Here is a 72,089-nt window from a genome sequence, read left to right as displayed (position 1 = left end):
AAGTTATTGAATTAGGACTCTTTAATTTAGAGAAATTGTATTCTAATAATTGAGATCATATTCTAAAACCCGTGAAGTGTACGTCTAGAAACTATTAATGCCGTTCAATGCAAGGGTTTTTAAGTATTTTCGCAAATAAGAGATTTAATTTTTTATTAAAGATGTCGCTAATCTGACAAACCTTTTATGATTTATGTGGATTAAAGGATGTAGTTGATGGAGTAAAAAAAAAAAATGAAAAGAAGAGTGAAAAGTGAGATAATTTAGATTAAGATTAAAAGATTGAAAAGTATAAGAAAATTCTGTAAGTATATAATAAATTTTTAAAAATATAAAATAATTTAGAAATATAGATTAGAATGAATGTGAATTTTAAATTAAAAAGTTAATAATAAATAATAATTTAATTTTAATTTAATTTATTTTTAATTGAATTATTTATTTTATTATAATATAAAAATACATATTAATAATTAATAAAAAAATTATAAATGTTATATATATAAACAGTATATAATTTATTAACTTTTATAAAAAAATAGCATTTATTCAAACTTTTTTCACAAATATCTTAAAAAAGGCAAATAAAATTTTAAGTGATAAAAACATCTCACTTTTAGTGTTTTTTAATAATTTTGCATCATCGCTTTTTTTTTATCTAAATACAAATAAATTATTAACTTTTTCTGTTAGATGGGTGACGTGGGTGTTATTCTACTCAATCATCTTACTTATTTTCATGTAGAATATGAGATTTTGTGATTAATAATATGGTTAATATAAAATGACAAATAATATTTATTATTTTAATTGAAAATATATTGTATTGAATAATTGAGACTATCATTATCACCTATATAATGATGTGACTTTTTTTTTAATTGTTGTAGGTGATGACGTAATGAACATGACCCTAGTAATTCAACATATTTTTAATTAAAATCATAACAATGATTTATTTTTGACAATATCATTTTAAATCAATCATAAAATTTCATATTTCTTAATACTTGATAACAACAAATAAGATAATCATAAAATTTCATATTTTATCCAGTTAAAAAATAAGATAACCATAAAAACTCAATTATTGAAAAATATACACTTAATTTAAAATATTTAAATTTATGAAGAACTTAAATTTTCTCTGTAACTTTATACATTTAATTAATAAAAATGCTTGATCAGAATGATTTTTGAAATAAATAAATAATTTCTTTTATTACTATTATTTAATTATTAACTCTGAGATATTAAGTAAAAAGTATTTAATATTTAATTAAATATTTTAATTTTTTATTGAAAATATATTTCGTTAATAATAAAATATTAACTTCTAATTTTATTTCTTGGCGCAATTTATTTAATTTAATTTAAAAAATTAAAAACTCAATATATTAAATACCGTACTTTCTCTTTAGTATCATTTTTTTTATAATTATGTCAGTAAATGTAAATATTTATTGGCCAACAACGATTACCAGTTTGAGTGTTCCACATTTCAAAAGGTATTTGAAATTAAAATATTCAGGGTGCCTTCTATTCTTAGTTTTGTGTTTGAATTTTCAATTATTGAGGAAGCAACTTTAAGTAAGTTAATAATATTATAACATTACACAAAGCATTCACACTAGAAGTATGACACGTGTATAGTACTCTTATTATTATAAATAATGATATTCTAGGTCATGATAATAATAATAATAATCACCGAAACATTGAACTTTTGGTAAAGGGATGTTGAAAACGACTATCTGAATGAAAATATAATTGAATTAAAGTTTATTATTTTAAAAGTTTTAATTCTCAAATACAAAATTTGTGTACACACACCTTGTAACTTTTGAAGAGAGGTACTGCACCCTTTTCGTGAAGGTACTGTGCCAAATTACTTTTGATTGAGCCTGGTGTGGGCCTCGCTGAGTTAATATTGGACGGTGAAGTCCAGGTCTAATAAATTTTCTACCGTTACTCTTATTGGCTCATCGGTGTCACATTTAGATCTATTTTTCATAGCATCTTTACTTCCTTATGTCTTAACCTATAGTATGTATAAGACACTACCACAAATAATGATAAGATATGAATAGACACGGATATTAATAAGATATGAAGACAGGGCAATACGGAAACATAATTTTATATATTATATAATTATAAATTATATAAATTGATAATAAAGATTTATGTGTATCAGTATGTTTTAGATTTTTTTAGTAAAAATATATTTTTTATGGTTGATTCAAAATGATTTGTTTATTATTTTTATAATCATAATAAAATTTTATTTATTAAGTTTGAATCTTAAGAAAATTAATGTATTTCTTCTTTTCAAAATTATGTTAGAACCGTGTTATAATTGTCAAAAATTCAACAAATATTTTTTTTAATTGGACACCTCATTGATATGTGTCATACTAGTATTGTGTGTCTAACACGAAATTTAAGAGGAGTGTTTGATCTCAACTTGTTAGATTAAAGACAATTTATTAAAAAAGTTAAGTATTATAAATATTAATATCTTTTTTAAGTACAATAAAAAAATACACAAAATTTAATTTCATTAGTTATTTTTAATTATTATATACATTTTTTTTAATTATCTTAATTATATTAATCATTAACGGAGTTAAAACAAAATTAATTTTTTATTTTAAGATTATTTTTTTACTAAAGACGATAAATTGTATTAAATCAACTTTTATCTATTTTTATATTATATATATATAAACTTTTACAATTAAAAAAACTACAATCTAATGTATGGCCATTTTTATGTTAAGTTATTTGAAGTAAGGGTGATAAAATGAGTGCGATCACATAATTTGAGTGCTCTACTATATTAGTCATTCAAAACTATATCAAGACAAATTGACCCACCATAGTTACAACAACTTGATAGTCCAAACTTGTCATGAGTAGTATGGTGAATTAGCTCACTAATCTCTTTTTAAATTTATTACTTTATTTCTAAATAGCGCGCACACACACACAAATCATTCAAATAATAAAATACAAACAATGGTAATATTTTAAATGTTTTTATTTTAATTTAAATTGTGAGTGGAGTCATCAAATCAATATACTTTATCATTTATATTTTTGAAGAATACAAATATATAATAATATTATAGGTTAAATAATAATAAAATATAAATTAACTTTTGATTATTAATTATAATTAAATAATTTAATGTGTAAAAGCAATAATACTCTTAATTTATCTTGTTAGAAGTGTTAATTAACCAAATAAATGTTATATAATTAAAATATAAAATAATATTTTACATAATAATAATAATAAGAATTTGTTATTATTTATTATTATTATTATTATTAACATCCACATTCATATTATAATATTATACTGAGCAACGATATTTAAAATAATATAATACAGCCCAGTCTAGTCAAACTATCCATACAAATAACTTACAAAAGTTTAAAGATTTCCATATTAAAGAATTATACCTGATGAGTTTTATAAGTAACAGATGTCAGAATATAGTAATTTGAAACACTTTTATTTTAGTATTGAATATCATATTTAAAACTCTTTCAGTCTTGAGTAGTCAGATTCATAAAGTAAATCATTATGAAATATAATACAAATGTATATCTTATCAGGTACATTTTACCATTTACAACTAGTTTAAATAAAATATAATATACTATCTAAAAATGGTAATATCACTTAAGTAAGGTCTTCTCATCAAAATGATACTTTTTTAATAAAATATATTTTGCTCTCAGCAATCACCTTAATCAAATGTTTAGTGGTTATTTGAGTAAGACACTCTTCAATTGAGTGAAAGTTGGATGTTTAAGCCAGAAATTTCAAGAATGAAAATTAGCTCTTGAATCTATAAATCACTTAAGAGATGTTCACCTTGCTCAAGGTATGTATGTAAATGAAAACAACCTAGAAATTCCAAATTTTGGAAAAATTAAAGGTTCACATGCTTCATTTTATATCACCTAAACTAAAATATAAGTCTCAATCTAAGCAACCATAAAGTAAAAGATCATACACATGGATATATTCTTAAAATCACATGTACAATTATAAACTAAACTACACTCTATCACCATAATAAGAGTATTTACACAAAATTCCACATACCTCACATTTAAGGTTTTGTTTTGAAAATGTAAGAAAAGAAAGGAAAGAGAATGAAGAATGAGGTTGGTTTGATTAAGTGAATGAGTTTAGGGTTAAATTTAGTTGTATATCAATATATTTAGAAAATAATAATAATAAAAATTAACATAAAAATAAAATTTCAAAAATATAAATTAAATTAAAATCAATTTTAAATTTAAATACAAAATTATTATAAAATTTTAATAAAGAAAAAATTACATTTCATAATAAAAATATATTAAAATAAATCATCAGAATTTAAACAAATAAATAACTTTTATTTTAATTATTCATTTATTTTAATGTAAAATAAATATGATCAAAATACTAAATTTATTTTATTATTTATTTTAATAATTCATTTTGTTATAGTAATAAAATATATTTATAAATAATTAGTTATCATATTTTACATATCCATTAAAAACATATAACAAAATTAATTTAAAATTTAATATTTTTCTCAAAAAATTAATTACTTTATTTATTATTATGATATTATTTATTAGATTCTAATTTTAAAGAAAATATTGTATTATATTTATTTAAATATAATCCATTATATCTAAATACATAATAATTATAATTTGAACAAAATCTATCATGAATTAAGTTTAAAACTTCCTTCATACAATGGAAAGGAAAAGGAAAGTTGAAAGAATAAATTGTCTAATTTTTTTTGGTGTGTTTTAACACTTTGATTTTCGATTTTTTCTTATCTTTTAGTATTGTTCATGATTTGGTGGTTGAAAACAAATAGAACATCAAACTCAAATTTCACTCATCAAATACAAGTTTTTCACTTTAATTATTATGTAATATTTTATATAAAATAAAATAACCAAAATACTTATAAAATTATTAACTCAAAATATAATTATTTTTTTGAAATAGCGCTAACTTATACCAAGATTCTTTGTACTTCAGATAATAGAACGGACCAACAATATTCATAAAAAACATTTTCATCAACTGAAAAACCATCCCTAAGTATTAAATCACCTTAAATCAAGTTCTAAACTTAAAAAATAATTTTTTACTTAGTACAAAACTTTGATGAATTGATGATGCCCCTAAACTATAATGTAGAATAAATTTCACAAGGGAAGGATGGAGAATAAGATCCCAAACTTTGAGATTGGGGAGGAAAAAGAAAGAGTTTCAACTATAAGAATTGAAAATAACGAGAATAAGGAATAAAAAGAAATTTCAAACTATAAGAATGAAAGAGAAGGAAATCGATGTTGAAAAAAATAATTAAAACATAAGAAAAGATGATTGAATTGTATTTTTAAAACTTTTGATAGTTTTATGGTAGTTAGATGAAATGACAAAGATTTTCAAAAACCAAATTCTAACAAGCTTTTTCTGCATGTGTAGTAACATGTAATATAAATAAGATAAAGAAGGAAACAATTATTCAATATATTTGTGTATTGGTTCGTTTGATAACATATGTTACATCTAATTCTCAATCAACTGGTTGAGTTTCACAAAACATATTAAAATTGTAAGATAAATATTGTTTTAGGTCATAGTCTCTCCTCACTAAGACATATGAGTATTGTTTCAAAACTTAGTCACTATTGGCTAAGTTGTCAATTATTCTTTAACACTTAACCACTTCTAATTAAAAATCGAGTATTGTTTAACACACAATCACTTTTGTTTAAGATAACAATTATATAGGACATGATTAAAAAATAGTAAAGTTGCTCAAAAGAAGGGTTGCGCCTTTTTATGTTTACAAGGTTTAAACTCTCTTTAATCGTTTACTAAACAAACAAAACAATGTTATTTACGAAGCTATTTATGATGTATTGTGTTAGTTTAAGACTATGTGTTTATTGTCCCAACAATCATTCATTGATTTTAAAAAAACCACATTCAAAACTTTATAATCACAAAGGCATCACAAAAATAAGTTTAAACATAACAATTAAGATTTAATGACTTTCAAATATATATATATATATATATATATATATATATTACATATGATAAAAGAAGATTAACATATTACTTATAATCAAATTCTACTTAATATTTACAATAAATCATATAAAATAAATGTAACTTTTTGTGCACACTTTACAAAGTATTGTCGAAAAATCATTGTTAACCTCCAACACTTAATACCTTTATCAGAATGATTTGAATTATAAAATTTGAATATATATCTCATCACCTAAGTAACTCTTTCAAACAATTACACCATATATACATCTCAAAGATTTTACAAATACATTAAAATTATTAACTACTTACAATTATACAATTATAACACATCTAACATAAAATTATGCAACAATCACTAAATTATAATAAAATCATATAAAAACAAAAGAGTTTAAGAATATGATTTAAACAAGTTAAAACATGTTTAAAAAACATGAAAATATCGCTTCAACGAAGTATTTCTATCGAACGTATTTTTTTAGTAAAACAAATAATGTATTTAACCTTAACCTAAATTCTAAACTCATCTTGATCGTATTCTATTTTTATAAAAAGATAACATTAATAACGTTGAATGTATTTGAACGTTATTATCATAATTAATATTTAATTTTTGTACCTTTACTAAATTGATTAATATATTTTAGTTTTACCATTAAAATAACCATAATTTTTCATAAGATTACTGAAATAATAGTTAAACTTTTAAAATATAGACTTATATCATAGAATGCCTTTTTTTAGACTAAAAATATGTTAGAACTTTATTAATGCATGTTAAGTCCGTAAATACACATTATTTTATTAAATACAAAGTTATGAATGCAAATAGAAAATTTGATATTTTTTATCACACCAAAACGGAATTATCAAAATATAAAATAGTTATAAAAACAAGACAAATTTTATTAAAAATGAATTAATGATTAAGAAGTGAAATAAAAATATGTGTAAAGAAACGAATATAATTATTAATACATATAGATTATAGATATTTAAAGAAGTTACTCCATTAATTAAAAAACTAACTAAAAATGTTTGTTACACATACATCCATAACATGTGTAGCCATTATAAAAAAAAAAACTATTTAGTATAACTAAAATGAGAGATTTGAAATGTTGAAGATTTGGATTAAATTGGTTGATTGACGTATTGAAATTTATTAAGTAATGGTATGAGAAACAGAGAGCGATGATGAAAGAAAGTAACAGAGTAATGCTCTGACAAATGCCGAGGATTGTTCTCACCGGTCCCATCGCATCCATCCATACATTAGGGGGCGGATGGCAGGACTAGTTAGGACCGAAAGAAAAAAATGAGAAAAGAAAAAAAAAACACATTTAACCGCTTAAAGGAAGCGCTTCCCTGTCTCTCTCACTCTATTTCCAGACCTCTCCCTCCAAAGAATATTCTCTCTTTTTATTTTTCTCTTGGGATTGCTGCTCACCTCACACATCTTCTCCTTCTTCTCATTCGTGAGCACTCAGTATAAAAGCAGCAGCAGCAGCAAGAAGTAGCAGCAGGGAGTGTGAGGATAAATCAGAAATGGCTGGGAACGATTGGTTGAACAGCTACCTTGAGGCGATACTGGACGTAGGGCCTGGCCTCGACGATTCCAAGTCCTCTCTGCTTCTCAGAGAGAGAGGCAGGTTCAGTCCGACTCGCTACTTCGTCGAAGAGGTTATCGGATTCGATGAGACCGATCTCTACCGCTCTTGGGTTCGGGTATTCTCTCGCTCTCTCCACTTCACGCTCTTTCTGATTTTACTCGTTAAATTTCTTTCCGCTGATATCTTCTGATTTTCGTTCGTTTGCTAGGCTTCCTCCACCAGGAGTCCTCAGGAGAGGAACACCAGGTTGGAGAACATGTGCTGGCGGATTTGGAACCTCGCTCGCCAGAAGAAGCAGGTTCGATTATCGATTCTTGATTGTCGATTCTCAATCCCGTCGATTATGAATTATTAATTATGTGTTGTGATTTTCATGCTTCATGATGTGATATTGATAAGTTGTGATGGATTTGAGTAGCTGGAGAGTGAGACGGCGCAGAGATTGAACAAGCGCCGGCTGGAGCGCGAGCGAGGGCGGAGGGAAGCCACCGCGGATATGTCGGAGGACTTGTCGGAAGGAGAGAAGGGAGATCCGGTCAGTGACACGTCAGCTCACGGTGACACCTACAGAGCCAGGATGCCCAGAATCAGTTCCGCCGATGCCATGGAGAGTTGGGCCAACAGTCAGAAAGGGAAGAAGCTCTACATTGTACTCGTTAGGTAGGTATCCCTCACCTCTGCTCTGATGATGATTAGATTGATAGTGAAGTTAGTATGTTTGTTTCTTTATTCTGTTGTGCAGAGTGTAATTTGTGTATTCGCTGATTAGATTAACCTTTGATTTGTTTGATTTTAACAAAAAGGTTTATTTATGCAGCATTCATGGCCTAATACGAGGTGAGAATATGGAGCTAGGACGTGATTCGGATACCGGTGGTCAGGTAGTGTTTTCATTTTTTTTTTAATTTATTCGAAATCCTGATTTAAATTTATATACAAAATAGACTTATTTAAAAAAAAAACTCAATTTATCTTTTGAGAGAAGTTTATTCCAACTTGTTTAGCTTTCTTTTTCTGCTAGTGTTCAGGAAAAAACGTATCCAAAAAGGACTTTTGTCTTACTAAGATTCTCTGTGTTTTTTCCACTGCCAGTATGTGGGAAACTAAAATCTTTCCATCTGTCTTTGTTTCTGCTGCATAGGTTAAGTATGTGGTGGAGCTAGCGAGGGCATTGGGCTCAATGCCAGGAGTTTATCGGGTTGATTTGCTAACTAGACAAGTGTCTGCTCCGGATGTGGACTGGAGTTATGGGGAGCCAACCGAAATGTTGACTCCAAGAGACTCGGATGATTTTGGAGATGACATGGGAGAGAGTAGTGGTTCTTATATTGTTCGTATTCCCTTTGGTCCGAGAGATAAATATATTCCGAAAGAACTTCTCTGGCCACACATTCCTGAATTTGTTGACGGAGCACTTAACCACATTATACAGATGTCCAAATCTCTTGGGGAACAGATTGGCAGCGGGCATGCTATCTGGCCAGTTGCCATCCATGGACATTATGCAGATGCAGGTGACTCTGCTGCTCTTTTATCTGGCGCGCTAAATGTTCCTATGCTTTTTACTGGGCACTCGCTTGGCCGAGATAAGTTGGAACAACTTCTAAAGCAAGGTCGACTATCAAGGGATGAAATAAATGCAACTTACAAGATCATGCGTAGGATAGAGGCTGAGGAATTGGCCCTTGATGGTTCTGAAATAGTCATTACAAGCACTAGACAGGAGATAGAAGAACAATGGCGCTTGTATGATGGTTTTGATCCAGTATTGGAGCGTAAAATACGAGCAAGGATCAGGCGTAATGTGAGCTGCTATGGGAGATCCATGCCTCGCATGGCTGTAAGTACATAATAAAATAAAAATTTCTAGCTATATGTTAATGATCTTTCTTGTGGACCATGATTTTGAGTTATAGATTTCAGGTGGCTAGAGTTAAAATTTCAAGTTTATATACCTTTTCATTGAAATATTGTAAGTTCGTTTTTCTATCTTGGTTGATTTGAGTCTTTTCTTTTAACCTGACTCCTTGAGCAAAATGTCTCACTTCTTGGTTATATTGTATTAGATAAGTCCATATGTGAGCATATTCTCTGTTTTTTTATGTCATTTGATTGCTTATTTTAAATTGGGACGAAACATAAAGTTTTGTTTTCCATCTTTATACTCATGGCTTATTAGTTTGTCTAGGAAAGACGTAACTTGTTTTATATATGGCAACAAACTCGAGCATGGAGTGTCTTGCTTTCTTGTGAATGCATCATTTTAAAAAGACTATAGGCGTAGCTTTTAGTTTGCGTAGTACCTCTTGGTAACAGCAGTTATTGTGGAGTCCTGTTCCAGAAGCAAGATTGCAGTTTTTTAAGGAATATTTCATTGCATGGGTTATGCCATGCAAAATTAAATGTTAGAATCTCATTGTACTTGCAGACAATTCCACCTGGTATGGAGTTCCATCATATTGTTCCACAAGATGGTGATATAGAAGGTGAACCAGAAGGGAATTTGGACCATCCTGCTCCCCAAGATCCACCTATTTGGTCTGAGGTTATAAATATGCTCTCCATTACTTTTAATGTTTCCTAAATAATTATATAGTTTATTGCTTTTGTTTTACAATAATGGATTATGTTAGATACATATTGACAAGCAAGTTCTGCCTTTAATTCTATACAAAAATGGAATTTAATGCCAATTTAAACTTTGTGATTGCTAGATAATGCGCTTCTTTACCAACCCTCGCAAGCCTATGATACTTGCCCTTGCTAGACCGGACCCTAAAAAGAACATCACAACTTTGGTAAAAGCATTTGGAGAATGCCGTCCTCTTCAAGAGCTTGCCAACCTTGTATGAAACTATGAATGACCAGTGTTAACGTTTTTTAGTATCATTTGTTCCTTTTTTTCAGGTCATCTGAATTGTTTTGCTTGACTGATCGATTATTTTTCCTTCCCTCCTTTGGCTTTTCAGACATTAATTATGGGTAACCGAGATGGAATTGATGAGATGTCTAGCACAAATGCTTCTGTTCTTCTCTCTGTACTTAAGCTGATTGACAAGTATGATCTGTATGGGCAAGTGGCATATCCTAAACATCACAAACAATCGGATGTTCCTGACATATATCGTCTAGCAGCAAAGACAAAGGTAACTTCATCTATTTGATTGGAATAAAGTATAATAGATAAAGTGCATATGTGAGTGGGTGAATAGGGTGCATACTACTACATAGAAATAGAACAAGTGCATGATTTGAGGTCCATGTGTTAGAATAGTGAAAATGAAGCAATGAAATAAGCAGACAGGATGCTATCAGCAATGCTCCCAGTTCCTTTTCATTCAAGAATGTAAGCATCTTAGACTTCACAATTTCTCTGATGAAATCTGGTAAAAGAAAAGCAAAAAAAGAAGAAAAGGAATTGATGCATCATTTGATTGTATGATTTGTATCAATGATTTGAAATTGCACCAATTCATGTATATTGCATAATTCAAAAACAAGCTGTGATGTATAATAACATTATACAACCGGTTGGCTTGCCAAATCCTATTAAACCTGCCATTTGAATTGATATGTATGTATATATATATGGTAGTATAACGGTTTGGTGTAAATACACTTATTCAGTTGTGTGATACGTGATCCAATCTATGTATTTCCATCCTTTCTTGACCAATTCTTCCCTCTGCAAACTATGTTGTCATCTTACATTTAATTCAGATTCAGTATCTATGCAGGGTGTTTTCATTAATCCAGCTTTCATTGAGCCATTTGGTCTTACCTTAATTGAGGTGATCTTCTCAATCTTGAATTATTTATTTTTGCTTAATTTCTTTTGGGAGATGTAAACATTAATTTGTGTGTTTGTTGAACAGGCAGCTGCTCATGGTTTACCAACTGTTGCTACTAAAAATGGAGGTCCTGTTGATATTGTTAGGGTATGCTTTATGTTTGGTGGTTGCGTATGGATTTGAAAAGGTTCCCTTGGAAATTTCCATGCCTGATTGATTGCTAATACAGGTACTTGATAATGGTCTGCTCATAGATCCCCATGATGAGCAATCTATTGCAGATGCTCTTTTGAAGCTTGTTAGCAACAAGCAACTTTGGGCAAAATGTCGACAGAATGGGTTGAAAAATATTCATTTATTTTCATGGCCTGAGCACTGTAAAACTTACCTGTCTAAAATAGCCACCTGCAAACCAAGGCATCCACAATGGCAGCGAATTGAGGATGGAGGTGAAAGTTCAGAATCAGAATCACCAGGTGATTCCTTGAGAGATATACAAGACTTATCTCTAAACATGAAGTTTTCATTGGATGGTGAGAAGAGTGGGGGTAGCGGAAATGACAATTCTTTGGATTCTGATGGAAATGGTGCTGATAGAAAGGCAAAACTAGAGAATGCTCTTTTGTCATGGTCAAAGGGAATCTCTAAGGACACGCGCAGAGGTGGGGCTACAGAAAAATCAGATCAAAATCCAAATGCTGGTAAATTTCCCCCATTAAGGAGAAGAAAACATCTATTTGTCATTGCTGTGGATTGTGATACCACTTCAGGTCTTCTTGAAACCATTAAAGTCATCTTTGAGTCTGCTGGAAAGGATAGGGCTGAAGGTTCTATAGGGTTCATATTGTCCACATCATTAACAATATCCGAGATACAGTCATTTCTAATCTCAGGTGGCTTGAGTCCCAGCGACTTTGATGCTTATATTTGCAACAGTGGCAGTGATCTCTATTATCCATCCCTCAATCCTGAAGATCGCCCATTTGTGGTTGACTTGTATTACCACTCACACATTGAATACCGTTGGGGCGGAGAAGGGTTGAGGAAAACTTTATTGCGTTGGGCTGATTCAATCACTGATAAGGGAGGGAATAATGAACAAATTGTGAGTCCCGCTGAACAGCTTTCTACTGACTACTGTTATGCTTTCAAAGTGCGAAAGCCAGGAATGGTAATTTTTCATTCTATTTCTATTCTATGATTATGTATTTAAAACCATTCATTTGTAGCTATTAAGATTCTACGTGGAATTTTCTGTGCAGTTTTTTTCTCCAGATTTACTTTATTTTGCTTATTTTACTTTTGCAGGCTCCCCCTGTGAAAGAGCTTCGTAAGTTATTAAGGATCCAAGCTCTGCGTTGCCATCCGATATATTGTCAAAATGGGACAAGGCTGAACGTAATTCCAGTGCTGGCATCTCGTTCCCAAGCTCTCAGGTATTGTTGAATCATCATTCCAAAAATTCCAGCATGCCTAAAGTTAGTATTCCTGTATACTCGTATACATTGCTGTCTACTTTTCTCTCCTCTCTTAGAAGGGGTAAGCAGTCACTGCGTTTCTTTCTTACACTACGGTATGAAATTATGCAATGTCTGTGCAAATGTGCTATAGGACAAAAGCAAGTTATCAGCCATACTCCTGTGCATCTACAGGAACTGTTTTTCTTTTCTCTACGTAATTTCCTCTGTTGACATCTGATGAGTATATGTGCTTTTCCTTCAGATACCTGTATGTTCGCTGGGGTTTTGAACTGTCAAAGATTGTAGTGTTCGCTGGAGAATGCGGTGACACGGATTACGAAGGACTTCTGGGAGGCCTACACAAAAGTGTCATACTGAAGGGAGTGGGAAGCAGTGCAATCAGTCAACTCCATAATAACAGAAACTACCCTCTTTCAGATGTCATGCCATTAGACAGCCCCAACATCGTGGAGGCAACTGAGGGTAGCAGCGGTACTGATATTCAAGCTTTGATTGAAAAAGTGGGATATCTCTCTGGATGAAAAAATAATTGATAATCATTTTAGTTTTACGTCTCTTCGTGTGTGTGTGTCTGCTGTGAAACCTACTTCTGAGCGAACAGATAATCTGACATTTATACACAATGTTCATAAAGCTTTTTCCCTATCTCTCTCCTCTGTAACTTCTATATCATTCTCTCCGTCACAATTTCCCCGTGAAACGTATTTCCTCTTACTTTCCACTTATCTCCGTGGTGGTTCTGTATCTGCATATCACATTTTTAAAGAAGGACACTTCTCATTTCTCGTGCCCTGTTTTTTAGGTCCATTTTATACCGCCCTCTTGTTACTCGTGATCACAATCTCGCTGGAGGGCAAAATACCCTCATTCATCCTGTACTCGACACGCACTTCATTTCATTTTCCCTGTTCAGCTATTCTATAGTACGAGCTTACACAAATCTATAAAAAAAAATACAAAGTTCAAAATCTAGAAGATTCAAGAACCAGGAATGTAGGAATTCATGTCAGTAGAGATCGTTGTGTAGACTTCTGTGAACCATGAAGAAACCAGGTGGTTTTCGCTCCAACAAGGTGTTGTGCCTTTACACTTTATTAGTTTTATATACCTTTTTTTTACAATTTATTAGTTTTATATACCGTACTTTATTGGTTTTATATACATTTTTTTTGTAACCTAGTGGAAATTCATGTTTTTATAATCAATCGTATGATTATTTATGCTATAATATGTGCAAACTATTTTCCCTTTTTCCTAATCTTGTCATGGTGATAAAATAAGGAGTAGAACAAAGAATCAAAAGAAATCATATAGTTCTTCTAAAAACTTTGATATTAGTTTTACATACCGCATAAACAAGAAAAAAGAAAAAAAAATTAAGAAAGAAATATATTTTATTAATATGAGAAATATTACACGTAGATTATTAAATATTCTATTTATAAAGCAAATAAAAAACAAAATTGATAGAGTTAACTGAAAAATTCATATGAATTTTTTATCATCTAATACACTTTGTTTTTTTGTACTCAGGCGCAATTTGGTTCCGCAGAGAAGTGGCCCATAATATATTATTTGATGTGAGAAGTGGACTGTTTCTTCCTGCAATTCCATGCCGCCTTCTTTCACCTCCATAAATTTTCAAATTTCTAAAAATCTCACCTCCATAAATTTTCAAATTTCTAAAAATGTGCCTTTATAATATTCCGGATTACATAATAAATATGGAAGTCATTTTTCAAATTTGTAATTAGTTATTGGATTACATAATTCGGAAGCCATGATTATTCTCTGGATTACATAATCCGAAAGTCTTATTTAACTTCCGGATTATGTACTCTGGAAGTCTTTTTTCAAATGAGTTTTCGAATTACATAATCAAGAAACTACACTATGGTTTGATACAAGAAGGACAAAAATATATTTTCATGTTGTGTATGGAGGTGGCAGATATAGTGTTGCAGGAAGAAACAGCATGAGAAGTGTTACTCCATATAGTTTTATCCGTTAGGCCCATTCATTCGCAATTCAGTTGTATATTCCTTACTTATTTTAAAGTTTTTGTTTTTATGTTTGATCAAAGTTTTTTATGCTAGAATATCGCGCAGTTTGATCTGGAAAAAAAAAATACCCTTCTTGATTTGTAAAAGCAACTAAATAATATTTCAAAATCATAAATATGAGATGTTTCAGTCATTTAGTCCCCTATTTTTCGTACATAATTAGTTTTTAAAAAAGCTTAAACTAATTTAATTTTGGATTAAATAGTTAATTTAATCTGGCCTTTGAAAATGTTAGTTGAAATTTATTTAATTTGTAATTTGAGATGTATTATTTTGTGCCACTTTTTTTAGAATTAATTTAATGAATTAATTTTTTTATACTCAATCTTGTTTAAAAAATTTGAAAGCTTAAGAGAAACTAATTGAAATCTTATTTGATATAATTAGTCTATTCTTTTCTCTTTCTTATTTGCTACAAAAAAAATTATTAAAATTTAATCATCAAGTATTTTTAATATTTTACACAATATATAAAAAGCAATTCATCCAACCTATTGTTTAACGTAATTAATTTCAAATAAGATTTTGATAATTTAATTTCAAACTGAGTGCTGGCAATAATTATACTTATTGACAGTAATATTTGATAAACAATGAATCAATTTCAGAATATTTTCATGATATAATTTAATATTTTAGTAGAATATAAAAATATTAATATCTTTAATTTTAAAATAAACCACAATTTTCAATATTATAATACTCACTAGAATTCAAAATCATTTTAAAAGTAATACAAATTATTTCAACTCATCTTCAACCAAAGTTTTACATTTTTTGTTCAAATGCAAGATCAAAATTGATTTCTTATTCCAAAAATATTCAAAATTAACTTTCAATAGAAGAAGTAAATTGATTATAACATGTATACACAATTACGCAAAAACAAATTTAGGTATATGAGTAATAATAATATTTTTACTAATTTTAGGAGTTATTTTACTCTTCAAATTTAAACTTTATAATGATTTTAAGTGTATAGATATGAGCACAAAACAAATATGTATATACCAGAATAAAAAAGTTAGATTATTACTCATTAATATATTTTGTCAATTTAGATATTTCTCATCAACATTAAAACAAGTTCAAATATATCCACAAGTATAAGTTTATTTCTTATCAATGTTATCATATTAGAAAAAGATGACCTTCTCCCATTCAACAAACAACAACATACCTTAATACTGTTACATTCATAGCACTTAAATAAAGTATTATTTTATTATAATATAATGTTTTATTAAAAAAAAGAGCTATAGAATATTTATTTTTATTATTTGTAATGTGAAAGAAACTTTATTCTTCGTAATAAATGTAATGTAATGTAATTGATGGTGGGTAAAGAATGGTTGAGAGTGAGGCACCTGTTACCTAATTATTGTGTTAAACTCATTTATCACTCAATTAATGCCACCAACACTTGAGCTTCCACCAACTAACGTCGATCTACTTCTCTTAAAAACCCATTTTAACTATCTCATTCTCCATTCATAATATCTCTAACTTATATTCACTTTCTCTAAACTACTTTACCAATATCAAACTAGGGTTAGGGTGAAGCAAGTGAATTGGTAGAAATTGGGGAAATTAAAAAACCTAATTTAATTTCTTTAATGAATTTCATGTCCCTTTTATTCTTACCCATCAATGGGCTGCTCTAAGTTCAGAAGTCTGTGCCTCCTCCCCTAATTTCTAGGTCAATTACGGTTCAGCTACCAATTTAACAAAACCGACAAATTCAATAATAATAACAAAAATAATAATGATAATAATAATAATAAAAGAAAATAAAAATTTATAAACTGTCCTTATCAGACCATGTGTTTGGATAGTGTCGTCTTCTCACCTCACCGCTGCAACTACCAACCTTGTTTCTCTTACAATTAGGCATGGCAGAAGAGAACAGCCACTGTTATATTTTTATTTTTAAAATAAAAATGTATATCTATTTCTGTTTTTTTTGGTACTAATTTAGATTGTGTCAAATATTAATTAGGTACTTTTTTTTTTCAAAAAAACTACATAAAAAATATATGTTATTAAGTAATAATGATATATAATTGAAACTTTACGAGAGCTATGATGTTTATTATTTATAAAATATCAAGAAGGAAAATGTTTTAAGAATTTGATTAATTTTTTGTGGAATATTAAATTATTCGAACAATGAAAAAATAGTGAAGAGTTGTGTGATAAAAGACGAGTTTTTTAAATAAAAATATATTAAAAAACAAAGAGAATAGAAATGACAAAAGTTTAGGTTATTTAATGAATTAAGGGATTGTATGGTTCAACATGCCAAACTTATCTAATATACTAAGAATTTATATTATTGGAGTACTCGAAATTGATAACATCATAAAAAATAAAATAAAAAAATATAAAAAGTATAAGTGATCAAACGTGTGGTTTATGGATGATTTAATTTGATAAAATGAATTTTATTTTTCCGAAAATGCAATTCATTCTTTGAAAGAAATTACACAAAGAAAAAATGCATAGGAGTTGTGATGATGAGTACCGAATGAGTTGAACAATTGAGAAATAATGAAACATTGGATATCAAAATACATGTTTTTCAAATAAACAAAATAAACCGAAGGAAATCCACGTGGATTAGAAAGTAAAACATTTCATAATTTATAAGTGAGTACAATCTTGTAAGCTAGTTTTATGAGGTTGAGTTAAATTTAAAATTTACTTCTTAATATGTTATTAAAGTCATTTAGAATCAATCCTTAATATATAATATCACGCATGAGTTTGTAAACCTCATCTTATAAACCAATGTTACGAGATTGAATTAGATTTAAAGTACAAATCTTAATAAAAAATAAAAAATAATAAAAATAAATTATTTAATAAATTAAAAATATTTTAATAATTTAAAACGAAGATGTATATACCAATTAAGATTGAAATAAGTATAATCAGTACACATACACATACCTAAAATCAATAAATGAATTTTTTGTTAAAATCAAAGTTAAAACAACAAATTTATTTATCATCCATAATTAGGCTTCAATGCTAGCATTTTGTAATCAAGAAATTAGGATGTGTATTTCTTTTAAATTATATTTTATTTTCTTTTACTTGTTTCAACTTTTAAAAATATTTCATAACCCAACATGTATTAAAACGTTTTTGTTTAGTTGTAGATAAAGAGGTAGTGTTGGTATTATTATGTAGATGGCATTATCACAAATGAAACTAATAATGACTTGAATAGCCTAATTAGTAGGTAGAGCAATAACCTTTATTCTCCCAATTCGTACTTGTACGGCTTTATTGTTCTACACGAAAAAGAAAAAGGAATTGGAAAAATGATATCACTCTAACATATTAGAGTACGTTACAGCAACATCATGTCATCACTTACTTTTCTCTCTTTCTTCAATGTTTAAGCAATAACTTCATTGCCTTGTTCCTTAATTTGTATGAATTCCTAAAGTAATTTTCGTACTAACATTTAATATTTTAAATTACATATCTTTATATAAAATTAACCAACTAAATTGTTTCTATTCCAGTAATCCACTTTTATTTATATCTAAATTGAATTATATCAATTCTTTAAGAATATAATTTAACCTAACCATAAATTATTCATTAAAATTCTAAACCACAGTTTGTATATTGAAAAATATTTTTTTACTATAAATGTTAGCTATATAAAATAAATATTTACCACATATAATGCACTTACTAATATACTAGTTATAAAAGCTAATTTCAGTTGCTTGTGAAATTAAAATTTCAACACATTTTTTTCAAACATATGACGAGTTCCATGATTTTGACAGAGAAGGATTTATCGAGTAAGATGTACAAATAAAAACGGGTCTAAAATTATGTTTTAAAATGAAAAGTATAACACTTTGGAATAATATTAGCTCAAATTTGAAAATAAATAATGAAAACATATTTTTAAAATTTATAAAGAATGAAAATGAATTTTAGTAAGGATAAAGGGTAAAAAATATACTCTCTTCTCATTTTATTTCTTTTCATACTCTCTTTTGAAATTTTTAATGGTATGAAAACTATTTTTTTTAATAATTTTCAGAATGAATTTTGTTCTTATATATAATATAATGTTACTCTTGTGATACTAGTAATTTTTTTTTCAACAAATAATTAATTAATTAAAAACGAGATATTTTAGGGATGTTCCAACCTTTATACAAAAGTCAGAATCTCTCCATCTAACTTAAGTTCAAAAGAACTTTACATAGCAGAGTTTTACATGCTTCAAAAATAACAACCACAACCTAAAACAAAATTATGTACTAGTAATTTTTTGTATTAATTTGCGAAAGTATTTTTCGTGGGAGTATGAGAAAGTTTATTGGTGTTTTCTCTGCGTTTCTTGAAGTTCAGACTACTATGGTTGTGTTGTGTTGCGTTTATTGCTAGAACTAATGCTCATTGGTATAATATGCTTCCATTTAGTTTTTGCTAACCAAAGAAAATTTAACCACTACATCAAACAAATTCTTTAGTATTATTATGATTTTTATTATACTTAATAATAATAATAATAATATTAACAATAATAATAATATTAACAATATTAATAATATAAACAATATTAATAATATAAGCAATATTAATAATATAAACAATATTAATAATATTAACAATATTAATATTAATAATATGAATAATATGAATATAATATTAATAATATGAATATAATATTAATAATATGAATAATAATACTAATAATATTAATAATAATACTAATAATATTAATAATAATACTAATAATATTAATAATATTATTATTAATAATAATATTAGTTGTTATTTGAGGTGTCAACCTAGCTGAGATGTCAAGTTGCATAGTGATACCTAACATAAAATCTTTTATAAAAAAAACCTATATAAACAATCTTTGCCACCTCTATGCATAACTAACAACTAGCTTAAAGAGAGTAGGTAATTCAGAAGGTATAAAGTCCAATCAGAATAAGAAAAATTAAAGCTAGATATTTTCCTCTTTATCCAAAACCACGCTTGCAATTGTGCTATGTTAAAGATCTCTTCAACATCTATCTTCCCTTCCTTAAACACAACACCGTTCCTATGGCTCCATAAGCTCCATAAAACTACCACCCAAACACCCGTCCAAACTATGTTTCTTTTCAAGTTAAACTGAAAAGGGTAAAACTGTACCAAGTGATTTTTTAGATCGTAATGGTATGCTCTTTGAATTCCCATCCATCTAGATACCATCGATCACACTTGAGAAGTTATCTTACGTTCCACAACCTGATGATGGATCTTTTCTACAACCTGATTACATAATGGACACAATAAAAATGACAAAGACACTCCTATTATGAAAAGACTCATTCTTGTTGTATCTTCCCATAATGATTTGCCAAACAATCATTAAAACATTTAGTAGCACTTTGATATCCCATAGAAATAATCCTCAATTATGCTCTTTTCTTAATTTTGAAATCCATGCCAATACAATAGAAAGTGACAATACAACTAGCTAGAAAAACACTATATGCCAAAACTTTATCATATATGCCCCCACAGAAATAATTTTTTCATTTGTTGTTATCTCGAAATTATTCCACATTACCTACCCAAAAATAAAAAAGTTTTTACTATAAAACAAAACATATTGTTTGTATTTTTGATATTGTAAAAGTTTAACATGGTATTATTAGTTTCCTCCATAGAAATTAATAAATTAATTTCTTAATTTATAGTTTTTTACATGATTGACAAGCACCTATATATTGATATATTAAAAGTAAAAAATGTTTTATTATCTACAGTGACTTTGTTTTATTCATTTTTATATTTATCTTGTTAAAATGCTATTAATTTAAAATGTGTTATTATTCAATAAATAATAATATTTCAAAATAAACTCTAAACATATCTATATCCATTCATCCAAAATAAATAAAAGTTAGTATATTATTTTTTCACGAATAAAGCTTTTGAACCTGCACTTGCACTTACTTATATTCACATAAAAAAATTTAAGAAATTAATGCTACTATTATAACAAAATAAATCCATTTAAATTCTTTATAAGAATATATTCATAAAAAAATATCAGACAGGACTGATCCCTACATTACCAATTACTACGGTGTAAGATCTGATCTTAAAATTTTAAAAAATCAAAGTAAAAAATTAAAGAGAAATGGAAAAGTTTTTTTTATTAAAGAAATGCTTTAACTTGCATGCATAAAAAGACAAGGAAATGAATTTTACAACTATTAGTATTAAATATAAAAAATAATTTTAAAAAAATAATCAATTTATGTATATATATATATATATATAAAATTTAAAGGTTGTATTTTCTGTTTTGTTTTTCTCGTCAATTGTAGCTTTTACTTAAAAAAATGAAAACTTTTATTTCATTCGCCTTATTTCCTCGTGTTTTTTTATTTATTTAAAATTATAAATAAATACTTTTTTTTTTACAATTTCCAACTTTATCCTAATTTAATGTTATTCATATAAAAAGTTTCTTAAAAGTGAGATTTTTTTTATGTTTTAGTTATTTACATGACTTATAAGTTGATAATAATAAAAATTTAAAACTAATTATATTTTACTTTCTTTAATGCAAAACTTTAAAGTACATAATCTTTTATACATGATTTTTATTTTTCTTAAAGTATTATATACATTAAAAATAGGGATTAAGTATTATCAACTTACCCTTATACTAATTATACGGATTAAAATTACTAGTTGTAATTGATTTTAGTTTTTAAATTTTTTTAGATCAAAATAGGTTTCACTTATTTTATTTTTCCTATATATAATTAAGATTTAGTTTAACTTATTATTATTACATTGGTGCATAAAAGGTTAAAATGTGACAATAATGAGACTTTAACTCAATTATATTGCATTGGTGTACGAAAATCTAATCTTTACTCCATCATGACCACTATTATTAATATTATTAATAATAATAAGTATAATAAAAATCATAATAATACTAAAGAATTTGTGTGGGGTAGTGGTTAAATTTTCTTTGGTGATTGAAGGAACCTTATTTTGAATCCTATCCACTGCAAATGTAATGTTGATTTTACATATGGATTTTGATCCGTATGTAATAATCTGTATATAATTCGCGTTTGAAAACGGTGGCTATGGGGATAAAACCACCGTTTTACATGAAAGCATTTCGTGTAAAACGACGACTTTACCCAATATATAGTTATTGTTTTAGACAAATTTAATTTCAAATGTGTCATCGCGTTTTGAAGGACAACGTCTATCCTTAAAAGCCCTATAACTATATTGCCATAAATGAGTATTTTTGCACTAGTGTTATTATTAAATTATAAATTAAAATATAAGAAAAAAAAGTATTTTACAAATTTCTCGAAAGTTTGAACAATTTTCATACTTTCTTTTGATTATTCAAATAAAAAAAAAACTTATATAGAATATCTGAAATATTCAAATTAGTATGAAAATAATAGTTTAGATGAGTTTATAAAAAAAGATATGATTTGAAATGTGTAAATATCTATTTGTTTTTCTTTTTTCTTTAAGATTTTCCTCTCTTATACCTAAATAATATGTCTAAAACTTAATTAAATAGAAATTAATTTTATACAAAAATAATTAATTATTATATTAACTAAATTAAATATTATTATTAAGATTAAAAGAAATTTTATTATTTACATTAATTTTTATTATTAAAAAAATAATTTTTAAATTAGTATCGAATTAATTATCATAGAAATTATTTACGAAATTAACGTTATCAAAATTTTAGAAATTATTTACGAAATTAACATGTAATTTGTTTACTAAATAAATATTTTCTACAATATATTAGCGTATAATACATAACTATTATTTTATTAATTTGTAAAAACAACTGTTTTTAAAAGAATTTGAATCTTAAACTATAATTTAGAACGAGAATAAAACTTAAAACTAAGAAGCATGTTTTCAAATCAAGTAAGCTAAATATGCATTGATTGTTAACTTGGAAAATAAAATTATTTTATCAAGAAAGAATTGATTTAATTTTAAGTATTTAAGACTACTCAAAATTCAACCGGACCATTTTAAATTGCAAAATTGACCCAAACACAATCACATTTCATTAATAATAAGCATCACAAATTAATAAATTTGGTTAAGAGACACATCATTACGTAGAAAATATAGTCTTGACTTAAGAATACTCTCCAAGTAAACCTAAGATAACTTTTACAACTAAGATTTAATTCCTTACAATCCACCACATCTTACGTAAATATTAATTTTCTTTATATATATATAAATTAGTTACTAAATATGTAAAAACATCAAAAAAATTTATAAGATATATAAAAAATTTCTAATTCTATCTTAAGTATTCCTTTTCGTAATAGATACTTAAATCACTGAAAGATACAATTAATAGAGAAAAATCAGTCATATTATATGAAATGTGTTACTAAGAAAATTTTAATATTGGTAAAAATGTTTGTAATAAAAAAGGGATTTCGACCATATCGATAGAACTACCAATCATAAGCCTATATTAACATTGGTGGAATGTTAGTCACACACGCATGTATATGAATACATATTTATCATTTTAATTTGGTCCTAGTTTTCACATGTAAAAAAAAAACACTCAATATTTGTGTTTTTATAAAATACTTATTAATAAAAGACGAAAAACTAGAAAGAATAACGTATCGACATTTCTTAATCAGTTCTTAAATAAAATAAATAATATAGTAAACTCTATTATTCTCCTTGTACGGATAATGTGGACATATAAGTTATAAACCGTACTTACAGTTTATTGATTGCTTCTTTTCTTTCTTTCTTTCTGTAGTTCTTTCTTGTTAGAAGAAGTTTCATTTCAAAGTTAAAAGAATTGCTTAGAAATAAATTTATTTAAACATTTAAGAATCAAATAATTTTATTGTTTAACTTAAAAGTATTAACATCTTCACCTTTTTATTTAAAAATATATTTCATATTAAATGAAAAATTAGAGTGAATAAAATAAAAATAAAAATCCATAAAAATAATAGAACATACTGGTTTTCATTGTTTAATATCAACTATCAATTAGTAAATCTACAAGCAAATACTATAAAGAATACAATTAAATTTGTTGGAGATCTCACATCGACTAAAGATTGGAGTATTTCATTCTATATAAGTAGGTGCAAACCTCACCCCATGAACTGGTTTTATGAGATTGAGTTATATTTAAAATTTACTTCGTATATGGTATCAGAATCATTTAAAAGCCTGTCTTAACGAGTGTTTGTTGAGCCTATTGTGCCACTTGATCTCCAACAAAACTATTTAATTAATGATGAATTAAAAATATAAGTAGTTAAAAAACTCTTGAAAGAAAGGTTATTAATAATTTTGCATTAACAATCCTAATTAATTTTCTTAATTTTTTGTGAGAAATTGGTATAGTTAAATTAAAAGAAACGATAGGTGTAGTCCATACTCGAGAAGAAGATGAAAGTTGGTAGATGATTTACAAGTGACCTAAGTTTCCAAATTTAGATATTGACTTGAGAAACGAAATTGATAAACAATAATAAAGGTTATTGTTCCAGCTATATATGATGATGATGAGAATGGAGAATGGAGAATGGAGTGGATTATTTATGATTATGAATATATATGTAATAAGTGTGTGTGCATGGCCTTTTAAGTTTTAACAAACCCCACATAATAGTGCCAAAGCTTACGGAGACTGACTCAGGCTCCTTAAATGCTGCAGTTGGTGCAGTTGTGCAGCCTCCATTACTGCATCAACATTTAGCCACGCAACCACCATTGACATTCTCATCTCATCTCATCTCATCTCATCACCATCACTAACCATTCCATTCCATTCCACACCATATCATACCTCCACCTTCCTTCCAAACCCCAATGAACAGTATTCAGACCAAATGCGTGGTCAAGCGCAAATCCAAAGAACCTGATGAAACCTTCTCCTTTACACAGTCCAAAGATACCATGAAGAACAACGCCTGCGACCGTCACAGACCTAAACGCTACCCTCTCCTGTCGTTTTGGGAGCTGCCCGAATACATGAAGGACAACGAATACATTCTGCGTTATTACAGGGCCAATTGGCCCTTCAAACAAGCTCTATTCAGCCTCTTTCGCTGGCACAACGAAACGATAAATGTTTGGACGTAATCAACAAAATCCATTCTTTTTCTCTTTTCTCCTTTTTATTGTGTCTAACTAACCTTCTTGTTTCTGGGTTTCTGCTGTTTCAGCCATTTCATTGGGTTTTTACTCTTTCTTGGGTTGACTCTCGCCAATTGGATGAAGCCTCGTGTGGTGGATCTCTTGCAACTATTCACCAGGTTATTCTGCAACCGTTTTTGTTTTTTTCCCTTGGGTTTTTGTCTGTGTTATTACAGAAACAAACTATGTTGCATATTCATTGTCGGAGATTGAGATTCGCCAATCTCCTTTCCCATGTAACAGAAAACACATGTCAGCATGTTGCCAGCACCTGCTGCTGATTGAAATTTAGAATAACAAAACTAAATCTGGAATCTAGTTGCTTTAATTATCCAAGAGAAATATTACTATTAATATTGGAACAGAGTTTTTGTATCACTTGTCTCACACTCAAACCAGGCACAATGATGGAAATGCTTTCTTGAGCACACGTTTGATTCACAAATACATAATTTAATAATCACAATTTGTTGACATTTAAGACTTTCTTTAGGGAAAGTGTTTAGTAGAATTATTCCTTTGTATTTTGATACAGTAAATAATTTACTTTTTCTAATTTTTATTTGTAAACTCGAACCAGTTCTGTGACGTTAAACACTTTCCTTAAATTTAAACCCAGAAAGTCGTGCAGTTGATGTACCAAAGTTTTTATACAATTTGCTTTTGACAGGTAGTTTAACTAGAACGAGGATACTTAGGAAATTGCCTTTGTCCATCATCCAATTTCTAAGTTAGAATAAACTTTTAACTTTTTTTTGTCGTTTTATATTTGCCATTGTGGTTAGGAATTTATATTAGGTGAACTGCCAACTAAATTCTCATATAATCTTTTGCAGGTCTTTTTCTTCAAGTGCGGAAAAAAATGTCTCTCATAACATCAAAGATTTGTTTCTGGTAAGTGAGCTATGATCACATTAGAAACAGATAAACACACCCTATCACTAGATTTGACGAGCAATCAACATTAACAAAATTGATTTCGAAGGGTTGTGTGTGTGTGTGTAGAGAGAGATACTTTCCTTTCTGAAAAACAAGTTAAGAATAGAATTCACTATAAATTACTGTATGATAAATTCTGGGTCCAAGTTGAACAAAACATGTGAACATTTTCATCCAACATTAAAGTAATCTAAAACTGTTTCTGCTTTTTTTAAGTGAATTCAAACATACTTCAACATGATTCTTGGTAATCCAACATGAAACCAATTATCCATCATACTAAACGACCAAACAATATATGGTATTTAGTTTATATCATGAAGACTGACATTGTACGATGAAACTGCAGGGAACAACGATTCTCTTTGATTTAAATAATCAAATGCCTTTGACAATCGAACTTCAGTCCGCAGAATTGGTTATAGCAAGGTGGCCATTCTTTGTTTTCCTAGGTGGTTCAATGTTCTGCCTCTTGTCTAGCAGCATGTGCCACCTCTTCTGTTGCCACTCCCACAACTTGAACATGTTCCTGTGGCGACTGGACTATGTAGGAATAGTTGTGATGATCATCACCTCCTTTTTCCCTCAAATTTACTACGTTTTCCTTTGTCAGCCTCACTGGCAAATCATGTATCTTGCTGGGATCACAGCCATGGGAGTATTCACCATCGCAACAATGCTCTCCCCAACACTTTCCACTAGCAAATACCGTGCATTTCGTGCCATGTTGTTCTGCTCAATGGGACTTTTCGGCATTGTACCTGCAATCCATGCATGCTTTGTGAACTGGACCAATCCTAGACGCAATATCACCTTAGCATATGAAAGTGCCATGGCATTATCTTACTTGACAGGGACCTTATTCTATGTGACAAGGATACCCGAAAGGTGGAAACCAGGGTGGTTCGACTTGGCAGGTCACAGCCACCAAATTTTTCATGCTCTGGTGGTGGTTGGAGCATTGTCACATTATGCAGCCACTCTTCAAATGCTAGAGTGGCGTGACTCTTTTGGCTGTGACATGTTTCCATGATATATATATCTTAATCTTAATCTTTCATAACAGATATATATGCAGCATTATATGGATTTCCCTGGGGTATTAATTGTATCAGTGGCGCAAGCATTTGTGTAGTTTTAAGGAGCATTGTTTCATTGTTAGGTTCATTTCAAGTGTCTGATTGTCCGAAAGAGGCTGGGATTTAGAAGTGATTCTTCAGAATATAATTATTTTATTCGCATCTTCTTCTAGGGCCATGATTTTATTCCCTTCCCTTTTTTCATTTTTTGTTCAACATCTATAAGATTGTATCTAGAAAATTTATTTAGCGCCCTTATTGTTTAATTGTTTTGTATGTGGCTGTTGAGATTACTATTGCAACTTTTAAATTAGTCAAATTACTGTGCCAAACTTGTGGATACCAATGTTCAAAAGTGCTGTGTTAACAGTGGTTGGCCTAACAGGTGTTGCTCAAAAGTTCAATAAACCAAATATTGTCTATTTTTGTTGAGCGAAAGAAACGTACTAGCTCAAGTTATCAAGGTTGGTTGACTAATTGGAATGACTCGAAAAAACTTTTAAAAAACGACAACAAAAATATAGAAAAATAAAAAATAAGTCTAATAATATGTTTTCATAATAGAATACTGTAATTCTTTGACCTGTTCACTTATTTTCTTTCTTCATAACGGTGTCCTGAATATTGTTCCCCACTTTTATTTGTTGTTTAATGGTATGTCAGAAATCTTTTATTTGAGGCACTGTTCTTGGGATTTTGAGGTCCTTAAATACATAAAATAATATATAAAAAGAAGTAGTCGTTGAATATCCTCTTAAAGGTTGAATGCAGTGGACTTTAATTTCTTCAACTGCAAAGCTTGCGTTTCAATCTAGATCCTCACGTAACAGTAACTGTGATCTCATGGAGATTTGAACTTTTGTACTATTTTCACGCTTTTTAACACCGTTACGTCTTCATCTATTATTTCATTATTATTTTCGATAAAAGAGAACATTCGGCACCTACCTAATTAATACCCACGTATTAATTACCGGACTGGTTAGTGCTATGATTTAACTTCCTTTTTTACCATAATTCGTTTACGAAAATTTTCCATTTTATACATTTTACTGTTTCAACCTTAAGATTAAACATTTACTTTTTTTTTTATTAATGACTATTATTTTAGCGGGAAAATTCAGTTATATGAAAATTTACACAAAAATGAATGTTCTACAATAATTAAAAAAATCATCTTATATATGTTAGTCACCTCATCGCATTATTAATAATTCAACAGTGAATTGAAAAATTATAATGGTACAAATTTTCATAAAAAGTATTCATAATTAATATATATATATATATATATATATATATTCAAATTTATTGATAAATTTTAAAAATGTCAACATTATCTAAAGATTTTTTTATATCACAATATTAGTGTGAAATATTAATTGGTTTAAACTTATTTAAGATAATGGATAACACTTGTACGAACCACATATTTAGAGTTAAATTATATTTTATATATTTTTCAAAAAATTTCACAAGTAAAAGAAGGTATCACGTTATTTAGTTTGAATAAAAGAAGAATCAATTTGGATTCAAATGATAAAAAAAGTCATATACAATTTTAGACTTGGTTTCTAAAAACATAAAAACACAATAATTGAGTAAATAAAACAATCACAAAGCTAAAAATATATGTTAGAGATTTCAAATCGACTAAAGATAAAAAATTTTATAAATATAAATAATATAAAATATATTTTATAAGCCGATTTTATAAAGTTGAGTTAGGTTTAAATATGGTATCAGAGTTCTTTAGAAGATATTTTAACAAAAATTTGTTGGATTTATCAGACTATCTACTGTCGGACCATTTATAATAAAACACATAAAATAAATGAAAAATAGAGATAAAAATAATAAACATAAAAGAAATGAAGGAAATAATGCCAAAACTAAATGAGGATTGTATGTTTCAATTATAGAGGTTTGAAAGAGATAATAACAAAGGAGATGATAAATATGGCACCCAAGAGACAAAAATAGTAAACATATCAAATGAAAAATCAAAAACTATGGGAAGATATTAACACACTCAGAGTGTATAATGGGTGGGAAATTTTAAGTACATGGAATAAAAGTACATTTCATTGACAAAGTCAAGCATAAGCAAATGATATATAATATTGGAATGGGAGATAAAAAAGCAGGTATTTACTATGTTAAATGTACTCTTCATGCACATTTATCGTAAAGAAATAATTAGATATAATTGATAGTAATAAGGTATGGTGCAAGTTATGTGATTTTATGTAGTTAAGAATTCAGAAGAAAGGAAAGGAATGCCTCAAGTACAACCAAAAAATAGGAAGGAAATGTTGGAATTTAATTTGTTCATAGAAAATTTAGAACCCATAGACATACATATAGCAGAGAGAAAATACACATGATATAAAATCAATGAGACTACTTTTAAATAGAATTTTAGTGTCTAAAGAGTGGTTAGATATGTTGTCAGAAAAGAAAAGTGTTGGATAAAAGTGTCTTTGACTGAGTACCTAAACCATTTAAATATGGATCTCTGGTATTGTGATTTCTGGGTAGAAGTGAAGAAATTATGGAAGAAATATAATGTAAATGGAAATGAAATTTGGGTTTTAAAAGAAAAACTAAACACTTGGAAATTTTAACACAATTTCATAATTTATTATATATTTGTTATTTTTTGACAATCCATTTAAACATTGGGAGAATAGTTACTAGACTGAATTTTCTATAGATAACTATTATCCTGCTTTAAATGATTCTTCTGATTATATAATGAACTTTTAGTAAGATCTCCATCATAAACTAAAGACAATGATAAGTTCAAACTTCATAATGGTCATTCTGAAAAGGCTTAGATTTTCATCCATTAATTGTCTGTGTTTTCTGAGTTCACTTCTTTTGGCGAGAGTGAAAATTGATTGATGTATCACTTGGAATTACATGCTTCAGCTCAAAATTTTGTCATCTCAGGCATGTAAAATGTCATTTCTTTGCACTGAAATAAATGCCGTAGTGATCAAAGTTTCTGAGTACAAAGCCCTACTTTTAAGGTTTACTCCACATGCTTTCAACCTCAAATGCTAAAAACTTCGTGAAAAGATCTTAGAATAACTTAGGTCTGCTACTTCTTAGACATGTTCACATGATTTGAGATTACTAATTTGAATATTGTAGATTATATAACTATGGTTACACTAGATGAGGCAAATGTTCATGAACTACCATGGTACCCTCTAGATGCTCCCCACCCTCTATGTTATTCCCATTGTTTCTCCCCATTCTTCTCTTCATTTTCATCACTCATCTCAAGGGAAATCATCTTTCCGTCGATTTTCCTTATTTCTCCCTTTCCACCATCAAAGACATCACAACACAAGTACAACCCCATGTTCAGTCTCTAGCCAACTCTGCATATAGAAGCCTTGACCATAGCATTAAGGTGTGCAAAAATTAAGCACAAAGTTTTGGAGTCTAACCTCCTAACGCATATATATAATACATGACACTATTGTCAGTGTCCACTCTTCTAAGGTAAAAAACTGATATATTTTTTTTTGCATGCAGAAAAGGACTAGCTTTGATGTAGTTGAAGAAGGTTTGGCAAAGGCTAGAGCCTCAATCCAGGAAGCAATTCGCTCAGGGAACCACAACAGTTCAGGCAACCAAGAAGACTTTATCCCAAAAGGGTCCATTTATAGAAACCCTTATGCTTTTCACCAGTTAAGTTCAAAAGATTCGGGAATGTCAATTTTACTGTAATCAAGGTTTTAAATTGTGGTCGTGCACACTCCAAAACTTTGATGTTGCAGCTGAAATAGCAATCCTAGACAGTTTTTTAAAACCTTGCTCATAATAGCACACTCGACATGCACACAAAAAATAGTAACATTATTGTTACTAACAAGTGATGTTTTTGAATAAAATGAAAAGCAGGAGCCACAAGGAGATGGTGAAGAGATTCAAAGTGTGGGTGTACGAGGAAGGAGAACAACCATTAGTGCATTATGGGCCAGTGAATGATATATACGCCATTGAGGGTCAGTTCATTGATGAATTGGACAATAGCAAGAGGAGTCCCTTCAAGGCTAGGAACCCTGATGTGGCACACGCCTTTTTCATACCCTTTAGCGTGGTTAATGTGGTTCATTATGTTTATAAACCTTACATGTCCCAAAATGATTATCGCCGTGACCGTTTGCAACGGTTGGTGGAGGATTATATTGGCGTGGTGGCAGAAAAGTATCCTTATTGGAACAGAAGCAATGGTGCAGATCATTTTCTCCTCTCCTGTCACGATTGGGTATGTTCCTGTTATTTCACATATGCCACATGCCTTGTAACTTCATTATTTTGAGGTTAATATAAATTGTTTTTACTCTACTTGATGATTCAGGCACCAGACATATCACATGCCAATCCTAAGCTCTTCAAGAACTTCATCAAAGCTCTATGCAATGCCAACACTTCAGAGGGATTCCAGCCCAAGAGGGACGTGTCTATCCCTGAAGTGTACTTGCCTGTTGGAAAGCTAGGACCACCAAATTTGGGGCAGCACCCCATGAACCGCTCCATATTAGCATTTTTTTCAGGTGGAGCTCATGGTGACATTAGGAAGTTGCTTCTGAAGCACTGGAAGGACAAAGATAGCCAAGTTCAAGTTCATGAGTACCTTCAAAGGGGCCAAAACTACACTGAGCTAATGGGACTAAGCAAGTTCTGCTTGTGCCCCAGTGGGTATGAAGTGGCTAGTCCTAGAGTTGTAGAAGCAATTCATGTAGGATGTGTTCCTGTGATAATTTCCGAGGACTATGCTTTGCCTTTCAGTGATGTGCTTAATTGGAATCAATTTTCTGTACAAATCCCAGTTTATAATATACCAAAGATCAAGACTATATTACAAAATGTATCAGAAGGGAAGTACATGAAATTGCACAGGAATGTGAGAAGAGTTCGGAGACATTTTGTGGTGAATAGACCAGCTAAGCCATTTGATTTGATGCACATGATATTTCACTCAATTTGGCTTAGAAGATTGAACTTCAGGCTCATGGCTTCACAATAAGGGATGTTTCTGCATACAAAGGCCCTTCTTTATTTTCCACTCATAAGCCCGTTTGGATACAACTCGTAAGAGGTTATATAAACTATTTTTGGTTAAGTTGAGTAACTATTTTTGGTTTATCTGAGCAATGCATGTTCTAAGCTAAAGGGAGATGTAGTTGTTCAAGATTTCCCATGTGACTAGGTCCTGTGAACATTATAGATTCAGTTGAAATTAGCATTTTAGATAGACAAATGGTGGTTAAGTTGATAATTGTATGTTAAACCATGGCCCCAAAATTCCAATATGAAGAAATACTAATGCTCTTATCGTACCTCAGTTTTTGATAGTTCAATTGATTTACATTTCTCATTCTTATCCAAATAGCTTGAGGTCCCCATTGGTACAGATTTTACAGAGCAGATGTCAAATATTCTGAGTAGCTCTTCACAACTTTATGAATCTGCCACCACTGCTCTGCTCTGCTTCACCTGTTTTGTATGTTTAAGACTCTCTATTTTTCATTTTATAATATTTAATGAAGTATTAGAAAAACTATCAACAGATATAAGATTTACCTATGCATTAAACAGGTCTTCTTCCAGCTAATGCTTCTTATATCACTAATCGACGACTTTGCCAAAATTTAGTAATTTCGTAAGTCCAAAAAGAAAAGTAAGAACTAGACTTTCCACGTCTTCACCCGAACATCTTTGTAGTGGGGTCATAGCCGATGGCAGCATTTATTGGTTACATTGTTTGCTAGCTATGAAGTTAAAAGTTAGATTAGAGCATTTTAAAATTGTTACTTTAAAAAGAAGTAATTGAGACAAATTGAGTTACTTAGTTAAAATTATCACTTGTATAGAGAAAAATAACTACTACTTTTCAAGCTTTTTTTCCTACATCAGAAAATAAAACCCCCACACGTTTGAAGGGAAAGAAGTGGCTCTTCTTTAGAGGGATGCTGTAATTAAGATACTTTAGAAAAGTCACTATAGAATTCTGTTCTTAAGTGAAAAAGGAGTATGGGTTGCTCTGATATAAGAATAAATTGTTTATTTTGTGGGGTGTTTTTTTTTATCATCAATAATTTGGAGTTGGATCATCAATTGTTAAGGATTAAACTTATACATGGTTGGTGAGAGAGAGCTTTCAGATAGCAGATTTCCAAAGCTCTGAAATAATTGATGAAAGTTTTCAAATCATCACTGTCTTCTTTAGTCTTTCTAGTGTTTTTCCTTAATTTTTTCCTAGTTTGTTTCACTCCCTCGCATGATTCTCAAGTGATTCATGTCCACTCGGAATCTCCTTTCACTCTTTCTAGTATCAGAGGCAATACTTCTCCGCAAGAAATTCACTACAACAATACAGATCTTAGATGGATCAAGGTATTCAACCTTCACAATCTTTTGAAAGGTTGTTCTAATTGTTCTTAGATTAATACCCTTTGTCTTTAATTTTCAGTTTGGCCATGGCATGAAGAAGAATGTGACAAGTTTGGAGAGGCTCGAAGAAGGTTTAGCTCGTTCGCGAGCATTTATCCAGAAAGCAATTCGGTACAAGAACCACACATCCCTCGTGAAAGAGAGTTTTGTCCCAAAAACCGCCATTTACCGGAATCCACACGCTTTCCACCAGTTAAGCATGACCCATTCTGATTCTGTCTTTTTTTTTCTCTGTTGGGTTTGATTTTGCAAAAGTACTTTTTTTTCGCAAGTCACTGTTTCACTGTTTTTGTCAGCGTAGTTGTTACTGTGAATAAATCTACTAAGAGAACCGTCTTTTTACGCAGATTAGATCCTATCTTTATTCTGTGTTTGTGCAACTCAAAGAATAAAAATATAGCATTTGAGAATAAGAAAACAAATAAATGATGAAAAAAATTAAGTGTTGGTTGGGGAAGATTTATTCTATAAAAAAATCATAAAATATTAAATACTTAAAGAAATTAGTATTTGCTTAAAGAGAAATAAATGAAATGGGTCCATTGGGCTTAAAATCTCATGTACAACATGAGCAGGAGCCACGTGGAGATGATGAAGAGATTGAAGGTTTGGGTGTACAAGGAAGGAGAGCAGCCATTGGTGCATGATGGGCCTGTAAACAACAAATACTCCATTGAAGGCCAATTCATAGATGAAATGGACATAGCTAACAAGAGCCCCTTCAAGGCCCACAATCCAGAACAGGCCCATCTCTTCTTACTTCCCTTCACCGTATCCAAGGTCATTCGCTATGTTTACAAGCCCAGAAGGTCCAGATCCGACTATGATCCTCCACGCTTACAACGTTTGGTGGAGGATTACATCAACGTTGTTGCAAATAGATATCCCTATTGGAACAGAAGCAAAGGTGCTGACCATTTTCTTGTTTCATGCCATGATTGGGTGGGTAAACATACCCTGTTCTTGTTTTTAATAGAATTGTAGTTTTAGGTTAATATCTTAGGTTCATGTTTCATCCAAACTTTTATAATAGACATAGGAAGCTAAAACTCTAATTTTGATTAAAAACAGTAGCCAATTGTTTTTGATGATTCAGGGTCCAAAAGTGTCATATGCAAATCCCCAACTCTTCAAATACTTCATCAGAGTTCTTTGCAATGCCAACACTTCGGAAGGATTTGAACCCAACAGAGATGTCTCCATTCCAGAAGTGTTTTTACCAGTTGGGAAGCTTGGTCCACCTAAGATGGGGCAACACCTTAACAATCGTCCAATATTAGCCTTTTTTGCTGGTGGAGCTCATGGTAAGATTCGAAAAACACTACTGAAGCAATGGAAGGATAAGGATAGAGAAGTTGAAGTTCATGAGTACCTTGGAAAGGGTGAAGACTACACAAAGTTGATGGGTCTAAGCAAGTTTTGCCTCTGCCCCAGTGGGCATGAAGTGGCAAGTCCTAGGGTGGTGGAAGCAATCTATGCAGGGTGTGTCCCTGTAATAATCTCTCACAATTACTCTTTGCCTTTCAGTGATGTGCTTGATTGGAGTGAATTCTCCATACAAATTGCAGTTGAGAGAATAGCAGAAATTAAGATTATTTTACAGAATGTTTCAAAAGATAAGTATAGAAAGTTGTATTACAATGTGAGGAGAGTTGGAAGGCATTTTGTGATAAACAGGCCTGCAAAGCCATTTGATTTGATACATATGATTCTCCACTCACTTTGGCTCAGAAGGCTAAATTTCCAACTACCACCTTCATAATAAGAGGACTCACTTCTATTTCATTTCATGTTCTTATTTTCTTTGTAATTTAATTCCCATAACTACAAACAGTGTCACTTTTCTACTGATGTTATGTGGCTAATAATGTGCTTCTGTGGGACTAAGTACCTTTTATACAAGACATGCCACTCCAAAAAATAATATAACTAGAAACCATAATAGTGGGATCATAATAGTATAACTATAAACCAGTCTCTAAAGTCTAAACAATGCTCTTATTCATCGCCATAATATATTTAAACAATTACTGTAATGAATCTGAGCCATCCATTAATTGAACAATTAATATAATATTTATAAAACTTAATAATAAAATATAAGCTCATCTCAGCCTTGTAAAAAGACTACCACACAAATATAACCTCCCTTTCACCATCACCACGTTGCTCCCACATCAACTTCTTTTCAACTCTACTTCTTCAAACGACAATTACATGGACAATAACACCGTTCAAAGTAATATCATTCAGAAATACAATCTAAATTGAGTTGTCTCATATTCTAATCAAAGAATCTTATGCTATGATTGATTTTTTCCCTAACATAATTGTATTGTTTTGGTTTTGGTTATTGGAAATCTATACTAAATTATAATTTATCTCCCACGATTAAAGATTATATTAATTATAATATATAAATAGGATGAAAATTTAATTTACAAATTAGTTTTTGGAGGTTAAGCACAATACTTATTTAAAGAATATAAGAAATTTTGGTGTACAATGATATTAGTGAACGACATATATGATATCGAAGGACATATATGAACAATAAGGATAAGTGGAACCAGTTCAGTTGGGGGAATGAAGTCCTGTGAAAGCACACATATTCAGTATTTCCAATGTGCTTCGCTATGTTTACAAGTCTATCCTAAAGCATTCTCACTATCAACACTTACGTTTGCAACGCATGGTTGAATTATATTTGTATTATTCAACACAAGTCCCCTAGTGGAATAGAACCAAAGGTGGATACTATTTTGTTTGCATGTTATGATTGAGTGAATCACACTTTAAAGTTTTAATAATAGATAGTGAATAAATCAACAATTTATATAGTTGAGTTTATTTTGACCTTAATTGTAATTTCTGTTAATTTTATGATTTTTAATAAGAGTAGACGGTTAGACTAGACAATCTAGTGGTTACGCATAGTAGACGGTTTGATAGGACTATCTGATTAGATGATCTGAAGAAAGCGTCTATGACTACAAATGAGTTGAATAACACAAAAGTCCAAGTTGCTTCTCAGAATCAAAACGGAAAATGAAATCTGAGGAGAATAATAAGAGAATAAAATTTAAAATATCTCAGAAACAAAATTAAAAGCAAATCATCTGCGAAGTTGAAAACTAAGAAACTGTGAGCAAATGTAAACCATATTATTTTTTTGATATCCTAAGCAAAAAAACCTGTAAAAAGATACAAGCTTCAAGGAGAAATCATTAAGCTTGAAAGCTTCAATACCATACGAAAACACAACATTATGATTTTCTTAATTTTCTTTTTTGTAATTCTTTCGTTTTTCCTTTAAATTAATTACTAAAATTCTCTGAGTTGATTCTTTTGTGATTTTGCAATGAATTCTAAGGTTTCTCTTCAATCAAATTTTATTATTAAATTTATTTATAATAGTTTGTGTTGGAAGGTCTAATTTTTTTTCTTCAATTTTTTGTGTTGGTTAATGAAAACCATTGATAACATGGTCCCACAAAGTTTGTGGTGCTAGCATATGAGAAGGTTTCCATCCAAGTAGAGATGTGTCCATCCGTGAAGTGTGCTTGCCCGTGGGAAAACTTGGTCCACCTAGCTGGGCCAACACCCAAACAGCCGCACTATATTGGCTTTCTTCGCAGGTGGAGTTCATGGTAAAAGTCGAAAAATACTTTTGAAACATTCTAAGGTCGAACATAATGAAGTTGAACTTCATGGGTATCTTCCAAAGGCTCAAAGCTACACAAAGTTAATGGGACAAAGCAAGTTTTGTTTGTGCCCAAGTGGGCACCAAGTTGGAAGTACTAGAGTGGTGGAAGCAATTGCTCGTCATAACTTATGACAATTATTCTGACATATAGCTATGTACTCCATTAGAGTAAATTCCAGTGGAGATTCGGTGGAGAAAATACCAAAAATTAAAATTATATTACAAAGTATTTCAAGAAATGGGTTTATGGATATGAATTATGTGGGTAATTATGTTTGGAAATGTACTTGGATAACCATTATTTGGAGAATTTGGAATCGTAGAAATAGGATTATTTTTAATAATGGAGTGATATATCATGTTGGAACTTTTTAGTATGGCTCAAGTAAAGGTGTGAGCATGAGTAACTTATAAATTCACAAAGTTAAACTTCTTTTATTCTGATTGGTGTGTTAAAGTATATGAATGTTTAAAATCATTGCATTGATGGTTGACGATCTTTCACCTCTCTGGGTTATGACTCACCTTTAACCGTTTTCTTGTCATAATTGAGAGGTTAATTGTCACAATCAATTGCAATCAATGGGAAGTTAATTGCCACAATCAATTGCAATCAATGGGAGGTTAATTGCCACAATCAATTGCAATCAAAGGGAGGTTAATTATCACTAATTGTATTTATTATTGTTGTCTCCTAGAACCACTATATATAGTGGCTTCCTTCAAAGCAATGTAACACACTTGCTTCCTCTCTCTTTCTCATATACTCTCTATTTCTATTCTTGAGTGTAAGTGTTTAACCCATATAGAGAGAATTTGTTTTGGGGCTATTTATCTATTAGCCTGAGAGGAATTCTTTGTACTCCTAATATCATTATAGTGGAAGTTTTGACTCTCTCGCCGGTGGTTTTTTACCTCTATTTAAAGGGGTTTTCCACCTAAAAATTTCTGGTATCATTCTCTTTACTTTGTTACTTTAATTTCTCGTAATCTTTGGTTGAAATTATCACGCTTCCGCACACAATATCCCTACAAATTGGCATTAGAGCTTTTCGATAATTCAACCATGATCTATTGTTCAATAATGTCAAAATTGGATATTGAGAAATTTGATGGTAAAATCAGCTTTGTTATCTGGCGAGTTCAGATGCTAGCTGTTCTCACCCATAATGGTTTAAAGAAAGTTTTGACAGGTAAAATGATGAGACCAACCACTATGACGGAGGAGCAGTGGGATGAGATGGATGAAAATGCATTAGTTATGCTTGTCCCGTGAGGTGTTGCGTGAGGTCATCAACGAGAAAACTACAACATGCATATGGAGTAAATTGGAGTCTCTATACATGACCAAAAGTCTTGCAAACAAACTCCGGTTAAAGGAGCGACTCTTTACACTCCGAATGTCCAAAGGTACTCCCATCCAATCTCACCTTGATGAATTTAATTCCATCATAATTGATTTGGAAAATTTGGATGTTAAAATTGATGATGAGGATAAAGCCGTTCTACTTATTGTTTCTCTACCACCCTTGCATCGACAATTCAAATAAATTATGTTATACGGTAATTATCTTACCTTAAGCTTTGATGATGTCAAGACTAATTTACTAGCCAAAGAAAAATTTGATACTCACTTTCATTCTAAAAGTTCTGGTGAAGGATTAGTACTTAGAGGGAGAAACCAAGAGAAAGGTAGGAACAATAAGTAGTTAAACGACGAGGGTTACCACAACCGTGATCTATGGCTCAAGAACTTCCACAACAGAGACCAAGAAAACTGACTCAAAGATTAATTGCAGAATCTGCCAACATTGCTTATGCTTTAACTATTGCACAAGAGATGGGTGAAGAAGGTGAACCCAAGAATTACTCTGAAGCTATCTCTAATGACGACTCAACAAAGCGGATTGCTGTTATGCAATAAGAAGTTGAGAGTCTTCTCAAAAACGAAACATGGGAATTGGTGAAGTTACCAGAAGGAAAACGAGTCATTAGTTGCAAGTGGAACTTTAAGAGAAAAGAAAGGATCCCTGGTGTTGAGAGTACAAGGAAGAAAGCAAGATTTGTTGTAAGAGGTTTTGATCAAGAGAAATGTATTGACTTTAATGAAGTATTTTCTCCTGTTGTTCGTCATACTTCAATACGTATATTACTTGCTTTAGTTGCCTTGTATGATTTGGAGTTGAAACAATTAGATGTGAAAACTGCTTTTCTTCATGGTAATCTTGAGGAAGAGATTTACATCCAGCAGCCTGAGGGGTTTGTTGTTCCTGGAAAGGAGGACCATGTATGTCGTTTGAAGAAATCTCTCTACGGCTTGAAGCAATCACCAAGACAATGCTATAAGAGGTTTGATTCTTTCATGGTTGGACATGGCTACTCCAGAAGTAGCTATGATAATTGTGTCTATTTTCAAAAGACATCTGATGGGTCATTTATATACTTGTTATTATATGTTGATGACATGTTGATTGCCGCAAGAGATAAATCTTTAGTTAACAAGTTAAAGATCCAGCTTAGCAGTGAATTTGATATGAAGGACTTAGGTCCTGACAAGAAAATTTTGGGAATGGAGATCAACAGAGATCGTCAAGCTGGAAAACTTTTTCTATCACAAAAGAAGTATGTTCTTAAGATGCTTGACAAATTTGGAATGCGAGATTGCAAAGCTGTTAATACTCCAATTGTCGCCCACTTCAAGTTGTCATCATATCAATGTTCAAAATCAGACGAGGACAAAAGACGCATGTCACATGTCCCGTATTCAAATGCAATTGGAAGTCTCATGTATGCTATGGCATGTATTAGGCCTGATTTAGCTTATGTTGTTAGCATTGTCAGCAGGTTCATGCATAATCCAGGCAAGGCACACTGGGAAGCCGTTAAATGGATACTTCGTTATCTGAAAGGTTCTCCAGATCTTGGTTTGGTATTTGATCAACATAGAGCCGATCCCGGAGGAGCAGTTGGCTATGTTGATGCTGACTATGGTGGTGATTTAGATCTGAGAAGGTCACACTAGTGCAGAAACATAAAACAAATGCGGTTGTTTTGAATTTATAAATGCGGTTTTATAACCGCATTTGATCAACACGCACTTGTAAATCAAGAAATATAAATGCGGCTATATAGCCGCATTTATAAATACCATTTACAAGTGCGGTTATTTGCTTTAACCGCACTTGTATATGCGGAATCATTAAAAAAAATTAAAAATTTTAAAACATCGTCAATCTTGTGTGAAGCCAAGATTGATGAAGAGTCACGGGAGCGAACAACGGTGGCGGCAGCAGAAGCGACGACGGACAGGGAAGCAACAACGGAGCAAACCAAAAAATCCACAAGAAACCACGAAGACAATGAAAGAGTGCTTCGAGACCACTAATGCAAGGAAAAAAACATATATAAGAAAAACGAAAAACATTTATGCATATATTTGTGAAGATGAAGAGGAAAAAAGAGAGTTCAAGAAACTTACATTGCACAAATGGAATGCAGATGCAGTAGAAGGAGACGAACTCAGAGTGCAAACGCGAAACGAAGGCAAAGACGAGAAATAAAGTTTGAAATTGTGTGTGGCGCGCTTCAAAATTTAAGGTAAAAAAGGATTTACGAATGCGGTTAAAGGTAAAACCGCATTCGTAAATCAAAGAATTTTGATTTACAAATGCGGTTATTCAAATAACCGCATTCGTAAATCAAAATAATTTCAAAAATGCCACCGCGTTTTTTTCGAAAGCGGGTAGCGCAAAAGCCGCACTAAATAAAGCGTATCCTTTTCTTCTTTTTGCACTAGTGTCATTTTCAGCTTACATCTTTACCCTATGTGGGTCTACTATCAGCTGGTATTCTTCACTTCAAGTCATTGCGACTTTGTCCACCACTGAAGCAGAATATATCGCTGCTACAGAAGGTATGAAAGAGGCTATATGGCTTCGAGGCTTGGTAAGTGAACTTGGTCTTCAACAAGATGTTCTTGTTATATTTTGTGATAGTCAGAGTGCTGTCTACTTAACCAGGAATAACAAGTATCACTCACGGACCAAGCACATTGAAATTAAGCACCATTTTATCCGAGACATTGTTGATACAGGAGATATAATTGTTGAAAAAATTCATACGGCCGAAAATCCTGCAGACATGTTGACCAAGCCACTTCCACCGGCTAAGTTCGATCATTGCCTGAACTTAGTTGGTATTATCCATACTTAATCAAGGCTTCATGGCGAGAGAGTGTTCCAGTCAAAGGCAAGTCAAGGTGGAGATTTGTGGGTTATGACTCACCTTTAACCGTTTTCTTGTCATAATTGGGAGGTTAATTGCCACAATCAATTGCAATCAATGGGAGGTTAATTGCCACAATCAATTGCAATCGATGGGAGGTTAATTGCCACAATCAATTGCAATCAATGGGAGGTTATACCTCTATTTAAAGGGGTTTTCCACCTAAAAATTTCTGGTATTATTTTATTTACTTTGTTACTTTAATTTATCATAATCTTTGGTTGAAATTATCACGCTTCCGCATACAATATTCCTACAACCTCTTTTTGATGGATTCTGATTTGGATGAGATGACATTTTGTTAAATGTGATTCAATCTCAGATGCTGGGTAGGAACAAAGAACCAATATACATTTGTGGATATGTCATGCTTTATATATCTTTGATATGAGTTATGTTGTTACCTTATTTTTATTTGTTTGTATTCTGGTATGTTGTGTATGTGCAGATTTTAGATCAGAACTAGACGTTTTGTACGTGAATTAAATTACTCTTAGTACTCCCATTTATATTATTTTTTTATTATTGATTAAAAAGTATTTCAAGAAATAAGTACTTGAGATTACATATAATGTGTTGAGTTGGAAGGCATTCATGTGTTGAGTTGGAAGGCATTTTATGATCAATGGAGGAGCCAATCATTCTAAATGATGCATATGGTTCTTCACTCGATTTGGCTGAGAAGGCAAACATAATAAAATTCATGATTCACTCGATTTGGTTCTTCATGATTAATGTACAATTCATTTTCCACGTTCTTTTTACCCTCTACATCTTCACATTGACTTTGAGCCACTTGATATCTTTATTACTAGCAATTACTTGATCAAAATAGAATTTTGTTACATATTCGTTTTACTAGCACTCACTTTACGTTCAAACATTATATGAATTTAATGATAAATTTTATTAATTTTTATTATGCGTGATTTTTTTAAATCGTGATGTGATAAATTCATAATATAAAAGAATATCTTCTGTAGTCTTCTGTTGTATATAAAGAAGGTTGAATGCATTGATCATATTAAAAATAGTTTAAAAGTATGATTTTTTTAAAACAATTTATTTAACCCTTATACACATGAGTATTTAAAGTTTATATAGAATAACTGGAAAGTTTATTATGTATTCTACTAGCTCATATATTATCTGTAAAATTATATAGGAAATATATAAAAGAAAAAGAATATCCCTTATACTTTATAAAAAACAAGAAAATTCTGAATATTTTACACCAAAATACATAAAAAATAATCTAAGTAAATATATAATCCTAAATTATGTACTCTAAATAAAATTAAACAAAAAAATAAAAAAAAATGTCTAAAGATAAAAAATTTATAAATAATTCAATTTTATAAAAAAAACACTTATAAGGTTTTAATTTATTTATGTTAAAGATAAATGCATGATAAACCAATAAAATAAATCAATAAACTTTGTTAAAATATATTAAATATGTAAAAAAAAACTATGGATCCACTGGTGGGATTAAAGCTGCACTATATATTTTCTTAACAGATAAAAAAAATGTTGTTATTTTCTTAATTCAATTGAAGAGAATGGTGGTCCACCGTGCAATCCACCGTGCAGGATAGTAACTCTGGTTGGTTGTGACGACGGTGGCAGTAATTATTGTCAACAGTGTTGAAGAGTAAAGTGAGAAAAACGTGTCTATTAAATGACTGACAAATAACATATTAATTAATGTCTGAAATTATAAATATTTTATTTAAAATTATTATAAATATTTAGATTTATTTAGTATTTATGATTGTAACGAATTGTTTACAAGTTTTTAAAATATTTGTTCCAAACAAGTTTGTAAAATAAAATAAATTAGAAAAAACTCTAATTTAAATCAAATTGGATTAATTTTGATTTGGTTCATTTAAAATTTATTTACGTGAATTTGATAAGTTAATGGATATTTTATTTTTAAAATATAATTATATTTTTAAAAATTTTCAAAGTAATATTATTTTATTGAAATATATAATTTATATATCAAACTACTTAATCTAAAAATAAAATTAGTTTCACTAATTTAATTTACATTTATTTGTATCTTAAGAGTTTTAAAAATTAGAACTGGTTGATATGCTTTTATTTGCAATTTTGTTTCACTTTGATATTTTTCTTCAGTGTGATGTCTTTTCAGCGTTGTCGTGACATTAGCCATTGTCAGTGTTATCATAAAAGCCAAACAGGCAAAGCCCCTCTCTTCGTCTTCATCTGACAAACATAATTAATATTTGTCGTTAAATGATTAGTAAAAGAAATGTTTTAGGAGTGATTTAAAATTATTTAACCTTGTAATAAAAGATTCCAAAATTTACAACTGTTTTATCTTAATAATTTAAAGTTTATAATTGTTTTATTTTATATAGTTAAAATCTGTAATGTATAACTGTAAAATATGGTCACTAATTTACATTTGTCATACAAAGTCATTTAAATCACCAGGGTTGTTAATGATCTTCAAAAAGTTAATTACAATTCCACAAATAAAGAGGGTTAATTGATGAGATATTACTATACTGGATGCATCTGTTTTTGATTTGTTGAAAAAAGGAGATTTTTTATTTTCGATGAATATTTTGATTGAATTGTTTATCCATAAAAAAACTGTATGAAAACTTTCAAATGTAAAAGATAGAAGTAATAGGTGTTCTATATTATAATATTGATAAAATATTTTTCTTTTTGTGAAATTTGGGATGGTGTGATCATGAGAGGGACCTCTCTTCTTTGTGATTTCTGAAGTTTCACCATCCTTTACCCGAACACGTTCCTTGTAACCTGCAATTCCAATCATCTTTAAACTTTGATATTAATATCGACAAAATGAATCAGAGAGGGTTCAGCCAAAGCTGCCTCAATGTAAACTACTGGTGCTTCATTTAATTTATTTAAAACAAAATACCAATTTGTGTTTTATCAATTATGTGAGAGAGAATATTGAAAATAAATAAACCATTATTTGTAGGGGTCTAAAAATGCTGTCTCTTTATTTGTGTACTTTGTGACCTGCTATGCCCTTAGTTGTCTTTCCCAGACATTTGATTCAGATTCGTTTGCACAAATTGAGTCACTTTTAAATGCTTAGCATATAAAAAAGCTAGCATCACAGCGTTTTGTTGCAGTCAAAGAAGTTTCTAGGAGTATAATACAAACCCCACCATGAATTGCTGCAATTCACTTTTTAATTCACCAAAATGGATACATTTTTAACAAATTATTAAAGTTTTGCATGAGGAAAACATGAAGTTTAACTGTTCCGAAAGACCCACCTCCATGTTTGAGGTGCAATTTGATGTCCATCGCACGGACAAGCTATGTACAATCGTACTTTGGTGATAGGTTATTTATGGTCCCAAAACCAAACACAACAAAAATAAAAATTCACTACATGAGTTAGGATGTGTTTGGGAAAATTGACAGATAATGTGTTTGTAAATTTTTAATATTCATACTTGTTTTTAATATTCGTAGATGGTTCCACCAGTGTGAAAAATGCCTTTGTGATTAAGTTCTTGGATTCCTGATAAAGTCACCGACGTTATGAAGTGAAAATATCCTTCACGTGCCTAAAACAAAGTAAAACTAAAAACAAGTTTCTGACCGTTCAATATTTATTACAGAAGGAGGGTTGCATGTATTTTACTTTTATGTTTATAATAAATGAACAACATTTCAAAAAAAATAAAAAATAGTACATAATAAGGCAAAGGGTGTGTGTGAAGTTGCAGAGACAATGAAAGCTTTGAGATGCCCCATTTCTGCATTCTTATTCCCCCTCTTTTGCTTTTGCTTTGTTATGTTCTTCCTCTTCTTTCCCTTCAAGCAACAAAATCATGTCACCTACTTTCTTTTTTCTCCTCCTTTTCTTCCTTCCACTGTCAAAATCCTACACAACCACACAAACATCATCTCTCCTTCTCCTTCTCCTTCTCCCTCTCCCTCTCCCTCTCCTTCTCCCTCACCTTCATCACTTTATCTTCTTTCCAACTTTACTCCTGCAAATGAAACCTACAATAACACCTTTGTGTTAAAAAGCTCTACTAAGGTACACAATCTTAAACTAATAGCATAGAACAGTGGTTTTTTTCTTTGGTTTTATTTTATGTTACTTGTCTACCCTTCAATTAATTTTGAGTTTCGTTTATGATAGAAATTTCCTGACTTGGAGAAAACAGAAAAAGGTTTGGCACAAGCTCGAGCCTCAATTCAGGAATTTATCCGTTCAAGAAACTATACTTCAGACAACAGACAAAATTTTGTTCCCAAAGGCTCCATTTACTGGAATCCACACGCTTTTTATCAGTTAAGCTCTATTTCTCAAGCTCGTCAACTAGTTATGATAAACACCAGCTAAAGAAACTTTTTTTTTTTTTTAAATTATGTGATATTGAATAAAATTTATTATGAATACTTGTAGTTGGTAAATCAATTTTGATCAATACTAAAAGTGTATTAAAAAATAGATGATTTTTTGTTATATATGTTCTTTGCTGTTATCTGGGTAGTGCACAGGTTTTATGTTCATATCTTGGTTGAAGTTTACAATTTTTTGTTTATATTTGTTTCTCAAATTATACAATTATTGTTGAATTGTTTATGCATGTCAATTTCTTTAACCACTATATTTAGTATTGTTGACTTAATATTAAGAAAACAAAATGTAATTTATATTACAGTATTTTTTTTATAAACATCAGTTTCGATAGAGTTAACACTTATTTGAATACTTTTAATTCTTGAAAAAGAAAGATTATGACATCAAACTGATGCTTATTTAAACTTTGAATTGTTTGAAGATTAAATATATATCTTTTCATTTCATTTCTATTTATAAATTTTATAGTTAGATTCAAGATAGGAAATTAAATATAGTCCCGTATTAAAAATATGTTTAAGTTAGCTTTGCATAAAAAAATAATTTATGAAAAATAATCTAAATTAAATAATAATTATCTTTAAATCATTTCATCATTATAGTGGCATTAACATCCATTTTTTTATCATGTAAATTTTATCACCTATTTATTCTATATTTTCTTGATTTCATAACTGAGGTAGTATAGTAGTTTTCATCATGAATTTAAAGTTTAAATAATAAAAAATAACTGTTCTGTATCTGTTTTTTTAGAATAAAATATTATATAAAAATAATAATTTATTAGCTGTAAAATAAAAGTAGTGGTGTGAAGGTATTTTTGCTCTTCCATAATAGATTTAGAATGTGTTATATAGAATATTCCATCAGGTACTCCCGCAATTTTATATATTAAAAGCCATGCATTTATGACACCATGTGGATCTACATCTACGCTTAGTTTTAGGTAAAAGTCTCGATTGAAAAGTTTTTTGAAGTATGCTAGAAGAAGAAACAGCACGCAGTGTAGTGGGTTTCCCCACAAATTAGTTTCTAAAAGACAGCGTGATTGATGCAGGAGCCACATGGAGATGGTAAAGAGATTCAAAGTGTGGGTGTATGAGGAAGGAGAGCAGCCACTAGTGCACGATGGACCAGTAAATGATATATACGCCATTGAAGGGCAATTTATGGATGAAATAGACAATTATGATAAGTGGAGCAACTTCAGAGCAAAACATCCTGAAGAAGCTCACGTTTTCTACCTTCCTTTCAGTATAGCTAACATTGTTCACTATGTTTACAAGCCTATCAGAAAGCATTCAGACTATGAACCTGTTCGCCTCCAGCGGTTGGTGGAAGATTATATCAGTGTTGTTGCAGAAAAGTATCCTTATTGGAATAGAAGTGAAGGTGCTGACCATTTTTTACTGTCATGTCATGATTGGGTAAGATCTGTGATTTATGGTTTTGTTTATGAAAAATCAGAATCATTATAGAAACACAAGTATAATTATTTGTATTTGATGACTTAGGGTCCGAAAGTGTCATTCGGGAACCCTAAATTGTTCAAGAGTTTCATCAGGGTACTTTGCAATGCCAACACTTCAGAAGGATTCATACCTAACAAAGATGTGTCCATCCCAGAAGTGTACTTGCCAAAAGGAAAGCTAGGTCCACCCAATCTAGGGCAACGCCCAAACGAACGCACCATTTTAGGTTTTTTTGCTGGAAGAGAACATGGTGACATTCGAAAAATCTTGTTGAATTATTGGAAGGGAAAAGATAATGACGTCCAAGTTTATGAATCTCTTCCAAAGGGCAAAGACTACACCAGAATGATGGGACAAAGCAAGTTTTGCTTGTGTCCCAGTGGTTATGAAGTAGCAAGTCCTAGAGTGGTGGAAGCACTTAATGCAGGGTGTGTGCCTGTGTTAATTAGTAGTAATTACTCTCCACCCTTCACTGATGTGTTGAATTGGAGTCAGTTTTCAGTGGAGATTTCTGTGGAGAAAATACCAGAAATCAAGACTATATTACAAAGTGTTTCGAGGAATAGGTATATGAAATTGCACATGAATGTGATGAGAGTTCGAAGGCATTTTATGATTAATCGACCAGCAAAGCCATTCGATTTGATGCATATGATACTTCATTCAATTTGGCTCAGAAGATTAAATCTTAGATTAATTGATTCGGCAAGCTCCTAATTTTGTCTTTCATAGTATACACCAATGTACTTACAAATATATTGATGTTTTATTTTATTATGTTCATTTGAAAACATTAATTTATTTGTCTTTCAAGTTTTCTCCTCTATTGTTTTAGATGTAATATCATGAAAGATTTTTTTTTTAATGAAATAAGATTACATTTTTATTGTAACATCCCTAATTATTATTTTTCATATTTGTTAATATATTATGCATGTAATATCTAATTAACATGTAAACATATATTAGGTTATCATATTTGTATCTCAAAAAGATATCCCTCTTCATAGGGAGTTAATATATACATCAAAAATACTACAGTTGCCCACTGAGGAGCTCTATTACCTGCAATCTCATTTGCTCCCATGTAAAACACGATCATCACAGATAAAGAAACAAACACAAAAAAATAACAGGGTAAGCTAGCTATATAAAAATTTATATATAATCTCATGTCAAATTAATCAACATAATTCATCAAGTCTCATACAATTTCTCAAATAATCAAGTGTCTATTAAATTTCATAATTCATCTTTTCACATGTCAGACTTCTACTGACTCATAACACATAGACACTTGACTCTACTTCCGGAAGACTCATGCGTTGACTTAGACTCAGAGATCTGCATCTATCATACTAGGTCACTGTGAAATCCATACAGCTATGCGCATAATTAATCTCAATATCATTTCTCTCCTAGTATGACAAGGTTAATTCATATGTCAGGTCAAGTTAATTATCTTTCAAACAACTTACCCATTCATATGAACCTCCTTCGACTTTCTCACCACCTGAATAACTTCATCTATATGATTCCATTATCTCAGGAGAGTCAGGATATTTCCTTCTAGATGAATCCCTAGTCAATGCACATCCTAAACAATCTTAAACGGTATTTTCTTTCCTGAAAATACTATGTCTCGATTAGAATTCATATTTTGAACCTCATAATATCCACCATCAAACAATCAAATCATACCAATGTTTAGAATACAAAATACACAACAATTCATTGACTAATCATATAAATGTCTAATTAAAGAGATTTTCAATTAACTATACATGAAATAAAAGTTTACATACTTTATAAGAAAAACTATATTGAAATAAATAAATCAATCTTTTAAAAGCAAATAAAAATTAGTTTAATATTTTTATTTTATTTTATTTTATTTTTTTTACTTTAGCTTGAGCTAGAATTCGCTAGCTTGAGCTAAAATCTACCGGAGAGCACCCAAAATTTTTAGCTTGGGCTAAAATCCTCTAGAGAGCACCCAACATTTTTAGCTTGAGCTAGCACTTGCTAGCTTGAGCGAAATACGCATAAAAATTCTGCATAACTTAATATACCTATTAGATTATAAATCAATATCTCATTCAATTCATAAATTATAAATCTACACATTACATTGATAGTTCTTGTTTAGCATGATACAATCACTCTCATTGAATCATTGAGTTATTATGTCCATTTATACATATATATGATTTCAAATTCCAAAACCATTTAAATCAAACAACCAATTCTCAATCACAACACTTTCAGTTTCAATCAAACTACATTCTACTCAGGACAAGAAATCTTGCAACAAAATCTGGAATTGGTGACCCCGTCACACTCACATTCAAATCTTCTAACCTAGGGTTCTATTGAAGATTTTAAACCAGCTTCCCTTACCTTTACTTGAGCATATGCTCACGAAGAGCTCCAAACCTACCAAAATCTTCTAAAGTAGCTTAACCTGCACCACAGAGTCCTGATAAAAGATCTAACTATATCTCTAAGACTCTGATATGCTAAAGACTAATCGTAAAACTAAAAAAAAACACATGCATACACTTAGGTTGAGATAGACCTACAAGTTCAAAATTTGACTCAGAGAAAGGTAAAAATTGAACTTACTCTATCAGAGATTTTGATCGGGCAATCTTATAGGATTCACTGCCAGGAGTCCAATGGCAGACTCTGATAGCCAAACTGATAAGCAAGGAGATCAGAATCTTAGGGAGAAGGGAGAGAAAAAGAGGGAAAAAAGAAACTAAACTTACTCTATAGAATATTCTGATCGGGCGGTCTTGTAGTCTTTCGCTGTCAGGAGTCCAATGGCAGACTCCGATCGCCAAACTGATAAGCGAGGATATCAAAATCTTATAGAGAAGGGAGAGAAGGGAGAGAAAGGAAAAGGGAAATTGGTAGAGATGGTGGTTTTTTAAAATGAAACTTGAATAACTGAATTTTCTATTTATATGTCATTTTTATTTTAATAATAAAATATTCAGGTATCAATTAAAATATACCACTTCAACTCTAAGGTTATTTTCTAGACCCTTACATTTATTATCTTTGTAAATTTAAACAATGATTACTTTAAAAAAAATTAAAAGTTACTTAACTCGATATATATATATATATATATAATATTTTCATTGCTTTTCAAAATAATAGTTCTTTCATATTTTAAGATTGATTTAACCAATGAAAATAAGTTCCGTGTCGTGACTTTGATTGAATGAGCAGAGTTTTGAAACACATCTTTATAATTTTTATTTATTTATAATAAAAAAGGTTTTTAAACATGATTTTTACAAAAATAAATAGTTTAATTAATGTTTGTAAAAACTCATTTTTTTATTATTTTTATTTAAATTGCATTTATAAAAAAAAAATTGCTTTATTTTTTATAGAGAAATTGTGTTTATACATATACTTGTATAATAATATAAAAAAAATTGTAAGAAATTAAAAAAAATCATGTTTTAATTTCAATTTAATGCTGTAAGTTAAAATATAATTTAGTAAACAAATTAAAAAAGCCAAAGTCATATTTTAAAATAAAAACACTAGTATTTACTACTTTTTTAATTTTAAAAACCTATCCATTTTTAAGAATTAAAAGAAATCCTGTAATTTTTCCTCCCTACTATGGACATTGTGCTTTACCTATGAGGTTGGAACAATTTTCTTAAATAGTGTGTCCGTGTTGAATACACGTATCGGTGTCGACACTCGTACAATACTTTTAGGATATTTATCGGTGAAGTGTTCAATTCAAAATATATTTGTTGAATTTCTTACAATTCTAGCACGGTTCTACCACAATTTTAAAAAGAATAAATATTTTCTAAAAACTCAAATTTATTCCAAAAAAATATGAAACATACTTGTACCCATAAATATTTATTGACAATTTATATAATTCATAATTATATAATATATAGATTCGTGTTTCCGTGTCCTACATTATATAGATTTACGTATCTCTGTGTCTATGTCGTATCAGTATTCATGATGTTTACCATAAAATTTAACCATGTAAACTAAACTATTGGGTTAAGATCAATGAAAAAGAACAAGAACTGTAGTCATAAAAATATTAAAATTTATAAAATAGGAATGGAAGTGCCAACATGACATAAAAAATAAAATTATCCACACATAAAAAATGACATATAATGGAAATGATATGTAATTTGTATTTATATATATATATATATATAACCATATTTTTATCTAACACACTTCATTATTTTTATTAGAGAGGTTAAATAATCAATTATTGTGAAATTTTGACGTGTATCGTTATTGAACTAGCCATAAATATAAAAATATATAGTTACACGAATAAGTTGTTAGCTTAGATTTGAGTGGATGTATTAAAGATCTTACGTCAACTATAAATAAGAATATTTTATAGAATATTACAAATTTTATCTTATAAATTAATTTTATAAGACTGAATTAGACTTAAAATTCACATCTTAATAATATTTATTTCTAAATGTGGTATGTGGGTGGTGCAGAATAGAAAAAACAAATTTTAATCCTGCAGTAACCAAACTTCACGAAGGAATCACTGAATTGATAACAAGTTCATATTATGAAGGACATTCTTTTGGATGATGTATATTTTCCATATCTTGGTCAAAGAACTTTTCTGAATGCAAAGCTAAGTGGACAGTCCCAGGATTATGCAGAACATGGATTCAATGATTTCTGGAGATAGAATAAAGAACTAGACATTTTTTAATGAGTCATAGACTTACAACCACGATTTTGGGACAGAAATTTTTGGCTACACATTACCAATTCTTACCCATGATGTAGCTGTTAACATGTTCAAGACTCAATCCCAGGGTAATCTACTGTTGTAAAGCAGGCACAATTTTTAGACTTTGGTGACAAATTTGGAAGGAGGTGACTCATTAGCCCAAAAGGTAGAAAGGTATAGTAGTTTGTTCATGGGCTAAATTTTGTTCCATTTCAAAATCTATTTGTATAAAGTACTTCCATTTAATGCATTTTTTTTTCTGATAAAAAAAAAAGTGTAATACATTTTAAAGTGTATTAATTTAAAAATGTTGTTGGTGAGGTCTTACATATAAAGATAAAATCAATTTAACAAATTTGACCAATTTTTTTTAAGATTGAAATATGTTTAAATTTTATTATTTTACTTTAATATAATATCAAAGTCTAATATAATATAGTATAAGAGTTTATCCTATTTGAGATTTGAACTTATCGTGTCATCCATTATTAGATATTTTTTATTCTCATTATTTTTTATGTTCTTAGTATGAGGGAGTGTTAAATAACTCACATCAACTCGAAATAATCTCAAATTACATTATATAAACATAGACAAACCTCACCTTACTGAACTGGTTTTGTGATATTGAGTTAAATTTAAATTTCACTATTTTAATATTATATTAAAATCATTAAAAGTTTATCCTAATAGTTATTTGAACCTATTATGTCACTCCTCTTTATCAATTGATAAAAAAATGTCACTCGTTATTAGGTCTCTCCCGATTCTCACATTAGATGTCCTCAACGTAATAGATGTATTAGAGATCCCACATTAATTAAAAGTATAATCGATTTAGTGTGTTTAATTATCTTTATTAATGAGATTGAATTAGGCTTAAACTTTATTATCTAAATATAGTATTAAAGTTATATATATATATATATTAATGGATATATACAAAATTTTACATATTAACGATCATTATTTTTTAGGTAGCGAAAAAATTGTTTTTACTTTTTAGATTATTATTTATCAGTTGATATTCATATGTAATTTCAAATTATCTATCGAAGAAAAAGTTCTATGTTCATTTGTCTTTTTTATTTTACTATTTTTTATTTATTTTCTTGTAAAATTTATTTATTTGTATTTTACAACTTAAAATATTATTTTTTTAATTATACGATTGTTTGTATTTATTTTAAATAATTTTTTAAAATTTCATATTAATTTAAAGGAAAAAATAATAATTATTTATTGATAATAATAAATAACATTTAAATTAATTATGATTTTTCTTTGTCTAATATTTTGATCAAAGAAAATTCTAACACTCATCATTGTGATTCCTAATTCTTCTCCCCCACTAGTGTGCCCCTTCTTCCTACTGTTAACTCTTTCTTGGTGGCACTCTTCTTCAAATGAGTTATTTTTACACTCCATCACTATATTTATATAAACATGAACTTCTACACACACACAAAATTATAATTATTTCTTGCTAGTATTTTTTTTTCCTGCTTCTCCTTTCATTAAAACATAAAATTTATTTGTTGTAGTAATTTCTCTTATAATTTATTAGTAATTTCTTTCTTATATGTTTATTTCTATAGTGGTGTATTTAGAGATTGAATTTGTATAATGATTTGTTATTATATATAATAATAATAATAATTTGCAGGAAAAAAACTATCGAGAGGTGTATGACGATTTTATTTGTACGTATCCAAGCATATTTACTTAATTTTAAGTACCTGTAGCATATAATCTTTACATAAAAATTCATAATTAAGTTGTTTTTATATATATAAAAAAGTCTTTAGTATATGAGAATATTTTAAACCGAATTATCTCTAATATTTTCTTTAGTTGAAAAAGAAGAAATAGACGAGAAATGGATATATAAGTAGATAAGAAAAGATTTTACGAAAAATAAATAAGAAATAAAATAAATTAAAAATTATAATAAAAATTTGATAATAATATATTTATATTATAATATCGATTATGGACATGTTTGATGAGTTTCTTTTTAAGTTTTTTTTTAAAATAATTTTTAAATTAGCTTGTCTGTAAATTAAAATTATCTTATATATAGAATAATTTGTAAAAAGAATCACATTATTTTAAAAAAAAATATTCTTTATATATATAATTTAATTTTCATTTATATATGTAGAAGTTAATTTTATTTATTTTTATTTTGTATAGAAAATAAAAAAACTTATCGGAAAACTCATTTAAATTGTCACATGTATAGTTTAATATTGCTCTTTTTTCTTCTTCCATATCACCATGGAATCAAGTGATTATGTATCCCACATATTTTATAAAAAATAAAAACTTCTTCCATTTATTATATACATATATATCTTTCTTCTTCTACATTTCTAGTCTGCCACGATCAAAATTTGCAAGGCATTATAAAAAGTAATCATGACGAATTGACTCTTACCTTTTCATCCACCATCAAAATTGACTTCTTGAGTGATTACAAGAATTTGAAAAACATTAATTAATACCTTTAATCTTTGTTTGGCACCCACTTTCCTTATTGTCCTCTTCAGTGTAGTCTTCAAAACATTAATAACAAAGTCGCTGTCCTTCTTCAAAAGGGCCAAAGTGGATGCAATCATAAAAGATGGACTGCTAAGAAATGGAGCACCACTTAATTTAACAATGGACATGTTTTCATAATGGAAAATACGTTAGCATCGGGTTACTTTTAGGTTAGGATATTTTTGTTTTCTCCTTTATTCATTTTATTTTTGTTTACTCAATAAAAGTAAGTACAAATTGAAATATAAACTTAACTATATTTAATGTTATTATTTTAAAACTATTTTTGAGTTTAAGTATGAATTCTAACATTCAAAAACCACTACAAAGAAAACCAATAAATACAAACTAATTTTAAAAAAAAAATATTACCATAAATAAATTAAGTACTATTTTAAAAACTAAAAAAAACTGATATCTAACATATTTTTATTATTAATAAATAGTTATAAATTAGTATTTAATTAGATATAACTTTAGAATCTAAAGTAACTAAAATAGTAGTCACTAATTAGACAATAATTTAGAGTTATTATTAATAATAAAAATTATTTTAAATATCAATAATTTTTTATTTTTTATAATAATATATAATTTAGTAAATGCAGCAACTTATTATTTTTTTTCTAGTGAACGTGCATAATATATATTCATAGTACGCTGATAAAAAATATATATTCATAATACAACTATATACTTTCATACCATGATACATAAAATATATTCACATTAAAATTAAAAAAAATATATAACTTATGTATATATTGTTTCTTACTAATAAAAAAAACTATTTTTAAAAGAGTAATATTAATTTTAAATTTAGAGACTAACACTTATCATAATTTGATATATTAACAATTTACCTTATTTTTAACATACTTATTGATGATTCTCACTCTAGGACTTTATTAGCAAGTGTGGGATAATTGTCACAAGTTATGACGAACAATTGCTTCCACACTCTAGGACTTCCAACTTGGTGTGCACTTGGGCACAAACAAAACTTGCTTTGTCTCATTAACTTAGTGTAGTTTTGAGCCTTTGGAAGATACCCATGAAGTTCAACTTCATTATGTTCGAGCTTGGAATGTTTCAAAAGTATTTTTCGACTTTTACCATGAACTCCACCTGCGAAGAAAGCCAATATAGTGCGGCTGTTTGGGTGCTGGCCCAGCTATGTGGACCAAGTTTTCCCGCGGGAAAGCACACTTCACGGATGGACACATTTCTACTTGGATGGAACCCTTCTCATATGCTAGCACCACAAACTTTTGGTCCGTGTTCAACAAGTGAAGCACATGTTATCACTGGTTTCGATTAACCAACACACAATTTGAAAAATTAGTGTACTTTATTATATTTGATAAAAAGATGAAAACTCAACATTTATATTTAGACTTACCCGGTAATAGTTCTTATCTAAGATAAGAGTTATATTAAAATAATTTTAACATAAACTATTTAATTTAACCAATTAAATCATTTTTTTATCAACAATAAAAAATAAATAAATAGGGACCACTTCAGGAGTGGTCCAACCCTTATACAGAAAAACAAGACATCAAACACCTAAAAACGTGTCTATCATCCCAACACACCGGCACCCAGACCAACTGTAACCAGAATCAATGAAACAGTCTCATACAAGCCAAAAGATTTATAACCCAACTAGAATAAGAGAAATAATCAGAATTAGACTTTGCAACAATTCAAGACCACATCTTTACTTGCATTGAAGCAAACACTTCAGACACATCTTCCACACATCTATCGAAGATGATCGAGTTCCCATGTTTCCAGATTTCGCTCACTATACCAACCCAAATTGCACTCCAGACATCATTAACTGACTCAGAAGCCTGACTCATCCTGAACTGTGAAAATTTTGTCAAAGGGTCATTGTGGATCACGAACAATACACCAAGCCACTCGAAGCACAAACACCAAACACGCCAAACAAACATGCAAACAGAAAACAAGTGACAAGATGACTCTTCCTCCTCCCCCACACAGACAACACAAAGAATTTTCTACCACCACTCCACGCCTTGCCAAATTAACCTTAGAGGCAACCCTATTCTCCAACACCCTCCAAGCAGTGATCAAAGCCGAAAGAAAGACTTTACACCTCCACAACTTACTGTACACCGAAGAAGACTCCCCTCCTTGAACCCTCCTTACGTGAACATAGGCTGAGTTTACAACATAAGTTAGACACCCCAAACCTTCCAAACCCAAATGTCCTCCTCTCCCACAAACGGCTTCACCTCTTGTAAATTCTGAACCAGCTGTTCCAACAAAGCCTTCTCCCAGTCGAAAAAAGATCTTCGCTAGTCCGACTGCCAAACCCAAACATCATTAAGCCAATGTCCAAGCTCAGCCACCTTTGCCTCTTTGGCCAAACTTAGAGAGTATAATCTCGGAAAAACTCCCTTAAAAGCACCACAACTCAACCAACTATCCTCCCATAAAGAGATATCTTTACCGTCACCCACTTTCCACTTAAACCCATCTTCAAAACTTCTTCCCCAACCCTCTGAATCCCAAACCTGCTTCAAATCTTTCCACCAGAGGGAGCCCCTACTAACCTTACCACCCTCTCTTAAACTTCTTCACCCACCGTATTTAGAAACAAGAATCTCTTTCCACAACCCTCCTTTATCTGTTCCCAGTCTCCAAATCCACTTTCCTAACAAAGCCAAGTTAAAGATCCTAATATCAACGGTTCCAAGACCACCAACGTCCCGAGGCTCGCACACCTTGTCCCAAGAAGCCCAAGCAATTTTCCTTCCTTCGGAGCCCCATCCCCAAAGAAAATTTCTTTATATTCAAACTAACTTGTCCGCCACCAGAGAGGGCATTTTAAACAATGACATAAAGAAAAGCGGGATAGAGGAGAGAACGAACTTGATCAAACAAATCCTCCCTGCCATTGACAAGCACCTGCCTTTCCACCTAGACAGTTTACTCTGCACTTTCTCTACCACCCCATTCCAACAAGCACCACGCTTATGACACCCACCTACCAGTAGTCCCAAGTACACAAAGGGAGTTGTCATCACATCACATTACAGTTAACCAATTAAATCATGATGATAGTATAAATAAGGTTAGATAACCTCAAATCGTCTTTTAATGAATCTAATAGTAAGTCTAGTTAATAAATATTTAAAACTTATTTATAAACAAACAGTTAGAAATAATAATAAAGATAAAAAAAAATTAAGTTGTTATATAGAAAATTAAGATAGATAATTATAAAATAATAAAGAAATTATGTCAAGTTCATCTAACAATGAATTATTTACTAATTATCTTAAGATTTTTATTTTTTAATTCTTATACAGATGTCAACCTTCTTAATATCCATAATGATTAAAATTTTATTGTCTTATTACAAATATTTAAGAAATATTTAACCTTTTGTGTATGTTTTCGCAATTTTTATGATAAAACCTTTTAAAATTTATACAAAAACGAATATTAAAAAAGAAGAATAAGGGGTTTGTCCGAACATTATAAAGATCAAGTAAAATGACTTAATTTAAAAAAAAAAACAGTAATTGCACATAATGCATGTAAGTTTAAAAAAATGTAAGAAAACAAAATGTGAATTATTTGCATGAATATAAAATATAAAATGTAAGTCGCTGAATGATAAATTGTACTAAAATAACTTGCATATAGTATAAAAATAAGTTATCTAAAACGTTAAAATAACTTCTAATGAATAAATGAACAGAAGTGGGAATAAAGAGCAATTGTAAGGTGGTGGGGAATATAATATAAATGAAAGATTAATAACATTGAGAAATTAATGGAGAATATACCTGGAATTCATTAGTCTTAATATGTTACATGTTATCACGTAACATACGCATTTTGTATCTCCTAAATGTTTTTATTTATTTATTCACTACAAGAAAATCATGAAATAAAAACAAATTTTTAGAGATCAAAATAATTAGTTACAATAGGAACTAAAATAGAAACCATTTTAGAAACTAAAAGAAAATTTGGTTTTAAATTAGTTTTTATTATTTTCTATTATTGTTAAATAGTTTTTAAATTGGTATTTAATTAGCAACCAATGTTTTTGCTACCAAATTTAGAAACTAAATAATTGGTAGTTAAAACCTTAGTTGCTAATTAGATATCAATTTAGAAACTATTTAACAATAATAGAAAATAATTTAGAAACCATTTTCTTTTAGTTTCTAAAATGATCTCTAATTTAGTTACTATTGCAACTAATTATTTTGGTTTCTAAAAATTAGTTTCTATTTCATGATTTCTTGTAGTGATCGTGATAAAAAAAAATTTAACTTATATGTGATGCATTATTATTCTTATATTAAATCAATGGTTATAATGTATACATATAAGAATTTGATACTTCTCACTTATCCAATACTTATTATTTTGCTTTTGATGTAGCTTTTGATAAGATGTTTTTTGACATTTTTTTGTGATACCTCAAAGATAGTTTCTTTCATTAATTTTTCATTTTGAAAAATCAATCAACTTAATTATTTTTTCATTTTTATCAATAACAATTATCTGTTTATTTTCCTTTATTACCTGTTACATTAATTTCTTCTCTCTCGATTTCTTCAAGTATATTTAATTTTCTTTTATAATTTTTAACAATATAAAAAAATAACAAAAAAAACATATGCTTATCTATAGCTTTAGAAATTTCAGATATCTTGGGAAATGTGGTCAAAGATAAACATTTATTTTCTTGGAAAATAAAACATTAAACATGAACTATATGGCAATGTTATGATGTTGGACTTGAAATCACAACATTAACATTACATGTGGAAAAAAATGTTTAAGGCCAATCTTATTCTTCAGTAATCAGTAATTGACTAGGAATTGTTCGAATTCATACACAAAAATACTGGCAAAAATATTAAGGTACAAAAAAAATACGTTGAATTTAAATATGGTTCGTTGATTCGATATTTATAAAGCAATGTAAAAAATACATTAGTTTAATATTTATATAATTTAATCTAAAAATATTTGAATCTGCTGATTTTTTTTTAACTCACACATGAGTAAAATTTTAGGGCTAAATTATGTTGAAAAGAAAGTAAAATTAGATAAGTAAAAACAAAACACAGAATTAACATGTATTGGAAGAAGGGCACTAAACGATTATCACACAAGACCCGAATCATGGGTTAGAATAATTAATGGTGACTAATATTATTAAAAAGTTATAAAATCGATACAAAACTATATATTATGGGTGATCCGATTACAGTTTGTGGATGACTTCATAAATTCACCAAATTCGTTAGGATAAACTTTTTATATTATATTAAGAAGTAACTTAACTCAATTTCATAAAATCGATGGAAAGTGAGGTTTGTACATACTTATATACTATGAAATGTTTTAATATCCAATCGATGTATGATCTCCAACCCACACCTTATATTGGAGATATCATATCGACTAGAGATTAAGACATTTTGTAATATATAATTAATGAGTGCAAATCTCACATTATAAACCAATTTTATGAGATTGAGTTAGGTTTAAAGTTTATTTCTTAATAAATGTTTTTATTTTCCTTAGTCATCCACTCATATGTTTTTCCACGATCAACAACGTATTTCTTACGACTTTATAATATATCCTAATATTGTATGAAATCATATATATATTATATATATAGTTGTGATTCCCTGACCAAATTTTTTTAAAATATTTAAAAAAATCACATAATATATATCCATCGATTTCATTCAGAAAATGTTTGATGAAACCTTGACCAACTTTTGTGAACCAAACCACAAGTGTGAGTCGTCTCTAATAGTAGGTCAACTTTTTTCTTCAATACCACGCTCCTCATGCTGTGTCTCTCTTCCCATCTCTATAGTGCAATCACTGATCGATCATACATAGAGAGAAAGAGTGAGACAGAAAAACAAGTGAAAGAAGTAACCGTCCATCACCAAACTCAGAAACTGACACAACAACAACCATGCCAACATTTAATTCATGGCTTCTATTCTCAGTAACGTTGTTCACTGTTCTTATTCTCCTCGCCTTCTTTGCACATCAACGAAACGACGTTGCTTTCCTTTTACCCGCCATCAACGTTTTACCATCCGAGGAGCATCTCAAAACTCTCGACGCGTCAAAGGAACAACATCGTACTCTTCCATTCACGCCCACCATTGTCAAAACAAGACCCCTTCACATTAAAGTGTGTTTTTCTTCTTCTTCTTTTTTTCTTTTTTTCTGTTCATGATGGAAAAGTTCTATATTTTATTCACGTGGTCTGAATATTTTTTTTTAAAAACTCAGGTGTTTTTTGTTGTTACTGAATTAATTGTGTTTAATATACGTAGAAGAAGAGTAACAGTTTAATGAGAATTGAAGAAGACTTGGCTGAAGCAAGAGCAGCTATACGTAGAGCGATAGAAAGGAGAAACTTCACATCAGAAAAAGAAGAGATTTTTGTTCCCAGAGGAAACGTTTACAGAAACGCTTATGCTTTTCATCAGTAAGTAACTTTTACGGTTTAATTAAATTAACTCGCGTTTTCCATTTGCATAAGTTTTGCTTCTTTTTTTCCACTCTCATGCATGCCTTGCACACATAATTACCTGCCACAAATTCAGGGAGTTGTTCTATATATTATAGGTGTTAAAATTATAATTAAGGACTTTTTGAAGATTAATCATTTTTTTTTTGCGTTAAAGTAGGGATAAAGCAGAAGCTAGATGGAAGTTATATATATACACGAGATACGGGTTTTCTTTAATGATGTTTTTTTTTAAATTGATGACAGAATTTTACACAACTTGTCGATAGTTTACTTGGTTGTCAATGCTTTTCATACGGTTATTAAGAATAACTGTTTTCTTTAAGAATAAACAATAGAGCATAAGATAAGCATTATAGCTAATAATCAACTTACCTATAACCAAATGTAAATATTGGTTTAAATATATTACATTCATGTTAATTTAGTGATAGTGCATATTGGCAAAAAAAAAGTTGATATGCATTATTGTAAAAAGTAATGCAATAGTATTTCCTCTAAAGATTTGTAGTTTTTGTTACACCCAATTATCAATATTTATTAATTAGGTCAATTTTGTTATGTTTTTAGGAGTGGAGTTTAAGGCTCTGAGCACTTTTTTTAGTTAATTTTCTTTATTAGAGAAAAAGCTGAAAAATAACAATTTAACTATAAAATAAGCTAATTTAAACACATACAAAAAAAATTAAGATCCAAAAGATATATTTTATTCGATTATTACGGTCACTGGCAGAGCTATTTGCAATCGAAATTTTATCATTTTCCTTGTCTTTTTATGAACTCGTTTTGTCTTTCATGTATCTAACTAAATATATGGTAATTAATCAAAGAAAATATAATAATTAAGACAGGATTTATTAACAATTAAGAGACAGATTTTCCCCTCTGCTAATTATGAGAATTTGATTGAAAACAGGAAATTAACCAAATGTCTTCAGTTTTTCTTCCTTTGGTTTTAGTCTATTTACTCTGATGGAATCGTTTGATTGAGTAATAGTCTACAATTGTAAAACTTCTATAGAAAAAACAAAAATAAAGAATTTCAACTCATAAGAAAATTGACTTAAAAAGATTATCTAATGTCTCTCTAAAATAAAAATGGAACCATTTTTTTCCTTAAATATGAATTTGTATTATTTCCTGTAAAATTGCCCTTTCCAAATACTACATTCATTTTTTTAATAATTGTTTAGAAAGTAAGGTTCAATGCATATTTTCGTATGGGTTGATTCCTTCAGTCATGCAGATTTTCGTATGAGTTGAATCCTTCAGTCATGCAGATTTTCTTGATGACTTACGTCAATTTCATTCAAGTCTTCATAATTTGTAACCCAAAACCTCCCTTTTCGCACGTTGTTTCTCCTTTCAAACTGAACATTACGTGAATTTTAATGTTGCAGTAATTGACGTGTCATAATTAATTCCGTTTGTCCCTTAGCCATGGCCATGACTTTGATAGAACATTTGTGCAGAAGTCACATAGAGATGTTGAAGCGATTCAGAGTGTGGACCTACAGAGAAGGTGAGACACCCCTGGTACATCTAGGGCCCACGAGTTCGATATACGGCATCGAGGGACACGTAATAGCTGAAATAGACAACATAAGAAGCCCGTTCTCGGCCCGCCATCCAGACGAGGCCCACGTGTTCATGCTACCCGTAAGTGTGTCCCAAATCGTAAGGTATCTATACAACCCTCTCACCACCTACTCTCGAGATGAATTGATGCGGGTCACCATTGATTATACCAACATCATAGCCACCAGGTACCCATACTGGAACAGAAGCACTGGTGCAGATCATTTCTTAGCTTCTTGTCATGACTGGGTAACAACTTGCACCACATACTTCAACATATAATTCAACATAAACTGTTACATTGTTAGATGTTACATGTGTTTATGTTTGTTGCAGGCTCCAGATATTTCACGAGAGAAATCTGGGAAAGAGCTTTTCAAGAACATGATAAGAGTGTTGTGTAATGCCAACACTTCTGAAGGATTTAAGCCTGAAAAGGATGTGTCAATGCCTGAAATGAACTTACAAGGTTATAAGTTAAGCTCACCGATTCCTGGTGATGATCCTGATAATCGTTCTATACTTGCTTTCTTCGCTGGAGGGGCTCATGGTAGGATTAGGGAGATACTGCTTGAGCATTGGAAAGACAAAGATGAAGAAGTTCAAGTGCATGAGTATCTTCCTAAAGGCATGGACTATCACGGTCTAATGGGACAGAGCAGGTTTTGCTTGTGCCCTAGTGGATATGAAGTGGCGAGTCCTCGAGTTGTGGAGTCTATCAATGCAGGATGTGTGCCTGTAATTGTTTCAGATTACTATCAACTTCCTTTCAGTGATGTTCTTGATTGGAGTAAATTTTCATTGCACATTCCATCAAAAAGGATAACTGAAATCAAGACAATACTAAAAAGTGTTCCCCGTGCTAAGTACCTCAAATTGCATAAGAGAGTGATGAAAGTTCAAAGACATTTTGTGTTGAATCGACCGGCTAAGTCGTTTGATGTGTTTCATATGATTCTTCATTCAGTTTGGCTCAGACGACTCAACATCAGACTACCTAATTGACACATTTCTCCACTTTTTACAAACTAATAAAATGTGCATTATGTGTAAACCATAGAGTAGATCCATTTTGGAGTAAATTTAACTTCCTTTTTTTATTTCTTTATAGTTTTAAAATTATTACCAAAAAGTAAACAATTTTATCATTTCTTTTCTTGTTTTTACTTGTTATCTTTGTAATCATTGAAATGTCGCATTTCTTATCCTAATATTATTTTGAGTTTCTTTTCTATAAAATAAACTCTTTGTGTAAGAACGAGTTATTAATCTTGCTGGTTAAAATTAAAATTATAAAATCAATATTCACTTAAAATTATCATCTATTGGGTAATTTGATGGGAGAAAACTATACCAACATGGAAGAATTACTTCAACATAAAAACTTAGAAATTATAGGGTTTTGAGATTTTTTTTATTTATATATAAGTCTACAACATTCTCGAATGCTCGAATGGTGATTTAGAACAAGATGTTTACATGAAACAAGTTTAATAAATCCATACATAAATTGAAACACCTAAAAATTGTATTTAAAATTTATGTGGTATCATAGGTCGAGTTTGAGTAGTTTTTAAACTTTTGTGAATAGGAGAAAAATCGATATGGAAACAACCTTAAATAATAATAAATATACACTATATAACAATCCCATTATTTTATCCTCATATCATTATAATAGTTTAAACAACGAAAATTGACCTTAAATAGGGAATTAACATTTAGTATTGAAAAAAACTGAAAATAATGAATATAGAAAGTAGGAAGAACATGTAAAGTATAAAAAGGACACATATGATCCGAAAAAAGCATAATAACTCGATTGGAAAACAACTCTTTATGGTTAAACTAAATGTTCTAGTTGGGAGACATCCTTCTTGGCTAGAACAATTTCATAAATATATATTCAATTGGTTTTGAAGAGAACATCATGAATCAATGTAGAAACCAAAAGGTTAGTGGGAGTAAAATTTGTTTCTTGTTTTAAACATGAATTGTATATTCCTTCGATGAATGATAAAGGTGTATGAGATGGGTGAGACATAGTGAGACATCTCATGTCCTTAGCATTAAGATTTGTAAAGAAAGATATGAAGGTATTTTGGGTTTATTTGAAGAGATTGATATTCAAAATCATTTTTTAAATCAATTATTCTAAGTTTTCTCTAAAATTTTCAATATAGAGCACAACCTAAATCAATTATCAAAGGATATGTATTGATCTTATTCAATTTTTAATATTCTTCATGTACAAATTAATTAAGGGTTTATGGATTAAAAACATGGAAGTAAAATTTGAAAATGAGACACATATTAAACTTGAAAATCAAGAGAAGATAAAATGTAAATTCACATATTCAAGAATTAAATAATTCATATTATTGCAATTATTCAGATTAAAGTTTGAACAATTAATCAATTCAATTAATCCATTAAATCAATTGTACAACTCAAATCAAAATGGCATTCAATCTAATCTGTATCTAATTATCAAATCAAGAATCAATCAATTATTAATTTGATTTCTAAAATAAATAAATAAAAATTACAAATAAAGTACAAATTCAAAATTAGAGAAGAGAGAACAAACTTTGAGTGTTAAACAACAATAGATACAATGCTCAATTTAACTTATTAGATCTTGATTTTATAAATTGATCTTCAATAATCAATTCTTTATAGATGAATAACAGAACGTAAGACATGAGAGGACAAGAGAAAAAGACAAATTCAGAAATTGATAAAAAAAAAGAGAAAAAAATGAGATGAAAAGACATTTTTTTAAAATTGCAAAACTAGATAAATGATTTAAGTTATGTATAAGCTCTAAAATATGAAGTAACCATGTGTCTAAATGTGGATCCTAGTTAGGTTTATAAGTTCAATTATAAAAGTCTAAACTAAAACAAGGAATTGAATCCACGTGATTTTTTTTTATAAAAATTCAATAAATTTGTGCTCAACTTCTAAACTCATAGAAAATAGAAAAATAACTATAAATCCAACAAATCATATGTCCATTTTGAAGTCTTGAAAATGTAGAATTAAATACAACTAAAATAAGCTAAATATAATATTTACAAAAAATTGTTGTGGCCAAAATAATTAGAAAAGGTTATGTTAGCTAAAAATACAAAATTAAGACAAATATGTACATTAAACCTAATGTATTACTAATAAGCCCAATGTATTACTAATAAAAGAAAATGACTTAAAAATTGAAAATAAAACATACGGAAAGTGTTTTTGAATGTACAATAAAAATATAAATGTGTGCACTAAATATGTTTGATCTAAGGCTTATATCAACCAAGTTTTAGAATGATTTAACATGAAAATTGTTCATAAAGTGTGACTTTCATTGTGAGGGGTTGATAAATTTAAATTGAGTCAATGCCTACAAATTTACATTGAGCAAGAACACGTGAAAACATTTCATATGATTCAGTTGTTGAAAGTATTGTGTATGATTTGCTTTGCACTAGACATAACATTACATTTTCAATTGGAGTTTGGAAGATATCAAAATCAAAGTGTTGACCACCAAAAAGTTGCAAAGAAAGTAATGATTCACTTGTGGATTGCACTGTTACCAAGAAATCTTGGTTACATTTTCATGCTAGCTTGTGGAGGTGTATCTTTGTATTAGTAGAAAAGAAACATCGACTGTTATTTACATTATGGAGACACTTAATATATTATGATACATAAGAAATAATATTCGTCATTAAGAGGAGGACTTGATTTATTTGGTTTATTGTTAATAGAGAAATAGACCAAATAGGTGAATGTTGGGATTTTCCCCCAGTTGTTCAGAAATGAATCCAAATAGGTGAATGCTGGGATTCTTTCCCATCTGTTCATAAATGAATAAAAAAATTTAAAAGTATTTCCTTTTTTTCTTAGGAGATAATGTCTTCAATTTTAACTCAAAACAGTTGAGAAATCTTTGTTAATGTGATACATTTGGTTAACTACATTTAACTCATTTTCATATAAGACGTGATTGTGTGAGTATGTTTGAAGTTTACTATTGATAAAACTCTAAATACCATACATGTTCTCTATCTTAGGTAATTAAACCTATTATTTCTTCTAGCATACAAAATCATCCTGTTTTAAAGTGAAAGTTTTAAAATTAGAAGCGAACAAGTATTAAACACAATAATAATAATAAAACAGTTATTTCCTTCCACGATTAGATTATTTAAATATATTTTGTTATATTATTTAACACATTTTATTCATTAAAATTAGAATAAAAAGTATACTTTAACTATGCTTGTTGGTAATGATACATATTGATGAAGATATAATGTTGTAAATAAAGGAGAAAAAGTGTGCAAATAAAAAGAACAAATTAGGGAAGGAAATGAAGTGAAATTGCAACGATTGAACATGAAGAAAAATATTAACAATTAAAACTAGTAACCATTTATTCTCATACTCTATATATGAAACTACACTATAATGAAAAACTCCGCTAAACAACTTTATAATATTAAAAAAATAGTAACATCTCTAAATCTAAAAAACAAAAAAAAGATCTATATTCTTTCCTAAACAATATCCTAAATTTAAAATATAAATAAAGCATCTAAAAATGAAATTATATTAATTTTGAAAGTACACGTATTTAAGCATATCTTATATGAAATCAAAATGAGCCCATGAAAAAATAAAGTGAAAAGAGAATTGGAAAGAGGCGAAGAAAATGTAAAGACCTTGATTGATTGGATCCATTTATGATCCCAAACATACCCTAAACTAAACCCTCCCTCACCCTTTCACCCATTCACCCCTCACTCGTGTAGCTTTTCCAAAACTCAACCAAACAAACTTCTCCACTTCACGCCACTCTGAGGGAAAAAGAAAGTGTTGTTTCAGTTTTCCACAAAACAAAACAAAAACAAAACCGCAGCCTAAACTCAAAACATTTCCCACTCCCTTCTCAATCTGAAGCACAGCTTCAAGCTAAGGTTCCAGAATCCATGGCCGAGGATCGCGCCTCTGAACCGCCATCTATTCCTCCACGCGCCTCCATTCCCTCCGGCGAAAACTCCGTTTGGGCCGATGTGTCCCCTCTCCTCAACGCCGCGTGCCAGGGTCACTTCTCTCACTCAATTTCTCAACATGCTGCTTCGTCCTTTTTTCTTCTTTCCCTAAAACTTCATCGCCTCTTCATAACCACTCTCTCTAAATTAAATTCATCAAATTAAATGCTAGTGTGAAAGTTGTTTGTTCGTTTTTTTGGCTTATATTAACAACACCAATTGCTATAGTATGGTGTGTTTGGCAAAGTGGTTTTTTGAAGTAACTTTCCTTGTTCCTTGGCAGATCTTCAAGAGGGAGAGCTTATTCATGGAGACAACTTCAATCTTTTTGCTGCCATGTCCGCATTGGAGGTTTTCTTGATGTTTGGTTTAAGCTGCATTTCAAAGAAACATAATTATATTTAATTTTCCTATGCATAAGTAGTTTTGATATAGGGTTACGAGATTACCTTGCTTATTTATTGCTGTGTGAGAAATGTCAGGGGGTGTGTTATGCAGAGGGCTTGTAAAAATTGCTTATTTATTGAATTTTTTCAGATAATGGACCCGAAGATGGATTCCGGTATTGCTTGTACATACTATTCTCTCGATGAAGCCATTGAGAATGGCGTCGCTCCTGTTCCTATTAGTGCTGATAAAACTACTGATGTTCAATGCGTGATTGACATCATGGATCATCTACTAGCTTGTGAGGTATTTATACCATTTTGCCAGTTGCCACTGCTTTAGATATGGTTGGTTGTATGGTAGAATCATTTTTTTTTGTAGAATTATTTCTAAGATGTCTGAAAATGTCTGTCTCAAAAGTCAAAATACGTACAGAAACATCAACATATGCATGCTCATTTTTTCGTGGGGTTGACAAAATGTACAATCTTGATGGGAGGCTCTCTAGTCTTTATTTATTTATGCACTGTAATTTATTCTCCAATTTCACTGTGCACTTCCAAATCTTGCTTCTCCCCCTCCCTCCCCTCTACAATTAATCGTACAGCATTGGTCCTATATGCCAAAATTTTAGTAAAATAGAATATTAGAATCTTTATGAACATCTGTAACATTTTTGTGTTCAATAGCTCTGTTTGTTCTACACAATTCTTCAGTATACATTTTCCTACTTTTATGTTAGTTGTCATTTGAAATTGCAGGCAACATGGCACAAGGGTCATTCATTGGCGCAAACTGTCTATTCTTGCCTCTATCTCCTACGACCTGAGAGGACATCGTCGCATGCCCTGTTGCACTCTTATTGTAAAGTCATACGTGCAACTTGCAAAGCAATCCTTTCAGCTGTCTCTGAATCTCGAACACATGAAGTAAAGTATTCCAACAGCACTTATTTTTAACTGTTATATGCCTACATTTTCTTGGTGTTGTTATCTGTCTGAATTCTTAATTTCTTCTGTTGCACAAATAAATAATGGTTTCTTTTTCTTTTGGAAGATTGTGATTATATATTGTCTAGTTTCCACTCATTAAATTACTTTAGGATGAAAAGAATGGGATAGAATTTTAGGATTTACGATTCTCTATGTTCAATATTTATTTATTTTTGTGGATCTCCCTTTATAGATTAAACTTTGCGATGATTATGTGTCACTTGAACACACGTCGTCATAATTGTTTTTTTTTTTCACACCTGCTCTACATATATCCTATATGTACTTTTCACAAGCTTTACATTTCTGTGAATGTACGACCATAAATGATTTGTCCTTCTATTTTTAAGGTCATATTCTTGCAGAGCATTTTTTCTATTAAAATTTAACATATTTATTCATGTCAGGAAGAGGATCTATTTACCATGGCATATGGCCTTCCTTTGAGTGGAGATGGAGATGAAAAGTGTTTATCATTGCTAAATGCTGTCGAAGAAACAATATCTCGCCAATTGCGTTCTTGTAAGGCTTCATCATCAAAAAGAAGAGTATCAGAAGGTAATTGCTTGGTTTTAGATGTCTTGTTACTGGTGTATTCAGAGGTTATGTTTCTAACTTTTTCATTGTAAACCCCTTGCATATCTTATGCTATGGTCCCTCTTATAGTATATTAACATATTTGATTTATAGTATATTAATATATTTGACTTTGCCTATCAAAGAAAAAAAAGAGAAGGTAAGTGCTTGTTGAAACTTAAAAAGTTAACTTTTGTTTTGTTAGTGAGGTCTCATCAAAATTTTCGTTAAGTTTCCAATAGTTTTGCCAAAGGGCTTGAGGGGTGCCACTTAGTAATGATGTTCAAGAGGAAAAAACTGAACCTCAAAATTAATACCCCTCGAAGATTGTTACTATTCTTATGTTTAAAAATGTTGTAAATACTTGTTGGCTTTATGCCATCCTTGAATTCTATGTAGTGTATTGGAGATATGTGTGTCATTTTAATGTTTGATCATTTTTTGATATTTCTCTTTGAAAATTGTTTTGCTGTGTGTACAATGGTGAAATTGGCGAACAAAGATGTATCGAAGTTTGGAGTTCAATGGCATAGGAAATTATGATTTTCATTTATTGTTCATAATGTCCAAAGTTCTAGTACAGTCTCTAAGTTTCATAATGCCAAACTCAATCATGCTGACTTTTCCCCAATATATACTTGTACCTTTTAATTTAGTTGAGCTATTCGGTTGCAGATATTGAGCCACTTCAAAATAATCCTGATCTGGAAGAAGGCTACTGCAAAGCGCTGTTGTGTCGATTACGTTTTCGTAAGGTTTTATCCTATGTTTATTCTCTTCTAAGTTATGCAAATAATGCAAATTACAGTTGTACATAATTTATTAGATATACGTAAGTTGTGTCAATTTGTAAATAAACACACTTTTTTCAATATATTTAATCAATCTACACATGTTGAAGATATGATGATAAGCACTGTAAAATTATCATGCACCCTTTTCTTGAACTTCCCATTATTAGCATAGTTTTAGTATGATAAAAGAAGTTGAGGATGTCCCTACTCCTTATGCCCATATCCTCTATGTTAGGCTACTTTGGGCACCCATATCTAGAACCTTCTGTATTCCATATATATCTTTATTCTGGTCACAATGACTACGTGGAGGTTCAAATGTATGACCTCCAAACTACCCAATCCTTCTTGCAACTACCCTATTCCTAGTGGCTTTCTTTGATGGTACTTTTATTTTTTGTTTATCTGGTATATTTCTGCTTCCATCTTGTGATAATTCAGCTATCATTTCAATTTCAATTCTTTCTTATCAATTAAACACTCTCTTTGACTAATTTTATGACATAATTTTCTTTCAGCATTTTTACCATCTTTTGATGTCTATGAAACGACCCCAAGGACGAGGTTTGGAGTTGGCAAGGAAACACATAGCGTCATGCATTTCAGAGATTGATTACATTAAAAAATGTTCAGATTTTCTTAGAGTTAATGCTCATGGAATGTCTGAGCAAAACTTAGAGAATACAACTGCATCAGGTTGTCAACCAATTGGCTTTGATGCTAGTTTAAACTGTAGATTATCTGCCCCAACACCACCAAGGTCAATCAAAATTCTTTGTTGGGAAAAGGTAAGTGTTTACAGGGCTGCTTTTAATACATGAAACTTACTTCAATTGTTATAATATTTCCAGTTTATCTTTTCCAGGCCCTTGAATATTTCATGAAACTCCTTCAAGACCTAGATGTTATTTGTTCCTACACATTGGCCCCATCGTTGGAAGCTGCTTTACTCTTTGTGGTTAAATTCCAGAAATCTCAACCTGATTTGGTTGCCAGAGCCCATCTTCAGGTGGATATTCAAATGTTCCTTGATTCTCCTTGATTTGATGAGGATTTTCTTGTCTTGTTATAGATACTTCAATGAATCTTCTACATATGTAATCAAATTAAATATTTTTCAATTAGTTTTTCTTTTTCACATGCTTTCTCTTAGGAGACAACCTGGAAGGAGCC

The 72,089-nt window shown here is 30.0% G+C and overlaps 7 protein-coding genes across 7 annotated transcripts in view; all 7 read left to right on the top strand.

Moving 5' to 3' along the window:
- Window positions 1-7,221: 7,221 nt before the first annotated feature.
- On the top strand, window positions 7,222-13,633 carry LOC137807581 (probable sucrose-phosphate synthase). Its single transcript, XM_068608295.1, has 13 exons — window positions 7,222-7,831; window positions 7,925-8,014; window positions 8,135-8,376; window positions 8,534-8,597; window positions 8,858-9,556; window positions 10,145-10,261; window positions 10,431-10,562; window positions 10,686-10,862; window positions 11,454-11,507; window positions 11,592-11,654; window positions 11,737-12,678; window positions 12,816-12,943; window positions 13,230-13,633. The coding sequence occupies exons 1-13, from the start codon at window positions 7,652-7,654 to the stop codon at window positions 13,507-13,509; spliced, it is 3,168 nt and encodes a 1,055-aa protein (XP_068464396.1). The 5' UTR covers window positions 7,222-7,651; the 3' UTR covers window positions 13,510-13,633.
- An 11,046-nt stretch (window positions 13,634-24,679) lies between these two features.
- Window positions 24,680-27,482, top strand: LOC137807580 (heptahelical transmembrane protein 1). The gene is made up of 4 exons (XM_068608294.1): window positions 24,680-25,241; window positions 25,329-25,418; window positions 26,136-26,193; window positions 26,588-27,482. The coding sequence occupies exons 1-4, from the start codon at window positions 24,973-24,975 to the stop codon at window positions 27,269-27,271; spliced, it is 1,101 nt and encodes a 366-aa protein (XP_068464395.1). The 5' UTR covers window positions 24,680-24,972; the 3' UTR covers window positions 27,272-27,482.
- A 3,025-nt stretch (window positions 27,483-30,507) lies between these two features.
- On the top strand, window positions 30,508-32,676 carry LOC137807579 (probable glycosyltransferase At3g42180). Its single transcript, XM_068608293.1, has 4 exons — window positions 30,508-30,741; window positions 30,867-31,021; window positions 31,236-31,602; window positions 31,696-32,676. Exons 1-4 carry the CDS (start codon window positions 30,526-30,528, stop codon window positions 32,362-32,364), a joined length of 1,407 nt encoding a protein of 468 aa, XP_068464394.1. The 5' UTR covers window positions 30,508-30,525; the 3' UTR covers window positions 32,365-32,676.
- Window positions 32,677-33,288: 612 nt separating this feature from the next.
- Window positions 33,289-35,576, top strand: LOC137807578 (probable glycosyltransferase At5g20260). The gene is made up of 4 exons (XM_068608292.1): window positions 33,289-33,734; window positions 33,811-33,983; window positions 34,367-34,733; window positions 34,888-35,576. The coding sequence occupies exons 1-4, from the start codon at window positions 33,534-33,536 to the stop codon at window positions 35,551-35,553; spliced, it is 1,407 nt and encodes a 468-aa protein (XP_068464393.1). The 5' UTR covers window positions 33,289-33,533; the 3' UTR covers window positions 35,554-35,576.
- A 9,881-nt stretch (window positions 35,577-45,457) lies between these two features.
- LOC137807577 (probable glycosyltransferase At3g42180) lies at window positions 45,458-48,449 on the top strand. Its single transcript, XM_068608291.1, has 4 exons — window positions 45,458-45,850; window positions 45,956-46,107; window positions 47,238-47,607; window positions 47,695-48,449. Exons 1-4 carry the CDS (start codon window positions 45,539-45,541, stop codon window positions 48,367-48,369), a joined length of 1,509 nt encoding a protein of 502 aa, XP_068464392.1. The 5' UTR covers window positions 45,458-45,538; the 3' UTR covers window positions 48,370-48,449.
- A 12,293-nt stretch (window positions 48,450-60,742) lies between these two features.
- On the top strand, window positions 60,743-64,347 carry LOC137805919 (probable glycosyltransferase At5g20260). Its single transcript, XM_068605798.1, has 4 exons — window positions 60,743-61,193; window positions 61,339-61,493; window positions 63,008-63,362; window positions 63,450-64,347. The coding sequence occupies exons 1-4, from the start codon at window positions 60,969-60,971 to the stop codon at window positions 64,116-64,118; spliced, it is 1,404 nt and encodes a 467-aa protein (XP_068461899.1). The 5' UTR covers window positions 60,743-60,968; the 3' UTR covers window positions 64,119-64,347.
- A 3,513-nt stretch (window positions 64,348-67,860) lies between these two features.
- Window positions 67,861-72,089, top strand: part of LOC137807576 (uncharacterized) — a 9,681-nt gene continuing 5,452 nt past the window's right edge. Inside the window, exons 1-8 of the mRNA XM_068608290.1 lie at window positions 67,861-68,219; window positions 68,451-68,518; window positions 68,705-68,860; window positions 69,316-69,483; window positions 69,954-70,104; window positions 70,798-70,877; window positions 71,435-71,704; window positions 71,782-71,925. Coding sequence (XP_068464391.1) covers window positions 68,105-68,219; window positions 68,451-68,518; window positions 68,705-68,860; window positions 69,316-69,483; window positions 69,954-70,104; window positions 70,798-70,877; window positions 71,435-71,704; window positions 71,782-71,925 — 1,152 coding nt within the window. The 5' untranslated portion in view covers window positions 67,861-68,104. The remainder of the gene's footprint in view (window positions 68,220-68,450; window positions 68,519-68,704; window positions 68,861-69,315; window positions 69,484-69,953; window positions 70,105-70,797; window positions 70,878-71,434; window positions 71,705-71,781; window positions 71,926-72,089) is intronic.

Source organism: Phaseolus vulgaris, chromosome 3, assembly GCF_000499845.2.
Source record: "Phaseolus vulgaris cultivar G19833 chromosome 3, P. vulgaris v2.0, whole genome shotgun sequence".
Taxonomy (NCBI): Eukaryota; Viridiplantae; Streptophyta; class Magnoliopsida; order Fabales; family Fabaceae; genus Phaseolus; species Phaseolus vulgaris.
This window is presented reverse-complemented; position numbering and strand designations above follow the sequence as displayed.

Coding starts and splice junctions, on each gene's coding strand:
- LOC137805919 (XM_068605798.1), top strand. CDS start 60,969: ATGCCAACATTTAATTCATGGCTTCTATTCTCAGTAACGTTGTTCACT. Junction 61,494..63,007: donor AACGCTTATGCTTTTCATCA/GTAAGTAACTTT, acceptor ACATTTGTGCAG/AAGTCACATAGAGATGTTGA. Junction 63,363..63,449: donor TAGCTTCTTGTCATGACTGG/GTAACAACTTGC, acceptor TGTTTGTTGCAG/GCTCCAGATATTTCACGAGA.
- LOC137807578 (XM_068608292.1), top strand. CDS start 33,534: ATGAAAGTTTTCAAATCATCACTGTCTTCTTTAGTCTTTCTAGTGTTT. Junction 33,735..33,810: donor CAGATCTTAGATGGATCAAG/GTATTCAACCTT, acceptor TTTAATTTTCAG/TTTGGCCATGGCATGAAGAA. Junction 34,734..34,887: donor TTGTTTCATGCCATGATTGG/GTGGGTAAACAT, acceptor TTGATGATTCAG/GGTCCAAAAGTGTCATATGC.
- LOC137807577 (XM_068608291.1), top strand. CDS start 45,539: ATGAAAGCTTTGAGATGCCCCATTTCTGCATTCTTATTCCCCCTCTTT. Junction 45,851..45,955: donor TGTTAAAAAGCTCTACTAAG/GTACACAATCTT, acceptor CGTTTATGATAG/AAATTTCCTGACTTGGAGAA. Junction 47,608..47,694: donor TACTGTCATGTCATGATTGG/GTAAGATCTGTG, acceptor TTGATGACTTAG/GGTCCGAAAGTGTCATTCGG.
- LOC137807580 (XM_068608294.1), top strand. CDS start 24,973: ATGAACAGTATTCAGACCAAATGCGTGGTCAAGCGCAAATCCAAAGAA. Junction 25,419..26,135: donor CTCTTGCAACTATTCACCAG/GTTATTCTGCAA, acceptor AATCTTTTGCAG/GTCTTTTTCTTCAAGTGCGG. Junction 26,194..26,587: donor ACATCAAAGATTTGTTTCTG/GTAAGTGAGCTA, acceptor ATGAAACTGCAG/GGAACAACGATTCTCTTTGA.
- LOC137807581 (XM_068608295.1), top strand. CDS start 7,652: ATGGCTGGGAACGATTGGTTGAACAGCTACCTTGAGGCGATACTGGAC. Junction 10,563..10,685: donor TTCAAGAGCTTGCCAACCTT/GTATGAAACTAT, acceptor TTGGCTTTTCAG/ACATTAATTATGGGTAACCG. Junction 11,655..11,736: donor GTCCTGTTGATATTGTTAGG/GTATGCTTTATG, acceptor TTGCTAATACAG/GTACTTGATAATGGTCTGCT.
- LOC137807579 (XM_068608293.1), top strand. CDS start 30,526: ATGGTACCCTCTAGATGCTCCCCACCCTCTATGTTATTCCCATTGTTT. Junction 30,742..30,866: donor GCCTTGACCATAGCATTAAG/GTGTGCAAAAAT, acceptor TTTTGCATGCAG/AAAAGGACTAGCTTTGATGT. Junction 31,603..31,695: donor TCCTCTCCTGTCACGATTGG/GTATGTTCCTGT, acceptor TTGATGATTCAG/GCACCAGACATATCACATGC.